Genomic DNA, 72,089 nt, shown 5'->3' on the forward strand with positions numbered 1-72,089 from the left:
GAGAACGAACTGGAGTGAGGATTGAATCGGGTAATGCAGTGAATAGCAGACCTTGGGGAGGGTCTGCTTCTCTTGTTCTAGCATCCAAGGTGGGCCATCTTCACAGTGTGGCCCCAGGAGCTCCTGGCTTCAGAATGACAGAGCCGGTGCGGCCTCACTGCTCACGAGATAGGCATCCCTCCTTGGCTCTTTTTTTTTTTTTTTTTTTGAAAATGGAGTCTTACTCTGTCGCCCAGGCTGGAGTACAGTGGCATGATCTTGGCTCACTGCAGCCTCCACCTCCCAGGGTCAAACAATTCTCCTGCCTCAGCCTCCCAAGTAGCTGGGATTGCGGGCACCTGCCACCATGCCTGGCTAATTTTTGTAGTTTTAGTGGAGATGGGGTTTCACCATGTTGGCCAGGCTGGCTTCCAACTCTTGACCTTAGGTGATCCACTCACCTGGGCCTCCAAAAGTGCTGGGATTACAGGCGTGAACCCCCATGCCCGGCCCCTCCTTGGCTCTTAAGGGTCAAAATACAGTGTTGTTGTTGCTGTTGTTTTTTCATCAATCTTCATTATTTTCATTTCGATGGAGGGAGGCTGTAATGTCCCAAATGCTTTATCTTGGGCAGTGGGATCAGCATAGCCCTTGGAATTACCTGCCACCTACAGTGTTGCTGGAAGAAGCAGCACCCTCCCTCATGCTCTTTTTTTTTGAGGTTTTGCCTCAGTGAATCCTTATGAGGCTCAGGCAGACAATTTGTCCTATCTTTTGACCAGGATTTTTGTTGATAGAAGAAAGGTAGTAATTGTGGAATGCAGCCTGCAGGGAGTAAACAAAATGCTTCCCTGCTTAATAAGCCTGTCGTTCATTTTCTCAGTCTCCTGCTGGGTTTGTCTTTGTCTTTTTCTTTTTTAAAATGGAAAAATCATTTTGTTGATTTTTTTTCCCTCACTGAAAGACTTTAATGGAAGAAATATTGTGGGATATTTAGTCTTCTGCCTCCTTTCTCCTCCCTGAAGCTCTGCTTCAATCATATCAAACTGGCTGCGGCCGGGGCTTCAGAACCCAGCTGGGAATAAAACCGGGATGGAGTGGAGCACCACCCTGCCATTTTGCTACCTGGGGCTGTACACGGTGGGGCAGGCTTTGTCCTAGCTCCCAAAACAGTGGTGCTGAGTGTTCTATGTGCAGAGCTTTATGCAAATGCCTACACACTTCTGCCTGCATCCCACCCTGGCCCATAAAACTGGACCACCAGTGCCTAAGCTAATCAGGAATGGGGAGCCCAGAAAACAAGCCTGCCCAGCCCCTGCCTGCAGGAGCTGTCAGTCTGATGTGCACAGGAGGTATAGACAGGAGGCCATGGGGACTGCATTGCTAACAGCTGTGGTGAGTGAGGCTTGGGGAAAGTAGGGGAGCTGTGGAGTGGTGTGATGGGGATCTGCTCTTCCCTGGATGCTCCAGGTCAAGGCAAATCACTTGAAAAAGGCATTGTTTGGAGCTCTGCATTCACAATGATATTTGCGACTGAACTAAGGGAAGAAAAACAGTGAAGGGTGGGGAAGGGAAGGAGTTAGAAGAACAAAGTAGGCAGCAGCCCTATTTGCAAGCCCTCTACCTCTCAGTGAGTGCTTTTATTATGGAAACCCAGGCTCTTCCTTTCCCTGAGGTTTCTGCACGCACTGACAGGAGTGATGCAGAGGCTGGAAGTGCAGGGCTGTAGGACAGACCGATCCTCAGCCTCCGGAAGAGGGGCCTTTGAAAGCTCAGCCCTTGGGTCCCTGCTGCGGTGTGCACCACAGCCCCAGCAGCCTGAGCACAGCCTTTCTACTCCCACTGGAGACTAACTTGGTGACATCCTGCCCACCTTTGGGCTTGCTTGCATTTGCTGCCAGGACTAACGCATAGCCATCGTCTTGGTCTTTCAGCTTTTGAAACATTTTCCTCTACTTCCTCTATCAGACACTATCTAAATGACACCAATAAGTGAAACTGAAGCAGTCAGATCTGTGGCCCTGTTTAGGGTTTGACAATGAATGATAGTGAAGGTGGCTTCCCTGGCCCATCCCGAATGTTTAATTCACTCTTGCGTCAGTGAGCTCACCCCTTATAACTGCCACATTAGCCACCTCACTCTAATAACTTTCCTGGCAGAGGCAGAAGTGACAGCCCAGCCTCAATCATTACATCACTCCCCAACCCTTTCTCAGCATAGACCGCCTCCCACGGTTTACCATCGCATCTGAAAACACCCGTGGTGCTGAGGCTGGCATTGCCACTTGCAATGATCTGGCCCATGCTGCCTTCTCAGCACTTGCTCCACCCCACCTTCACTTAGTCTGTGTTCTAGGAAAACTGTATCCACTCTTTCCTGAACATTCTCTGCACCTTCCCACTTCTCTGCTTTTCCTTAAGGAGTTCTGCCACAGGAATACCCTCCACATCTCTACCTGCTGAAATCTCATTGTCCTTCAGGGCACAATGCAAATGTAATTTTCTTCATGAAGCCCTCTGTGATTTCTGCAGCCAAACGTGATTCTGGGCTTCATTATGATTTTCTGAACTTGTGTCTCCTCGTTCATTCCTGACCATGGTTCACACCCTAAGCCCTCATCTTTGATGTGGGTCATCAACTTTCTGGACCAACTTTTTAAAAACAAATATGCATTGAAGGCTTACAGTGTTCCCACTACTTTGCAGGTATTGGCAATGGAAAGATGAATAAGAGACTGAATGTGTCTTTGAGGACATCAAAAATCCAGTGGACAGACAGGCAGGTAAACAGCTAATTACAATGAAATGTGCTAAGTGACAGGAACAGGATTCTGGGAGCACACAGAGATGGACAAGGGCCCAAACCTACTGAAGTTCCTGGTGTGTGCAAGGAATAGTTGCTAGTCTCTGGGTGGCTGGAGGAAGGACTCGTATAGGGATGCATTGGGAAGCGAAGCTGGAAAACCATGATCCCAGAATGGAAGGGAATTTGTGGGTCAAGCTATTTTTCAGGCAATAAGAAAGCATCAGAAATCATGGAGCATGGGTCCATGGAGTGATGGGTCAGAGCCGAATTTCACAAAGGCTCCTTTGACTTAAGCCGGTTCTACTCCTGGCCCAATTACAGCTGTTAGTTCCTGAGTACCCAGCAACCGCAGGGTGCTTGGCCGTTCCCTGGCAGCAGTGGGGTTCTGTCACAGCAGCCATCAGTAGGGAGTTCCTGTCTCATTGCTGACACATGTGTTCTGAAAGCCAAGTGCAGGATGTGAGCATGTGGATTCGGAGTGTGTCCAGGCAGAGATGCTGGCCCCAGTAGGGTCTATAATCATAATGGGGTCCACATATGTAGCCTGTTAAATCCTGCTATCCTCGATAGGCATTGAGAAATGAGTGGCCCTGCCATGGGGCGAGGTGGAAAGAACCAGGATATGGCTATGAACAGCAGATACTAGGACTGCCCTGCCTAGAGTGTTGGAGCAGCTAATCAGGCCCAGGTAGTAGCCTAGGTCCATGGAGCGGACCCACACTGGAAGGGCGAGGCATGCTCATATGAAATCTTGCAGGTCTTGCCTCGTTGACTAGCACCCGGATATGGTTGGCAGCAAAGAAAATGCCCATGGGCAGTTGGAGCTTGCAGGAGCCCAGAAATATATATGGGTCACTCGATCCTCATGGGGAAGGGGTGCAGCTGAATTCCACGCCATGTGGCCGAGGATGCTGACTTATTTCCTGTTGCTGTCAAATCAGGCTCAGGTGCTAGAGGCGGGCAGCCATGGCTGTGGCTGTGGGTGGCTGAAGAAGGCAGAGGCAGGGGAAATGAGGCAGGGCCGACAGTTGTCCTGGTATCGTGTAGACTTTCTTAAATTAGCTGTGTGGAGAGGAAGTAGGAAAGAAGAGCCAGAAAGTCAGCAGCCAGACTCTTCCATACCATCTGGGATGGGAAGCAGAAAGCTGCCAAGAAAAACCATGTGCTGGAGCTAATTGGTAGGACTTGGAAGCAGAAGTAACACAGCACCCTACTAAATCAAGAGGCTTTTTTCTTTTCTTTTTGTTTCTCCTTTCTTTTCTGCTTTTTCTTTTCTCTTTCCTTTTCTTTTCATTTTCTTCTTTTTTCTCCTCTCACCCTTCCTTTCCCTTCTCTTCCCTTCCTTTTCCTTCACTTCCCTCTTCCTTTCATTCTTTTCTTAAACATATAAATCTACGGAGCCTCAAAGAAATGGCACTACTAAGAAATTACAGATCTAAAGATTCCAGATAATAATGTAAACCAGCGAGCCAAGATTAAGCTGAGTCACTTTTGATAGTTTCATGTAAGAAGATACTAACTTTGAGTGTGGAAGTTTAATTTTTAAAAATCTTGCTACAAATTGGATTCCTAATTTGTAATGCCATTTGAAGGGATATTATCTTCAAGAGAAAGTCATTGCAATTGGATCATTGCATGCCTTAAATTCTTAATTAAAGAAAAAATTACTCACGATAAGGAATAGTCAACTGTGAGGTCTATGCTACTGTGTCAGGTACAACCAGCCACCTGGTGTAGTGAACACTCCATGTCTTGGAGGAATTAAGGAGTTTTTAGATAGATACATTCTTTTTAACCTTATTCAGATACCTCAAAGGTCTCATAGAGAATTGGTACTTCTCAGGGGTGAAGTTTTTCTTTTTTTCTAGTCTGTCCCCAAGCATTTGAGGGGACCAGGGCTTTAAGGGGTTGTAACTAAGCTGACAGCTAATGGTTTGAAAAGTCTGCATCTAATAAGGCGTTCTCCTTCCCCCTCCCTCCATTCTTCTTTCTTTGCATCCATTTACTCTTTGCTGATGGCTCTAGTTTTTTTTTATTTTTTTTCCTAAAAAATATCAATATAGGAAGGAACTGCTCTTTCCAAACTTGCCTGTTATGTTTCTGTTTCTCTAGAGATAGAGAACAGGCATCATTAATTGCAGAATAACACTTTAATAAACCTTTTGGTTATGAAACACGTATATCCCAGACCATCTTCTGGAATAGAGTGGTTTAAGACAACAAATTTTGTGTAATTAATATGTCTTCATTGAGGGCAGAATTGCACATCTCAGATGACTTTTCTCCTACAAACAACTTTTTTTTTTCTTCTATGGGAGCCTCAGAAAATATCTGCCTGGACTCAAAGTTGAAGAGACGTGGTTCTTTGGGAGCCGAGTTGACCTCTTCTCTGTGACCACAGAGAATGGTGTCTAGTGAAGACCTTGAGGATAACTTGACCCCTGGGCTCCAAGAGTAGCCAAACCTCCTGTTATCCTGATCAAAATGCATTTATGTCATCAAAGCTTAATTAATCATTACAATCTGTAATTAGAACTAACAAGTAGTGCAGGGTTCAAGCTTGTGCAGAGAGCCAGACGGCTGATGAGGTGACCCTGACAGTGAGGACGGCATTCCTGGGGCAGTCCCAGGAGTACAGGGTTTGGATTGCTGTTTTCAGGGCATTATTGAGCATGTGAGCCTTGAAGGGTGGAGGAGCCTGGGGCACCTGGGTGTCTGGCACAGCCATGGAGCCACTCTTCACACTTCCGTGTGCTCACAGTACCACCCTACAGTCACTGGCTCAGATTCTTGGTGAAAGGAGACAGGACGTCATTCCTGCCTCCTGCCATCAGAAAGGGGGCCAGCAGCAGGCCTGAAGTCAACTTCACGGAGGTGGGTGGACTGGAGCTATGATTTGAACAAAGCACATCCTTCCGATTGTCCACTTCCCTGGCCCCCTATTACTTACAGTTTGCTCTCCTACTAACACTCGATTTTACACTCTTCTGTTGATGCTCAGATTTCTCTCTCCCCATCCAGGTGGAACCTCCATGAAGGTATCCTTCCCCTACCAGGATTTCCATAAATACCTGCAGAAGAGCAGCTCAGTGCCCAAAGTCCTGCAGTTTTCCACAAGACCTATTTGAGGTACAGCAGAACCATAGCTTAGAGACTTGGGATCAGAAAGTCAGAAAATGTCCAGTTCCTTAGCCCAGAATAGGCCACTCCACACCACGTCTAACCCCTTGAGGATCCACCAATCCCTTATTTTCCTAAAAGGCGCTTGCAAGTCTGCACAAGTGAAGAAAGAAGATAATTCCCAAGAGTGCCAAAAAGCCCCTCCACCCCTGACCCCCGCGGCAGAAACTGCCCCTTTTAAAGAGTCACACAAATGGGAAAAAAACACTGGATTTCACAGCTCAGCAGTTTTGTAATCAGAAAAATCTGGATTTGAGTCCCCAGTGTATCATTCTCCGGCTGTATGACCTTGGGTAAGCTGTTTTACTTACATGATTTTCAGAACAAGTGGAGAAGGAGGTGTTTTCATTTCCACTTAAAAAATAAGGAAAATGCACTGGGTACAGGGGCTCACTCCTGTAATCCCAGCGTTTTGGTAGGTAGAGGTGGGAGAATCGCTTGAGCCCAGGAGTTTGAGACCAGCCTGGTCAACATGACAAAACCTCTACAAAAAACAAAAGGCAAAAAATTAGCTGAGTGTGGTAGTGCATGCCTGTAGTCCCAACTACAGGCTGAGGTGGGAGAATCGCTGAGGTGGGAGAATCGCCGGAGCCCAAGAGCTCATGGCTGCAGTGAGGCACGATTTTACCACTGCACTCCAGCCTGGTTGACAGAGTGAGACCCTGTCAAAAAAAAAAAGAAAGAAAATGAGACATGAGACTAACTGAGGCTATGGGAGTAAAATGTGGAGCGTGATGCACATCCACATGCAGTATACGGAATGTGTTCAATATACAGAAGGTACTTGCTATCATTAGAGTTTATTTCCTTGGAATAATGATGATGATGATATGAAGAAGTCTTACGTTTATATAGCTTTTCAACATTTACAGAGGACTTCTAATTATCCTCAAGAGAGTGGCATGCATTTAAGGAGTTGGTCCTGGAGAAACAGGCCTTGGCTTCCTTACAGGCAATTGATTTTTTTGTTTCAAGAAAGATAAGTCATTTCTTACTCCTTACTAACACTGGTGCTTCCGTTGTGTGCCACTAAACAGAGGCATGGTCTTGGTACAAAGCCCTGGGGAGAGCACAGCTATCTCCTCTTGGAACCAATGCACCCACCTGACCAAGACCAGAGATTCCAAGAGAGGCAATGGTATGGAGGCCCCCCTGGGACATACTGTCCCAGACAAGGAGGGGCTGATGCGTATCCCTAAAATGGAAGAGCTTTCCCATGAACCCTAGTTCCTTATTCCTGGACCTTAAACAGTTTTCCATTTCATTGCTGTCATTTGGTCTTCTGTAGTGGGTTGAAAGGTCTCCTCCTCCCCAGCAGAAAGCACACCCACTAGGAATCTGTGACTGTCATTTTATTTGGAAAAAGAGTCTTTTCAGATGTAATTAAGAATCTCAAGATGAGATCTTCCTGAATTATTCACGTTGACCCTAAATCCCATGACAAGTGTCGGTATAAGAAATAGAAGAAAAGAAGATAGGGGCACACAGAGGAGAGGGCCATGTGAAGATGAAGGCAGAGATGGGAGTGAGGCTGCCACAAGCCAAGGGATGCCTGAAGCCACCAGAACCAGACGAGCAACGACGAAATTTTTCCCTAGAACCTTCGGAGAGAGAACATGACCCTGCTGAAACTTTGATTTTTGGAGTTCTAGCTTCTAGAACTTCAAGAATAAATTTCTGTTGTTTTAGCCACATCGTTTGTAGCAATTTGTTACAGCAGCCCTACCAAACTAATATACCTTTTCTCTCTCCAACACACACACACACACACACACACACACTTCCACCTTTAAAAAAAGGAAGATGAAGAAAACAACGTTAAAGGGGAGAAATACTGAATTATTCATATGCCCAAAAAAGGTAACATCTCCCCTACTTGAGGGCGAGACCCCTGGAAGGAATTTCTCCCTCCCTACTCTCTTTCTCTGCTCCCTCTAAAAGGTTGGAGAAAGGCTGGCAGGTTTATTCAGCTGTTTTACATGCTTCCCCCATCTGTATTCCCTTCAAACTCATCCATTTATCTCAATCACAGAAGGGACTTGCCGAGCAAAGCCTGACATTTTCCAGTTCTTGGGTCTGTGCCTGGAATCAACAGCCCTCACCAGGAAGGCGGAATGAACTCCCGGGATGTCAGCGCAGAAGCCCTTGGGCTGCCTGGCTGTGGCTTCCCTTCCCTCCCCTGGAGCCACTGCAGGGTGATGCCAGGCTCCACGTGAGCAGATGAGTGCTCACTGAGCAGGATCATAAATCCTGCCTAAGCAGCCCTGGTGGCTTCAGGAGAGTCAACACCAGAATGGTCCCCTTCGCTCAGGATGGCCAACCTTTAAGAAAGGTTACATGGATTTAAGGTGCAGCTTTGTGTCTGTTTGCTGGCCAAAATTTTAGTTTACCCAAAGCCCACAAGACTTCTGAAAGCTCCCTTATCCATCCATGGGTCCAGGGTTTCCGTGATGGAGAATATGACCCCAGTGTAGCTGACATCACCGGTTCATCAAATGAGCTAGACTTGGTGCAGGGCAAGCAGAAAAAACAAACAAACAAACAAACAAAAAAACTGATGCTCCTCGTCATTACCTCAACTCACTGACATATATATCTATCCAATTAACAGCTTTCCTGACCAGGTTTAGGACTTAATAAGCAGTCTCATTTTTTTTTTTAGGTTTTTAAAAAAAGTCTAGTTTAATCTAATATGAAAGCTCTAAGGTCTCCCATTTAAAGCTTCTTGCCCTCGTCCAGCGTTGACCTGCATTAGTCTTGGAAACCCACACTGGGGGAGATAGCAGAGCCGTCTGCTTCTTCAGGATTTGTCTCCCACCCTATACTCATCTCCCACTAGGCTGACTTGGTCTCCATGGGGAGGTAGAGGAAGAGTGGGGAGACAAAGTGCAGGAAGGGGAGACAGTGCCCAAATGCTAGCTCTGATTATGGTAAGTTCTGTGAAAATGTCCCTCTGGGGAACCCCCTGGGAGTCCCCTGCCCACTGCATGGCTCACGGGTGCAGTGGTGCAGGTGATGCCCCCTGCATGGTTCATGGGTTCAATCGTGCAGGTGATGCCCCATGGACCTGCCATTTTGATTGCTCCTCCCAGTTTCTACTTTTGGAGATCCACCCTTTCACAGACTCTTCATTTGTGGTCACTTCCAGCTGCAGGTGGACCTGTTGGGAGAGACCCTTTCAAGACAGCTCAAGCCTCATGACCTTCTGCAGCATCCGCTCTGGTCCATGGTGAGCACGCATTCACCCCTCTGAACTCTGGGAAAGCAGGCTGCTCACACTTTGTTCTCCCACCCTACACCCAAGGGGGCCTCAGGTCAGACTTTTGTTTTCAGAATGCTACAGACAGGCTGAGATCAGGCACTCTCTCTCTCTCTGGGTCCTCCAGACTCCAGAGGCCACATCATGTTCTGCAAGTATTTCCCTAAAAGCCCCCTCACCTGACTTCAGGAACACCCATCATTTTCGTAACAGGGATGAGGGAACACCCGGCCCTCCAGACCATCAGGAATCCTGCCTTGCACCTGCTTCTTGATCACTCTCACCCCAAGTGCAGAGCCTGTCGGCAGCCCTGGGCTTGAGGTCACACACTTGGTTTAGGGGACCCAATAGGCAGTCCTTCGTAGACGGTGCAGCGCCTTTTGTAGAGTGCGGATGCATTTGCCGCCTCTGAATCTGTTCTTTGGGGCATCAGCAGAGGACTCACTGACTATACCTTCAGAATACTCTCATTCCCCCAGTCCTCCCTGTGGTCATTCTACAGCCTGTTTAACCCTCACTGCCTGGTGTCCATGTGTTCTCCGTTAGATCATAAGCTCCCCCATGGAATAACTGATGAACTCCAGTCCTAAGACAGTCTGGAGAAGCTACAAGTTCTGTCAGTCAATGTCACTAGTGTCTCTGTCCCTCTGGGCATGGTGACTCTCACCTGTAATATCAGCTACTCAGGAGGCTGGGGCAGGAGGATTGTTTGAGCCTGAGAGTTCAAAACCAGCCTGGGCAACATGGCGAGACTCCATATTGTCTCTGTCTGCCCTGGCTCCTGATGACTTCTCCGGAGAGAGGGCTGAGATGGGGTTAGAGAGAGGAACGAGAGCAAGATGCCTGTGGGCACCTCCATTTCAGGGAGGTTCCTCTCCACCTGCAATGCAGGGCCGTGTGTGCTTTTCAAGTGCATACAAGAAGACTTGGAGGCCACCCCGGAGAGTGCTTCCCTGGCTGAACCCCGTCTAGTCTGCATGAGGGAAGGCAGATTTCTCCTGATAACAATACTTTGACCCAAATCTCTGCCAAACAATGATCTGGGGCTATGATGCTACGTCTAGTCAGATTCCCCTTCAGTATGAACGGTACCATGTTCCAATCATTCCTTCTGCAGTCGCAACAGAGGAGCATTTTGTTCGTCATCCCGTTGGAGACAAGTGGGAAGTCACCTGGGGAGGAGGGAGAAGGTGAGAGGGCAGGAGTTCGAGGCAGAGGCAGGGGCAGGAACCCATTTTGGGAACCACAAGTGGTAACGCTTGGCTGAGTGTAGCGTGCATGGGAGCGTTCGGGAGAAGGGGCATTGGAGAAAGCCGAGGCTGGGGGAACAAGCAAGAAACCAATTATGTGGGGCCTTAGTGGTCATGCCAGGGATTCTCAGTTTTGTTCTAAAGGCAATGGGAATATATTAGCAATGGGAATATATTCAGATATATTAGGAATTTTAAACAGGGATGACATGAGCAGCTTTATGTTTTAGAACGAGTACTCTGCCCCATGAAGCGTTGGTGCCTCCCTGGAGGCAGGGAGGCCAGGTAGGAGGCTGTGGCAGAAGACCAGGGAGCAGTCATGAGGCAGTGAGATTAAGAAAGTGGGATGCCTTGGAGAGAGAGCCAGGAGGTGAGGTCGACAGGGTGCGATGTTGGGTAGTAGGAGGTAGGAGAGAGAGGAGCCTGGCTTAGGGAAATGGGTGGATGGTGGTGGCATTCCTTGGGGTGGGGAACACAGCATGGGCACATGGTATGTGCGGAGGTGCACGGTATGATCTGGTTTTCCTGTTGGGGTTCCCCGCCCTGCTAAGAATGGTCCTGGGCCCCCACTTCACTGGATAGCCCTCTGTCCCTCCCCCGTCCTAATTTCACTAGGGAATAGCACAGTTGTAGAATAATTCTCAGGAGTGGCTTGTTCCTCCTTCCTCAGCTAGAGTCCAGTGGATACACCCACCTCAAGACCGGATTGTCGTAGTGTTGCAAGGGGACTGTATCCTGGGATGCTCTTCGGGTAAGACAGCTCCTGCAAGGTGTGGTGTCTATACACGTTGGAATAAAAAGTAACTTTGAGGTCTATATATTGGATGTTCCACCCTGATTTAACTCCAGATGGTCTACCATTTGGGGAAATTGGGCCCAATCAAAGGTCTAATTTTATCAGACGTACAAAGCTCTTATTTAGCTTTTTCTTTGTTACCTTTGCTTATTTAGCACACTCAAAGTTTAAAAACTTAATAGACTGAAGAAAAATCACCTATGGCAGGGGCTGGCTAAATATCAATCCTGTTTTCTCTTCCAGGCACACCGGGAGATTGCATTTCCCAAATTCCATTGTACTTAGGCTGGGGCCGGATGACTGGGCTTTCGCCAGTGGAATGTGGCTGGAAGAGATGCAAGCTGCTTCTGGGCCTGGCATGAAAGCCTGAACATGCTCCCTCTTCCCCTTCTGTGACAACATAGAAATTCACGTGTTTAAGATGGTGGCAGCATACGATGGAAGGAGCTTAGATTCCTGAGTCACCTCCTGGAAGAGAGCCACCAAGCTGCTTTCCATGTGATTTGAGTAAGGAATAGGCCTGTATTGTATCAAGCCACTGAGATTGGGGGGTTGTTGTTGCAGTTATGTATCCTAACGTACTACTACAGCAGTATATCAAGGTGTTCTATGGCTGGAAGACCTCTCTTCTGCTGATTTTCTATATTAAAACTTGCTTGCTGGGTCATGGGGTGATGAGAAGACAGACAGGACATCATACAACTTCTTTAGCTAAGCTCAGCCTCTCATTGTACTACTTTGAAAACAGAATGCACATATTTTAATGCGTGTATGTACACAGACATATTTCTAAATCTTGAAGTATGCACTGGCTGACAAGCACAAGCTTTGAAGGAATTCATAGATACTAGAGCACAGTCGAGAAAAACAGAGTTCAAAACGTCCAGTGCTTCCAGACAGGATTTTTTTTTTTTTCAGAATTGGAAGTGTAATGACGACCCCTCATGGGCACACCCTCAGACCAACCCTCATCTCAGTACTTCTCTTTTGGAGGGAGCGACTTCTGTTGTACCTTAAATATTCACCCTGTCACCATCATCATGGGGACAGCTCGGTGTATCTTTCCCTCCCTGCTCAAAGGTCAGCATGTAGGCAGTGGGGACTCAAGGTTAGGATGACCAGAGACGAAAGCGAGGAATCAGAACCATTGTGTATGTAACCAGAAGACTGAAGTTACAATGCTTGACTATTTTTTCTCTTCTCTAAAGGAGGGAAGTTAATTTTGTCCCCACTGAAGGGTTTTTTCATGATGTATCCTCAGCAGAGTGAAGGATGGGGAACCCGTTTCTATGAAGGGCCACTGAAACCATAGGCAGAAAAAAAAAATCACCATATAAGATTTCTTTTCGAGGCAGAGTCTCACTCTGTTGCCCAGGCTGAAATGCAGTAGTGTGATCTGGGCTCACTGCAGCCTCCACCTCCCGGGTTCAAGCGATTCTTGTGCCTCAGCCTCCCAAGTAGCTGGGATTACAGGTGTGCACCATCATGCCCGGCTGATTTTTTTGTAGTTTTAGTGGAAATGGGATTTTGCCATGTTGACCAGACTGGTCTCGAACTTCTGATCTCAAGTGATCCACCTGCCTTAGCCTCCCAAAATGTTGGGATTACAGGCATGAGCAACTGCACCTGACCACAGTATAAGATTTTAAAAAAAAATTATTCACATCCCAAAATAAATTATAAAAGCTCATTATTTCTAGTTCATAGCCATGTAAGAGAAATAGATGTGGACCTGTTGGTATAGAGAAAGGGAGTGGTAGCTGGCCAGGCCGAGACAGACATGGTTAAGAATTGGGAAATGAAGGCAAGAAAAGAGCCCCTCTCTCTGTCTCCCTCCCTCTTTCTCCCTCGATTTCTTTGTTTCAATCTCTCTTCCGCTCTCTCTCTCTCTATGCACGTGCCCTAAAGCTATAACTCATATTTTAAAATGAGAAAATGTTATCTGAAACGTCTCTAAAATGCTTTACCTTCTCCCCAAGATCTGGAAACCACAGGTGCTTTGGAAAGTTTCTCTTTTTCTCATTTTCTGATAAAAAATTCAGGTTAAAAACACCCAGCTCCAGGTTTTTTTGTCGACTCGTGTATCTATAAATGAGCTGTGGTACTCCTCATTTCTAAGTATAAAGTCGTTCTCTCTTTTTCTGGTTTTAAAAAACTTTTGGAGCTAAAATCATAGATTTGAGATTTAAATTTTGTGTGTTGTTACTAGAAAAGCCACTGAAACATGTGGATTTATGCTCTGTATGCCAGATGGGAGGTAGTTGGAGCCAGAGCTGACTCATGGTTTGGAAGCTACATATTTCCAGTTTGGGGTTGTGTTGTTTTGCTTTTGTTTTTAAACCCAGCATCTTTCAATAGAGCTTGGGAGAGGAATTAGCAGAAGAGGATTCCAATCCGTTAACCATTTGGGTGATCTGGATCCCTGAATTTTACAGCTCTGGACTGAATCTCCAAGTGGTCACCTAGTTCTTGCATTCAAAGCTTCTTGGACACTGACTGACCCTCACTGGGGCAGAGCCGCCCTAATTTGTAGGGTATGTTTGCTGGCTTGCTGTTGCTCACTGTCCTTTTTAGGCAATGGCCCCTCTGTTGCTTGACAGCTTGTGATCACCTGCAGAGGATGGGAAGCGACAGCTGAGCCTTGCGTTGAAGACATAAGCTTCTGTAAAAGGTTTGGGGAAGCAAATTAAATGCTGCCTGAATTTAGATGACTTATGGATTCAAACCCTACTTTTATTAGATTATTTGTGGGTTGAAATTCTAAAGTTAATTCAATCAAACATCTAGTAAAAATATTACAAAATCAGCTACATGAGTCTGACATCACTGAAATGAGACCCCCTCGCATAATTTGATTTTCTTTTCTCCTTACGGTGTCACTGCAGAAATTTTTGCCCTACATAGTGGGGAAGCTGGGGCCATGTGCCGTCCAACATAACAACTGAGTTTAAACCAGAATCCCTCACCAGCTTCAGTTTGAATGTACTCAAATATTAGGCATTACATGGAAATAATACATACTTGGTATTTAGAGACAGAGTCTCACTCTGTAGCCCAGGCTGGAGAATAGTGGTGCAGTCATAGCTCACTGCAGCTTCGAACTCCAGGGCTGAAGTGATTCTCTCGCCTCAGCCTCCCAAAGTGCTGTGATTACAGATGTGAGCCACTATAGTCCACGGCACTTGGTATATTCATACCTGTAAAATATCAGAACAAATAAGTATCCTTGTAAATAAGAAGCTGACATCTTGAGTTGGTTTTATTCTGAAAGTGCATATTATACATTTCCTCCACCATTGTTTAAAAAAACTGAATGTTCATAATTGTCCTGTTTGTTGCCTATGACTAATATGACTTACAACAAGATGCAGGGTCAGGACAAAATGAGAAGCCAAAGAATCATACTCTAGAGCTGGTTCGTGTGTATTCTGGGGCATTTATACTCTGCAAAAAAATGATGTTCCTGTACTTGCAGTGTGTATCCATAGATCATAGTTGAAATTCTACACCGAATGAACTTATCAGCTGCCTTTTCTCATCGCGTTCATTGCCTCTGACAGATCTATCCCCAGCTGGTGTTGACTTCTCCCTACGGTGCGGGGAGATCATTAATCTTGTATGTTCTCTTACTCCAAGGCCTTTTTTCTTCTTTGCTGAGGTTTTAAAACAGATTGTGCCTGTTTCCACAGGCCTTTGAGAGACCTGTCATGTGTCCTCTTTTAAGCAGGTTGTGTAAAAACCAATTACTTGAGTATAGCTGGGGTCATGGGCAGTAATTCTGTTACCAGGGTGGGAGCCCTGATTTTGTCATCCTTCCCTATGTCAAAATCAGAGTGAGGGCACTACCAACAGAAGCATTTATTACTTAGCAACTGAGAGATGCTTTCAAGCCATTCTAATTGGTGATTCTTCTCCAGGGCTGGTGGAGTATCTCCATCTTGCCTCCTGGGCTGCATTGATAAGGAGCTGGATACCTCACCAAATCATGAGTGAGAACTGCCCACAGTGAGTGAGAATGCAATTCCTGAGGGTCTCAGTCACCAGTGCAGACCTCCTTGTAGTTGAACTTGGCAATGGGCAAGTCTCGTGGCTTTGGAGAGAGAAAGGATTGTGTCTGCACAAGCAGAATAGAGAAGTGCAATAGAATGATCTAGTGGAGGCAGGTGTTTAGAGAACTGTCAATACTTGTTGAGTGAAAAGACAGGTGTACAAAACTGGACACTACACCTTAGACTTAATAAGCACTTCCTTCCCAGTAGCTGGTTATTTGTTTGTTTCTTCACAAATTATTTAGGGAGTCATATCAACTGCCCATTTTATATCATTTCCATTTTCTGTAGCAAGGAACTTACTACTTTAGTATCATTATTTAAAAGTGACGAAGACACACCACTTATTGAATGTTTACACTGCTTTCCTCCCACATTAAAGCTCTTCGAGAGATTAAAAGCAAATGATGACAGAGCGCAGAGACCAAGGCTACATGCTCCCATCAGACTTAATCCTCCATCAAAACCTATCTCTTCCACGTTCCTTTTACCTGGAGCCTGAGAAGTGGGAAGTGACCCACTGGGGCCCACTCCATAATCTCCTTTAAGCTCTCATTCTGAGACTTTTGGTACAGGCACCAAACAGATTGCTTTACCACATTGACAAATCCATACTGAACCCTTTTCCGTGCTCAGTTGTGACATCTTGTTTGGACCCTCTCAGTCACCAACAGTGCTGTTCATTCTCTGATTGAATCCTTTCTTCTTTGGGAGTTGCAAAGCGCTGCAAACTCTTGGCTGTGACCTTGGAATAACAGTCTTGGCTCTCTCCTGGCTGTACCTTCAAGTCACCTGAGTGTACATAATTCTGGTTATATTTGGCCCCAAGACCCTTCTAAACTAATTCTGCCCCCGCTGGTGGGGGGTTTTACCAGGTTCAGTCCAACCCTTTGAAATGGAACAAGACAAAAGGCCCAGTCAATAGGGTGGTTAACAGGAGAATGTTCATGATTTGAAAAAGAGTTTGGTGATACATTGGAAAGAGTCCAATAACACATATGAAAACACTGGCTTACTGCTGATCTCCATACACTTTTTTTTTTTTTTTTTTTTTTTTGAGTCTGAGTCTCACTCTGTTGCCAAGGCTGGAGTGCAGTTGTATGATCTCGGCTCACTGCAACCTCTGCCTTTTGGGTTCGAATGATTCTCTTGCCTCAGCCTCCCAAGTAACTGGGATTACAGGCACCCACCACCATGCCTGGCTAATCTTTGTATTTTTAGTAGAGACAGGATTTCATCATGTTGACCGGGCTGGTCTCAAACTCCTGACCTCAAGTGATCTGCCTGCCTCAGCCTCACAAAGTGCTGGGATTACCGGCATAAGCCACCGGGCTTGACCTCCATATACTTTAAAAATACTACTGTTGTTACTGATAAAAGCCATAATAAAAATAAGTAGCTGCTGTGTTTAAAAGTGTTTGTGATTTGACCATTGTGGGGATTTCTGTCTGGGTTGGAGGCACCGAGGCTCCCAGGGAGAGATGGCGTTTTCCTCATGATCTCTGAGGAAGCAGTTGAGCCTGTGCAGGTGGTGAGCACTTCTTCTGGGTTTACTAAGCACCTGCTCAGTGCGGGGAAAAGTTTTTATTTTTTATTTTATTTTAAGTTCTGGAATACATGTGCAGAATATGCAGGTTTGTTGCATAGGTATAAGTGTGCCATGGTGGTTTGCTGCACTTATCAACCCGTCATCTAGATTTTAAGCCCCTCATGCGTTAGCTATTTGTCCTAATGCTTTCCCTTCCCTCCCTTTACCCCCAACCCTTGACAGGCCCCAGCGTGTGACGTTCCCCTCCCTGTGTCCATGTTCAACTCCCACTTATGAGTGAGAATATGAGGTGTTTGGTTTTCTGTTCCTGTGTTAGTTTGCTGAGGATGATGGCTTCCAGCTTCATCCATGTCCCTGCAAGGACGTGAGCTCATTCTTTTTTATGGCCGAGTAGTATTCCATGGTGTATATGTGTCACATTTTCTTTATCCAGTCTATCACTGATGGGCATTTGGGTTGGTTCCAAGTCTTTGCTATTGTGAATAGTACTGCAATAAACATACATGTGCATGTGTCTTTATAGTAGAATGATTTATAATCTTTGGGTAGATACCCAGTAATGGAATTGCTGGGTCAAATGGTATTTCTGGTTCTAGATCCTTGAGGAATCGCCACACTGTCTTCCACAATGATTGAACTAATTTACACTCCCACCAATAGTGTAAAAGTGTTCCTATTTCTCCACATCCTCTCCAGCATCTGTTGTTTCCAGACTTTAATAAGTGCCATTCTAACTGACATGAGATGGTATCTCATTATGGTATTGATTTGCATTTCTCTAATGACCAGTGATGATGAGCTTTTTTTTGTATGTTTGTTGGAGTGTGGGGAAAGTTGTAAGGACTAGGGCTGTAGAGGAGAACCAGACACATAAGGAGCTCACACAGCTTATATCTTAGTAGGTGAAGAAAAGAAGAAGGAAAAAGTACATAAATAAGACATGTTTGGGTAGTCCACTGCCAGGAACCTCCCTGGGGAGAGAGTGCTGATGGGACCCCCTTCATCTCCTGCCTCTCCCCCTTCTAGAAGCCCTCCACCCAGTGTAGCCTCTACTTTTCTACTTTTGTTTGTTTGTTTGTTTGTTTGTTTTGAGACAGAGCCTTGCTCTGTTGCCCAGGCTGGAGTGCAGTGGCACAGTCTCAGCTCACTGCAACCTCTGCCTCCTGGGTTCAAACTATTCTCCTGCCTCAGCCTCCCGAGTAACTGAGATTACAGGCAGGCACCACCACGCCTGGTAGCCTCTACTCTTAAGCATTCCTCACCACTATGCCTAAAAGAAATAGTCAGGCCCCTATCCACAGACTTCTACCAAGGATGTGATCACTTCTGCTCTCGGGGCCTCATCTTCCTCATCTGTAACGTGGATGGGTGAGACTTGATCTTAGGATCTTTCCTACCTCTATGATTTTGAGAATATGAAAAACTGAAGTGGGTGGCAGGGGTCAAAGGTAGCTCTCCCCCATTCTGTGCCTAGAAAGATGTGTTTCAAGTGTTGGGGAGGCAGCATTTTTAAGTCAAAGGTCATAGTTCCCCCACCATTTTTTGAACAGTGACTGATATGGGGCTGAGAGCCCAGGTACTAAGAAGTACCTGCTTATTATTGGTCTTGCCATCATCTGGACCATCCCTGTTGTCACGGCTACCACACATCAGCGCTCCTGTGTGCTGGACACTGTGCACACAGGACACATCATCTCACCTAATCTGTACCATAACCCTGCAAAGGGGGCCAAGTTCCCACTTCAAGTTAAGAAAATGGAGACTGAAGAAGTGAAGGAACTACCAGTAAGTGGCAGAACTGAAATCAAATCCAGGTACAGACGTCCAAGGCACTCTTTCATGTGAGTGTTTTGGATTTTGCTTTTGTGCAAAGCCTTAGCCAAAAGGTGTTTATGAATCAGACACCAAAGCAAAATCTCCCCTGGTTGACAGCCATGGGCCTATCTCAAATCTCCCCTTCCCATCTCGTCTTTCCTATTTCTGTCTTCTTTCTCTTCGCACCACTGTTCACTCTCTAGGAGCAGCGTGTTGTATATCTGTTTGCCGTCTGTCTCTCTGGCTAGAGCATAAAGTACCTAAGGGTGGGGGCTTTGCTTTGTTCCCTGCTGTAATTCCAGCCCCTGGAGCAGCATCCGCTACATCACAGCTGCTCAATAAATACGAGTGAACGACTGAGTGTGAGGAGACAAGGTTGGAGAAAGCAGGAAAAAACTGCAAGGCCCCGAAAAGGAAAGGATGGGATGTAAAGGAAGCCAGAAGGAAGGATACAGGAGGCCAGAGGCCAGGAGTCCCTGCATGAGGACGGGTGGTGGGCCAGGAGGCAGCTGGTGCCCAAAGGGCGTATAGGCGATGGAGAAGCCCATTGGCACTTTGGTGTGGTCGGCAACACAAGCCTTTTTACCAAATCTCTCAAACATCTTTCCATATACCATGTAACAGGGTATTTTTCTGTTTTTTTTTTTTTTTCAGGGAGTTCTATGTCCTCCCCTACTACTGATTGCTGAAGACAGACCCCCCGGCAAGAGCATTTGACCAAATCTTGGTGACCCAGAGAAACACGTGTATCCATCAGGCATTGAGTCACATCAATGAAATGACAGTAAGCCGGGCTCAATTCCCCAACCTAGTTTTCTTTACAGTTCACTTTCTCCCTGGGGAAGCACTGAGGACCACAAGAGGCTGGTAACGGAGATGACGTTAATTATAAACGGTGCAGTGTCCCGGTGAACATAAACCACTGGCTCATTCACAGTTATTTCTGAGAAAATAATTATTTTGCTTTTGCTCTAGTCGTTCTTTCACTGAAATCTAATGAGATGATAATGGGTGTGACAGTGTTTGTTAAAGTGCAGAGTTCCATTAAAACGTGGGGAAATGATATTATTGCTGTGAGAGGAAATGGCTGCTTTCTTTTGGCAAGGCTTTGAACATCAAAGTGTTTGTTGGCTGTGAAAGTGAAAAGGGCTTTGTGTGCACCCTGGGGAACAGATTCTGCCCCAGTTACTAAAGAATCCTTTTAAGGATGGAAGCCAGGACAGTCAGGCAGCGCTTCTCTTGGTCTCCAGATGGGGGTGCCACTGAGCCAGACACAGATTCCTCCAAGCTTCTCCCTGGACAGTTCCCTGGCGCCAAGGAAGTTTCTGTCTACTGCAACTCACCCCAAATAGCTTTCTCAAGTGTTGCAGGACACTGGGAAGATGAGATGGGGTAACACTGATGCTATATATGTCTTAGATATACGTGCTTCCTAGCTCATGAGGTGCTCACATGGTCTAGTGGCCTTTGATGCTATTTTCCTGTACAGTGTGAGAAATACAAAGTCTTAGGAAGGAATATAGGTCATCAAGAAAGAAAGAAAAAATGAGACAAAATGCCCTGCCATTAAGTGGATTACCAGTTTCTTTTGTGAAGTATGGTTTTAGTAATGAGTCCATTATTTAGATAAAAGTAAGCATTTAGAAAAAGCCCAAAACCATAAAAACAAAAACTCTCTTCAAATTACAATGCCCTTCATTTGCCACAGAAGCTATGTATTTCAAAACATGCCTGCTATGAAAATTCTGCCTAATAAGAATTAGGAAGTGATTAAAGTCTACGGCTTACAACTTTTTACGTACAGCCTGAATTCTCCGCTCTGCTGCCTCTCCAACCACTTGCTGAAACTTTCTGAACCTGTATCATATTAAGATGGGTCTGAACGTCCACATGGTTAACTGGGAGGCCGGGAGGGAGGGGAACTAGATAGTACAATGTGTGAATAATGTAACATAGTACATAGAGAGTGCTCGGTACATGGCTCTGAATTATCATTATGCTTTTATGTGGGATGTGCACGTGGTTTTTTTGTTTTTGTTTTTGTTTGACAGAGTCTTGCTCTGTCACCCAGGCTGGAGTGCAATGGCACAATCTCTGCTCACTGCAACCTCTGCCTCCCGAGTTCAAGCAGTTCTCCTGCTTCAGCCTCCCAAATAGCTGGATTACAGGCACCCGCTACCACACCCAGCTAATTTTTTGTATTTTTAGTAGATACAGGGTTTCACCATGTTGGCCAGGCTGGTCTCGAACTCTTGACCTCCAGTGATCCACCAGCCTTGGCCTCCCAAAGTTCTGGGATTACAAGCGTGAGCCACCCTGCCCGGCTGGAGGTGCGGGTTTTCTATCCAGCACCTGCGGTGAGGTAAAGCCAGTAGGTAACAATAATGACTCTGGGAGAGGGCTGTGGATGGCAAACTGCTGAGCTGTTAATTCTGTCTGCCTCAGGAAAAGGGCAAGCCTGTTAAGAGAATGCCTATAGGATGCCCACCCTACATTTCTGGCAGCAAAAAATAGGTTTTGAGCTTTCCCTGTGTGTATTAGACATTATGGGGGCCGTATGGGGGCATGAGATACTTGTGTAAATAGTGATTTTCTGGTTCTTGAGTTTTACTGAAGCCTCATTTATGCTGGTTGAACCAGATAGGGCTAGATATCTACTCTGAATTTTAGAGTTTTTTTCAAACAAGAGGGTCACTGTTGCAGGTTGGGAGTGTTACAAAAATATTATTATTATTATTATTATTATTATTAGAGACACGGTTTCACTCCTGTTGCCCAGGCTGGAGTGCAATGGCACGATCTCGGCTCACCACAACCTCCACCTCTCAGGTTCAAGCGATTCTTCTGCCTCAGCCTCCCGAGTAGCTGGGATTGAAGGCATGTGCCACCACTCCTGGCTAATTTTGTAATTTTAGTAGAGACAGGGTTTCTCCATGTTGGTCAGGCTGGTCTCAAACTCTCGATCTCAGGTGATCCGCCCACTTCGGCCTCCCAAAGTGCTGGGATTACAGGTGTGAGCCACTGTGCCTGGCCAAAAAATATTATTTTTATTATTTTATTATCTATTATTTCCTCCCTGCCCCTGAGCAACAAACCATTTTTTATTAGGCCCCATTTTCTCAACAACTACTGTGTCTGGACATACATTATGTTAAAGCAATGGACTGCTTCATGAACCAAATCTCTGGTTAATTTAGTGTGAGAGGATCGTCATGCAAACATTCCAAATAAATGCTCTTTATGCTGTGAGAAGTCACAGAATTCTTATTTCTGTATGGCTAGCTCATTGATTCAGCCTCACTGATAAGTCCTGGGGGAAAAAAATACATGTTTTTGCCCCAACTGAACTCTGCCTATCACGCAAGAGTACTGTTTCTACACAAACAAGGAAAGAAAATCCTCAACAGAATAAGTATTCTATGACCTGGTGATAATTAATAATAATTAAAAAAATACTATTAAGAAGTTTATACTGGCTGGGAGTTACTGGGTAATTTACTCACTTGGCAATTGTTGGGGATGATTCCACGTTGCCCTGTCAGGTGTTTACTTAGGAGCTCCGCCGGGTGGAGCTGTGTCTTGCTCTCAGTCTCCCTCTGTTGGCTGGAACATGGATCGTTCTCTTTGCGAGGACTGAAGAATAATGACCTGCCTGCACAAATATTCAGCAGGCACATTATGCTCTTCTGGACCCCCCCACCAATGAAAGGCTTATTTGGATTTCAAATTAACAAATTTTTAATGAATGCACTCTTCACTCTTCACCTGCCTAATTTCTCTTTCTAGCACCCATCTGACATATATCCACCTATGCTCCTAGACTTATGAACCCATCATAAGTTGAAAACATCATAAGTCAAAAATGTTTTTAATAAACCTAGCCTACCAAATATTATAGCTTAGCCTAGCCCACCTTCACATGCTTGGAACACCTACACAAGCCTGTAGTTGGGCAAAATTATCTCATACAAAGCCTATTTCATAATAAGGTATTGAATATCAAATGTAATTAATTGAATATTGTACTGAAAGTGAAAAATAATGGTTGTATGTGTACTCAAAGTAAAGTTTCTACTGAATGGGTATGGCTTTTGCAACACTTTAGAGTAAAAAAAAAAAAATTGTAAATGGAACCATCATGATTTGGGGACCATCTGTATTTATTTATTTGCCTTTTGTCTGTCACCCCGATGAGATGGTGAGCTTCATGAGATCAGGAACTTTTGTTTGGTTCACTGCTGTATTTTCGGGGCCTAGAAGAATGCCTGGCACACAGTAGGTGGTTTATGAATGTTGGCTGAATAAATGAATGGGCACCAAGCATATCTAAGAATTGGGTACTATGATAAAAGTTTAATAAGACATTGTTCTGGCCTTTTAGAAGTTCGTAATCTAGAACTGGACCAAAAAGCACTATGATTGAAGGAAGAACTGTTGACACTAGCCCTTTATAATCTAGAGGACACTGGCCCTAGGAAATCATTCACACTTATCTTCAATATTTGAAGAGTTGTCTGTGGAAGAAAGATTAGACCAGTTCAGTTTATTTCCAAAGAACTTTCCAATTGGTAGAAGCTACAAGGCAAAAATTTCAGCTTGACAAAAATCTCAGAATTGTCCGAAGTAGTTTTGGATTGCTTTGCACATCATGGAAGTCATTTAATCATAAAAACTCATTTTCCTTAGCCCTTTCCCAGACATACTAAACCAGAGTCTCCAGGAGGAGGTCCCAGTAATCTCTATTTGATAATAAGCTCAGAGGTGATTCGGAGGCAGTTGTCTGCAGACTGTTGTTAGAGAATCAGGGATTGGACTGGGAGACTCAGGTATCAGAGGAGTAGTGGAATTAAATAATCTCAAACTATAGTGTTTTATGGTTCCAGCCGAGCACAGTAGCTCATGCCTGTAATCTCAGCACTTTGGGAGGCTGAGGCAGATGGATCGCATAAGGTCAGCAGTTCGACACTAGCTTGACCAAAATGGTGAAACCCCATCTCTACTAAAAATACAAAAAATTAGCTGGGCGTGGTGGCGCATGCCTGTAGCCCCAGTTATTCGGGAGGCTGAGGTAAGAGAATCCCTTGAACCTTGGAGGCGCACGTTGCAGTGAGCACAGGTTGTGCCATTGCACTCCAGCCTGGGAAACAAGAGCAAAACTCTGTCTCAAAAAAAAAAAAAAAAAAAAGATTTTATGGTTCCAGAAAATCGTGGAACTCTTTTCTTAATAATGGTAATGTTAGTCATTGTGGTCTTTGCTGGGACTGCTACCAAACTAGAAAACCAAATCAAGAAGGTCAGCATGGGAGTCTGGTAGCTGCTTTAAGCAACATGGGGTAAAACTCCATGCATTCTATACCCTGCAGAGGGTAGAAGTGATTGACCTTCAAATATCCACGCCCAAATAACCCACCTTACAAATTGCTGTATTGTAGTCAAAGTCAAATTTGTAGTGATGATTTCTACCTATTTCATTTCTAATTTAGAGCACTTGGAGAGGAAACTGAAATAATGGGTCAACTTCTTTTAAGGAGAATTATCAAATAATGAAGTGTTTGTTGAACTGATATGGTTTGGCTGTGTCCCCACCTAAATCTCATCTTGAATTATAAGCCCTGTAATCCCCACATGTTTTGGGAGGTAATTAAATAATGGGGGCTGTATCTCGTATGCTGCTCTCGTGATAGTGAGTGAGTTCTCACGAGATCTGATGGTTTTATGCACTGTTTTTGTTTGCGGGAGGTTTGACAGTTTATACCAGGAGTAGGGAAAGGAGTTGAAGATTAATTGCTCACCCTTCTAAGCTTTTAAAGCTAAAAACATTTATTTAGGAACTCAGACGAGGAGGAATGGGGAGCTCTTATTATAGAAGTCCTAGCCTGCACTGACTCATCCATCTTAAGTACTCATTAAATATTAGACGTGATGATTGTTTATTGAGCGCAGAATTGGAGAGTGGCACAAAGATGAATAGTCTATGGTCTCTGCTTTCAAAGATCTCGGAGTCTAGCCTTGATGACGTAATCACAGTGAATGTGACAAGTGTTATATAAGAAGTTCTTAGGGCATGTGGCAGGGGGAATGTATAAAGGACCAACCCAGTCTGACCAGAGATGGTATGAATGGGGCTAGTTACCTTCCCTGACCAGGTCATTAATTTACAGGGATTGGGGCATCATTGCTTGTATTGGTTTGTTTCAGATTGGAAGAAGGAGAAAAGGCTGATGCATGGTTCCCAGGATGCTGAAGGGAAAGACAGGAGTGTGGAGGGGAAGGCATGGCTCCCTTGGCTGCCTGGTCTGAGAGGTTGGACCTACAGTGAGAGGAAATACAACCAGAGGTGAAGGAGGGTCAATAAGACTTGGAATACACGTAGTGGGGTGTTTCAAGGCCCTTGCAACCTAATAAGGCACAGAGCGGAAGGACAGCCATTTTCCCATGGTCTGCCATATGCCAGAGCAGCCCAGGGAAGCAATTCGGACCAGGAAGTGTTGAATTTTCGCAAGGCCATCTGCCATCAGGCAGAGAAGGGTGCCTCCTCGAGGAGACGTAGATTATCAGAGACTGAAGTTCACCCATGGAGGTGTTGCTGAGCTCCTTTATGAGAGCCCTTGGGGACACACAAAAATAACCAGGGGATAATTTGAGGGTGGACTTAGTTCTAGAGTCAGCGTTTAAGAAGTTGATAAAATTCAGGTAATCGTGATCCAGTCATGCATCACTTGGCAATGGGGATACGTTCTGAGAAATGCATCGTTGGGCGATTTTGTCATTACACGAACATCATAGAGTGTACCTACACAAACCTAGATGGTATGGCCTACTACACACCTAGGCTACATGGTATAGGCTATTGTTTCCAGGATACAAACCTGTACAGCACGCTACTCTACTGAATACTGTAGGCAATTGGAACACAATAGTACTTATTTGTGCATCTAAATACAGAAAAGATACAATAAAAATATGCTGTTATAAGCTTATGGGGCCACCTTGGTATATGTGATCTGTTGTTGACTGAGACATCATGGCTGTTTCTGTTCTAGGAATACAGAGAAAGTAAAAATCCGTGAGAACGTCCTGGTAGATGGGGCTACAGAAATGTGTAAAAAGGACATTATGAACGGGGCTTCAAACGTTAAGTAGGAGTTTGTTAGGTTGACATGGGTTGGTGAGTATCTCAGATAGAGTCAGTATCCTTTCTAGAGTATCTCCCTTGCACCTTTGCACCTTTCCCCCAACACCCAGTATTAACTCATTGCTTTCTTGTGCCATCTAGTTATGCTGGGGGGAGCAGCGTGGTCCTTGGGGTCTCTCTCCTGCTCAGTCTTCTCATAGTCATGCCCATGACGTCCATTGTAGACTGCTGGCCCTGTGCTTTTCCACTTTACCATGGGTGGGGCATAGAGTTGGCCCCAAATGCTAGAACAGGGAGGAGACATCTCTGTCCATCTATGTCCATATTAGAGATTCATATATGCACATCTAAGGGAGAGTGATTCTTATCACTTGTATTGGATAGCAATACAAGTTCCACTTGAAGGCCCCTGTTATCTCTTTTCTTTACCGCCAGTGTCATGGTTAGACTGCTGGGCTGGGTGGACAGGCATGGAGAATGGGTGGCGGAGAATGCTGGATTACCAGATAGCGCAGGGCGGGGCAGGTGAATGAGGGGAGCTGAGATGGACCAACCAGCAGCTTGTGGGGCAGTACACAAACACTTTCAGGATGTCGAAGGCGGGCTTCAGCTGCTTCTCCTGGGGAGCCTCCAAATCCAGAGGCATGATGGCCGCACATCACATTGATCTGTCTGGTGCTATCAGGAGGGGCGTGATCATTTTTGTCCAAACCTGTCAAGAAGCACATGAATCTAATAGGCTGCCCAAAGTGAAGCAGCAGACTTGGGAACTTGAGTCCCACCTTTGATTCGCCATTGCTCATGCAGATGGGACTCAATCTGTTCCCTAGAAGGGCTCTCAGGGGAGCCCGGCTTTCCTTTTCTACCATAAACCCTAGCTTTCTTCACACTTAGACCTGGGGATTTGGTGAATATCTGCAAAGATAAGAAGATGCCCTCTTTTCTGTCAATCCTCTGATATCCTAGGTTTTGCAGGGAAGCAGAGCTAAGAAAGCGTGTGTAGATTGTGGTCACCTGGGTGATGTCTTGCACAGGACTCTACACACACACAAACACATGGTAGGAAGTGAAGGGGCTCCATTTTGCTAAAGCAAACAACAACTATCTCTGTGCAGTTGCTCTGTTGGTCAGGCAGCAAATGGCTCTGCCACACAATTAGAATGATATAACCATTTTCTTTCAGTTTGCATGCCTCCTGCTGTTGCAGCACCTGTTCAGGAGACCCTGGGGGTTTTCCATCCTTGTACTCATAATCCTGCAGATTTGAGCTATGGACTATGCTCATTTCCCCCACTTTGGCTTCATGTAGTTTTTTTTGATGTGTGGAGGAATTAGAGAGTGCCATGTAGCTGTGCAGGGTGAACATCAGCTCATTAAACTTGCCAAGAATTGGACAGTCCATGAAGATTAATTATTGGCTCTGCCTTTTATGTGCTCTGTCATTAGGCAGACATCTCTGTTGCTCTGAGAAGTTAATACAAATACTTAAAGCCAACTTTTCCTCTCTTTGGAGGCTATTCCAATAGCTTCCTGCTTCTCAAAACATAGAAGACGCTTCACTGAGTGAGCTCAGGAAGGTCCCAGCAAAGCACTGTGGAAGAAATCGAGGGTGGGGTCAGGGAGCTGGGACTCTGCCTGGGGAAAGGGTGATCCTGTCCATCTCAGCTGGGGCTCTTATAACTCCCCTGCAGTGTTCCTGCCCAAAAAGTCAGAAGAGCCTAGAACCTGTGCTTGTTAACAGGCATGTTGATTTCAACGGAAGAAATAATCCCCAGGAAACCTATTGCATTGAATTCAAATGGATTTGTTTCTGCTGTGCTATTATTTAGTTAACTAAACACAGACTTCTGCACATCAGAAAGTGAAAATGTACATTTTTGAAAGACTCAGATTTGAACCACTCAAAGCCAACCAATATCTGTATTTGGGCCTGGTTGATTGGGTGGGGTACCACGTTTTTTTGCTTTTGCTTTTTAGTAGAAGAGGCAGTGTCTTTCACATGAGTTATTTGTAAAATGCCCAAAAAAAAGCTGTTTAAAATGGTATTTAGGTTCCTAGGCTAGCCCATAATGCTTGTGTAACCCATGCATGCTGAGCCACACAGCTGCTGCTTCGTTGGTCTACTGGAAACACATCCTACATCCTTTGTTTTGTAGCAGTGGCAGCCTGTGAACTCTGGAAAGGGTTATCCCTGGCCCACTTACCCCTACTGGTCTGGCACACATTCTAGGTCCAAATGAATGGACTGGATCAAGTAGAGTCCACATGTCTTTCGCTCACTCTTTGAGCATACAGCCTGTTCCAGCCACTGCGCTAGGAGGTTAGGATACTGAGATGAATAAACTGGACTGCTGCCTTGAAGGAGCCCATGGGTTCGTGAAAAAGGTAGATGAGTCAATCAGCTGTTTCATTGCAGTGTGAGGCTCAAGCTGCTTTGGGAGCACAGAAGGGATTATGTCCACAAAGATGCTCCTGGTTAGAAAGAAGAAATCAAAGTAGGGAATGAGGCAGCAATACCCAAACAGCAGTTATTTCATGAGTGTAACTCATCAAATAGTAATTTAAAGAACTGAGTTTGCAGAACACTTTACATGCATTCAAATGAATTTGATCCTCGCACCAGCCATGAAAGGTAGCATTTGTATTTTACCCGATTTGTTTAGCATTCCCTAATTCAGTGCCCACTGTGTGCTGGCACTGTGCTAGGCTCTGGGAGAGCAGTGAACAGAGCCAGGTCCCTGCCCATGTGCACCTTGCCCTCTAGTAGGAGGCCAAGCTATCCTCCATTGGTGTGACTTCTCTGTGATCATACAGCTAGTTAGGGAGGCAACAGTTGGTACTGGGCCTTCTGTGCAATCGCCTTTTCCACCCTATAACTCACCCACTACATTGAGAACACATTTTTCTAACACTTTTTCCAGCATCCCCCAGATAACTCTGCTTGTTCTGTTGGCAACAATGACCAACACCAACAAGCAGAGGTTGTCACTAGGCATACAATAATGTGAGATTTCAGCAGTGCTTAAACTAGAAAACATTTCGGATTCCAGAACAATGGTGTACAGGAATGAAGAGGTGGGGGAAATATACCCTTTGAAGGAAGGGGAACATTTCCCCTTATACCCAGCTAATATTGAAAGCTTGGAAATGACTGAGTTAAGCCAGCCCACCATGTGCCTTATTATAGCTTGTTCCACCTATGGCTGCTGTCTGGCATTTTTTAACAATCATAGACATTTTCAGGATATATTAAGTCATTTTTATTTTACTGTTTGATATATAGCTGAAGTTGGCAGGATTGGCTTACTTTGCCTTTACTGGAGCACCACACAAAGTGTGCACTGATAAATGTTTGTTCAACAACTAGCATTCTAGGAAAGATACGTATGCAGATATATAAGCACATACATTTGTCATAAATTTTGCTGATACAAAGTGTGTAGCACACAATCACAAATAAGTATAAAGTAGGCAACACTCTTGATTATAAATTTCAACAGCCAATTGATTCTTACAAAAAAAAGGCTTTTGTTGATTTCTGCTGAACCGTTGTATCCATAGTCAACCTGTGGTTGTAATTCAACCATGATTTGACAAACATCAAACTATGAACTAACGTTTGATTACTACCCCATTCAGCAAAGTCACTCAAGGCATTAACAAATGAGTGTAGTTCTAACATGAATGCTGGTCGATGTTTTTGTTTACTCTGAATGAACAGAAGGAAAACCATCAAGATGTGGAAACTTCATTCATTAGTCAGTATGAGTGACGGTACTGAATTAGATCATCAGTATTTTTGAATCGGCTCTCCCAATAGTTTTGCATCATGAAAGAATATTTCCTCAATTTTTGGTGCTACTCACAATCTAGCAGCTGCAGATCCACTTTTAAGTCTTATGACACACTTTTACATTGATCTGCATCGTTAATATTTCCTGTCACCTTTTAAAGTATAGACAAGCAAGAAAAAAGAAGCCCTGACTTTTAGTGTTTGCCATTTTTTGTGGTGTAAATACTCCTCATATGACTGATTTCCAACGTGACATGACTGAGCACATTGACGGGAAGAGATGTGCGTACATATCATTATGTAGTACTTTGACAATACAGGTCCAATGGAAGAAAATAACTCCCAGAGCATAGGTAATAACAAAATATAGTAAATTTATTAGAAAGAGATGCTTTGAGTATTTATCATCTTTGTTTTTAACATAATTTATTGCAATTTTATGTAATTTAGATTTTTGGTTTTTGTTTTTTTTTTTTGAGACGGAGTCCTGCTCTGTCACGCCGTGAGCCACCGCGCCCAGCAATTTAGTTTTTAATAATAGCTGTATTTAACGATCAGCTTACAAAATCCTGAAAATTTAACAATCAGTTCCCATGGGCTAGTACAAACTGGCTCTAGCACCCCACTACTGTCTGCATATCACTCCCATTTAAGTGGAAAAAATTAGTTTCTTCTCATAAAGTGCTGTGACACTTACCTTCTAAAATGAAACTTATGGCTGGGCGCAGTGGCTGATGCCTGTGATCCCAACATTTTGGGAGGCTGAGGCGGGTGGATCACGAGGTCAGAAGTTCGAGACCAGCCTGGCCAATATGGTGAAATCCTGTCTCTACTAAAAATACAAAAATTAGCCTGGTGTGGTGTTGCACACCTGTAATCCCAGCTACTCGGGAGGTTGAGGCAGGAGAATTGCTTGAACCCAGGAGGCAGAGGTTGCAGTGAGCTGAGATCATGACACTGCACTCCAGCTGGGTGACACAGCAAGACTCTATCTTGAAAAAATAATAAAATAAAACAAAATAAAATGAAACATATAAACAGGTGCCCTATATATGTATGTCGAATGAATGAATTTAGAAGAATATTTAATCAAAGCATGTCTTGATTTTTACAAAATCATACAACTGAATATAGAATAACTACATCTGAACTAGCAAATACTGTACTTACTGTAATTAGTCTCTGTTCTCTGCTACAGTGTGATTTTCCACCCTTCTTCTAAAGGTACAGCTTGAATTTTGAAACTAGATCCCTACAATTTGATCCTATCTTGTTTGACTTGGAAGAATAACTCATAACGAAGCTGATTTTTAAAATACTGGTACGTTCCTTAAGACCCTGAGTGTGATGTCTGCTCAGGTGAACGTCTGCTAATTAGCTAGCTGGGATCTGGTCCTTGGGGGACTTGTTTTACCAGCTGCTTCAGGTTGTTTACACTATGAGACACTCACCTTTATCCCTGCAATTAATTAGGGGTGGAGCCTTCACAGTCTTGCTTTTGATTCACAAATGACAAACAACTTCCCCCATCAGCACACTCCTCTCCACAGTGTTATTCTTCTGTGAGTGATCTGTTTGTGGGTTACAGAAGGCAAGTCTAGAGCTGTACTGAAGTCATTGCTTTGCAGGCACAGAATAAGGTAGCCATCCATCAGATGAGCAGGGACCTGTGGCACAACTCTTCGTCTTTCACTTATTCCAATTAATTCTCACTCATTCAAATAATTAATAAGTAAGTACCAAGTGCCCACCTGGAATCTGAGCAGTGTGATTATTATTATTATTATTTTGGAAACAGAGTCTGGCTTTGTCACCCAGGCTGGAGTGCAGTGGCATGATCGCAGCTCCTTGAAGCCTCAAACTTCTAGGCTCAAGCAATCCTCCTGCCTCAGCCTCCCGAGCAGCTGGGACTACAGGCGTGCACCACCACACTTGGCTATTTTTTTTGTATTTTTTCATAGAGACAAGGTTTCGCCTAGGCTGGTCTTGAATTCCTGGTTCAAGCGATCTGCCCACCTCAGCCTCCCAAAATACTGGGATTACAGGCATGAGTCACTGTGCCCGGCCATGAATTCTTAATACTTAAAAAACTTCATTGACTTTTTCTTACAGAGGCAAAGCATAGTCGTTGACTGTAGAAGACAGTAATGAAATATATATAAGCAAAGACAAAAGAAAAAACATCCATAATTCACTATCTCAAAGATGTTCGCTAAGTCTTCCAGACTGTCAGGCCTCTGAGCCCAAGCTAAGCCATCATATCCCCAGCGACCTGCACGTATACACCCAGATGGCCTGAAGCAACTGAAGATCCACAGAAGTGAAAACAGCTTAACTGATGACATTCCACCACTGTGATTTGTTTCTGCCCCACCCTAACAGATCAATGTACTTTGTAATTTCCGCTACCCTTAAGAAGTTTCTTTGTAATTCTCCCTGCCCTTGAGAATGTACTTGGTGAGCTTCACTCCCTGCCCCCAAAACATTGCTCTTAACTTCACTGCCTATCCCAAAACCTATAAGAACCAATGATAATCCCACCACCCTTTGCTGACTCCTTTTTCAGACTCAGCCTGCCTGCACCCAGGTGAAATAAACAACCATGTTGCTCACACAAAGCCTGTTTGGTGATCTCTTCACACGGACACGTGAAACACAGACTTTTTAGTACCTGTATAACATAAGGTTGCAAAATTAGGCCCTTACTTAGGTTGGGGATTTTTTTAACTTAAAAATATATAATGTAAAAAAGTTACTTAAAAACTTTTTAAAAATGTATTTTAGTGATAAAGTTTTGCTCTGTCTCCCAGGCTGCAGTGCAGTGGTGCTATCGCTCACTGTAACCTCTTACTCCTGGGTTCAAGCTATCCTGCCTCAGCCTCCCGAGTACCTGGGACTGCAGGTGTGAGCCACCGAGACCTACTAAGATTTACTTTTAGTGAGGCTTTAACGCTAGTTAGTCCAAGGAGGAGACAAAATGTTCCTTTAGACTCATTGTCTTAAAGGGAAATGAAGTGACCCTTTTTGTAGTCCTGTCCACTCTGGAAGGGCAGCACTGGTGCGGAAGAAACCGAGTGGCCACCACAAGCCCTTCTGCATAGAATATGCTGTTCATGGAATAAGGCAATTGGAGGCCTTGGAATCTTGTCATTGTTTTCTTGTGGTGTCAATTGGATTAGAATCTGTAATTTTGGAAATTAGACTGTTGTTAATTAATGCATATTTCTGTAGTTGCTTCCTTTAGCTTAGTGGTAAAATTTTTGGCCAGGCGCAATGGCTCACGCCTGTAATCCCAGCACTTTGGGAGGCTGAGGTGGGTAGATCACAAGGTCAGGAGTTTGAGACCAGCCTGGCCAATATGGTAAAATCCTGCCTCTACTAAAAATACAAAAATTAGCCAGTAAAAATACAAAAATTAGCCGGGCATGGTGGTGGGCACCTGTAATCCCAGCTACCTGGGAGGCTGAGGCAGAAGAATCCCTTGAATCCCAGCTACCTGGGAGGCAGAGGCTGCAGTGAGCTAAGATCGCACCACTGCACTCCAGCCTGGTTGACAGAGTGAGACTCCGTCTCAAAACAAACAAACAAAAACAAAAAAAAATGCATGGTTGTGGTATTACCCTGTGCTCAGAAGAAACAGAAAAGAGCTTTAGCAGCATCATTGCCTTTAAAATAGAGGGAGCAATGATCTCCTGGGACCCAGCCAGGGGAAGAGGCGGCCAAGGTCAGAGTTCTCCTCTGAACAACTCTCCATCTAATGGATGCCTGTAGGCATCGCAGTCTCCTTTTGTCTCAGAGCAAATTGAGAGATGCTAAGATTAGGCTCTGAGCTCAACTGTTGATAAAAAATAAATAGAGGGAGGCAGGCAGCCTGGGGTGGGGTGGGGGTGGGCTCCTTCACAGAAGCTGGTGAGCAGCAGGGAGGAGGCACGCTCTCCCCACCTCTGTCCTTCCCTCCACTGCCCTTCCCCCAGGGGTCATAGTCCACACCACTAGCACCTGTAGCCTAGGCCTCTGTTTCCTCTGAGCTGCTGACATTTGTAGCCAGCTTCTTACGCAGCAGTTCTACCTGATATCCCGCCACCCTCTTCACACTGAACGATGAAAAGGGAGCTCATTGCTACCCCACATCATCAACTCCCCTCCTGCTGTAGGTCCCCTCTTTTTCTTTTTACTGTCTCTACAATCTATCTCCACTGTCTGCCCCACTGCTACCAGCTTGGCTCAGGCCCTCATGATTTCTCACCTGTATTAGCACAATCCCCTCCTTTGAAGACACTGTCCCTGCCTGCAGCCCGGCCCCTCACAACGATCCATGTTCTGGTGAGCTGGCTACAGCCTTGCTACTGCATGTGGGGTCCCCAGACTGGCTGCTTCAGCATCACCCGGAAATGTGTCAGAAATGAAGAATCACCGCCCCCATGTTCTCGATTAGTGAGGGTCCTGTCTGAAGACGGAAAGCCCATTAATTTGAATAAGGAAAATTTGATATAACAAATGGGCAAATGGATAAACAAATTGTATCCATTCATGCAATGGAAACTTATTCAGGAAGCAATATGAATGAATCCCAAGGGCGTTATGCCAAATGAAACCCTCAAGTCTCAAAAGGTTATAGGTAGCATGATTCTATTTATAGGGCATTCTAGAAAAAGCAAAACTTTAGGACCAAGTTCAGTGATTTCCAGTGACTAGGAGGAGGGGGAGGATTTTATTACAAAGGGACAACATGAAGGAATTCTGGTGGGTGTGGAAGTGCTGTGTACCCTCATTTTTAGGTTGGGTACACTTGTCTACACTTGTATTAAAACTCATGGAACCGTACACCAAAGAAAGCCAAGTGGACTTCAGGTAAATTAACAATAATAAATATTGTAGTGCATTATAAACCATTGAATAAAATCAGAAACCATAGTGCATATTAATAGAACTAAGTAAATATAAAATATCTTCCCCCAAACACTACAAAACGGGGAAATATTAACTTTATAGTGGAGAAGCCTGGTCAACCCACTTTAATAGAGTGATTAAAGGTAACATCATCAGTAATATACTAAGGAGAATCACTTGCCATCTGATGAGATGCAACGTGAAGATCACAGTCAGGGCCAGTTTCATGGACTTCTGCAGTAGCACAGGGCCCAGTGCTCAGAAGGGGCATATGTTTGGTTTAATGCTTTGCTGTCACTTTCTTGAAAGTCTTAGTAATTTTTTAATGAGGGGTCCATCTACAGTATTTTCATTTTGCAGTGATCCCTGCATGTAATGTAGTTGGTTCTGAACACAGCATCCTTTCTGTGATTTTCCTGCCAGAGATGTGTAACCTGAATTTGATCATGGTGAAACATCAGGCAAAGCAAAATGAATGGGCATTTTACAAAATCAGTTGCTTGGTCCCTTCACAAGTGTCAAAGTCACGAAAGTCAATGCAAAATGGAGGACCTGTTTCATGTTGGAGGATGCTAAGGTAACATGACAAGTAACTGCAATGCAGGTTTCTGTATTGGGTCCTTTGGCAACAAAAGTGTTGTTGGGACAGCTCATGAAACTTGACTGAGGTCTGAAGATGAGATAGCAGGAATGTACCAGAGTCAGCTTTCCTCTCCTGATGGTTGAATTGTGATTGTGTAGGAGAATGTCCTTGTTTGTCAAACTCCCAAACTTCAATATTTAAGGGTGATGGGGCACCATGTGGGTGTCTTACACCCAAATAGTTCAGGACAGAAATTCATTGTGTTCTTTTGGCAACTTCTCATGAAGTTTGAGGTCGTTTCAAACGAGAAAGAGTGATGGGGAGGAGACAGAGTGATGGGGGAGAGGGAAGGTTTCTCTAATGAAGTGACATTTGACCAAGACCTGAATGAAGTGAAAGAGCAAGTCACTGAGTATCTGGAGGAAGAACATTCTAGGCAGAGGGAACAGAATGCACCAGGGGAGTGAGGAGGGCACACGCCCGAAGTGTTCTGAGAAATAGCCAGGAGGCCAGGAGGCTCATGCAGAGACAGGGAATGAGAAAGTGGTAGGAGGTGAGGTCAGAGAGGTGATGGGGACCGAATCAAGTCCCAGCAAGGATGCTTGGTTTTGTTTTCTGTGCTGGGAGATATTGGAGGGTTGGCCAGAGAAGCGACATGACACGACTTGTATTTTACAAGGATGGCTCTGGCTGCTGTGTGGAAAATAGATGACAGAGAGGCAGGGGTGGAAGCCAGGACACCAGTTGGGAGACTGTGGGAACAATTCACTCTCTGGTGGATAACTGTGCTGCAGGAACCTCCAGGAAGACTGTGAAGACACTGCCAGCCCACAGCACAGAGCACTGGGCTGGCTCTGCCTCAGCAGCAGTGATGCCATCTGACCACTCCTCCATCTCATGCCTGTCCTCCCTTGGAGGCCTGCCAAGAGGTGTCCGGCACAGAAGCTGCTCGTCAAAGGGCATTTCTGATCATGACTCGCTAGAAAGGTTGAAAAGCCAGCTGGTTGCATTTTTAATTGAATATTTCATTATTTGGCACAAGTGCTAAAGTGTCTTTTAAAATTAATTATTATAGAACCAAAGACAAGCTCAGGGAGAAATAGTGTAACTGTCAGATTTTGTCTTACTGCCTGGAGCTGCCTGATGACTCCAGGCCCTTTTGTCCTGTGCAGAGTTTGCATCCTCAATGGCCTTGAATGAAAGGGTCTTGAGGTTTTATCTGGTCCTACTCAACAACAACAAAACAACAACAACAAAAATTTGAGCATTGACCTCTGATTTTTGGACCCAAAAGGACTTTGGTGGAAAACGATTCCAGTCCCCTCTTTTTCTGGATCCATCAGATGAGTGATACTTTAGAATTCAGTTGTTTTTGTTTTGCTCCCAAACTTATCCTCATAAAGTTCCAGTGATAAAAAGATATGGACTTAGGTGCTAGGAGTTGTGTTCGGCTTTCTTCTTGGAACACCCAGTGGTCTTAATGACATATCTAAAAGGCAATTTCATATCATTTTTTGTTTGGACAAGAATGATGCTTTAATCTATTACATCATTCTTTTCAAACATAAATATCCACATATGGTATTATGTGTAAAACACACATTTTTAAAATCCAAGAGCAGGGTTACACTTGAAGAGCAACATTTTAAAACTGTTTCTTCCTTACTTTTAATAAATGCATATCTATTATAAAGTGCATTTCCAATGTGATCCTAAGCCTCTGTGATAGTTAATCCCCAGTTTACAAAGCAGAGATCCAGTTTGGTTAGAGGATGCTTTGCTCTAGGTCAGAGACAAAGCCAGTGACCTTGGCAATGAAGTAGCTAGTTAGAGTTGAGTAATTTCCAGGTCAGCACAAGAGATGATGCACTGCCAAACAGAGCTGAGGTCACTGATTTTGTTGGTTTGATAGTGACTGAAATGGTTTTTATTCATCCCATAGTGCCTGTTCTTATATTCACTGAGAAGGATGGTTTATGTTCGAATTTTGTTTGAAGAGATTTATAGCATTCAGAGGGTAGAGATGAAAATATGATCTTCTCCTTAACTTTTAGGATTATAATTCTGGGGAAGATGAATGATCATTTAATTCTAAAACACAACAAAAAATATTTAAGCTTTAATGTAATAGCATTGCCATGAATTTAATCTTTCAAACAATTTACACAAAATGTTAGGCATTGCTATGGTCTATATGTGACCCTCAAAATTCATATGTTAAAACTCAATCACCAATGGGATAATATTAAGAGATGGGGCCTTTAGGAAGTGATTAAGTCATGAATGGATTAATGCTCTGATAAAAAGAGGTTGAAGGGAGCATTCTAGTAGTGCATTTTTGCCCATTTCACCCCTTCCACCATGTGAGGATACAGCAAGAGGTCCCACACCAGACACCAGTTGCAAGTGTCTTGATCTTGGATCTCCCAGTCTTCAGAACTATAAGAAATAAATTTCTCTTTTTATAAATTACCCAGTTTCAGATATTTTGTTATGTCAGCACAAATAGATCAAGACAGGCATGCTTACAGCATGTTGTGATATGTCAAATTTGGAGTAGCTATGTCAAAAATCACGGGTATTTCCTGTGGCTATAACTTATGTTTGTGTCTTATTTCCTGAAACCATTCATAGATCTACTTACTTGGATCACATACTTCCAATACATTTTGTCACCTTAATAGACTGAATTAAAAAATCAAAATTTCTGGGTATTGATTATACTAGCCATGTGACTTTAAGTGTCTATGCATGTGAATATTCTCATTGGTGGGTCTAATTTTCGTCTATAGATTACTGCCATTTATGGTCTGAATAGTGTCCCCCCAAATTCATATGTTAAAGTCCTAACCCCAAAACCTCAGAATGTAACTGTATTTGGAGATAAGGTCTTTAAATAGGTAATTAAGTTACAAGAAGATCTTTAGGGTGGTTCCTAATCCAATATGACCAGTGTCCTTATAAGAAGAGGGAGTTGTGACACAGATATGTACATGCATAGAGGAAAGACCAAGTGAAGATACTGGAAGAAGATGGCCATCTACAAGCCAAGGAGAGAATCCTTGGAATGAAACCAGCTGAACTTGATGCTGGACCTCAAACCACCAAAACTGTTAGGAAATAAGTTTCTGTTGTTTAAGCCAACGAGTGTGTGTTACTTTGTTATGGAAGCCCTAGTAGATGAATATAGATTTTGGTACTGGGAGTGGGGTGCTGATATAACAAATACCAAAAAATTCAAAGTGGCTTTGGAACTGGGTAAGGCTAGAAGAGTTTTGAGGCCATATTAGAAAAACCTAGTTCCCCAAAGAGCCTGTTGATAGAAATATGAACATTAAATATGCTTCTGGTGAAGTCTCACATGGAAATGAGGAACATGTTTTGGGCACTGGAGGAAAGATGATCCTTGTTACAAAGTGGCAAAGAACTTGGCTGAATTGTGTTCTAGTGTTTTATGGAAGGTAAAACTTGTAAGTGACAAACTTGGGTATTTAGCTGAGGAAATCCCTAAGCAAAATGTTGAAGGTGTGGCCTAGTTTCTGTTTACCACTTACAGCAAAATGTGAGAGCACAGAGTTTAGCTGAAGAAGAAATTGTTAAGCAAAAAGGAACCAGAATTTGAAGACTTGGAAAATTCTCACCTATGTATATTGCAATACATGAAGAGTTAGGTTAAAAGAATATATTTAGGATGGTCTCTAATTCAATATGACCAGTGTTATACAGTATTGAATAACAATACTGCCTTTTATGTTACAGGATAGCTATGATGATCAAATGCAATAGGTTGTACATTACAATATAATAGGTTGTACTCTAAGAGTTTGGTAAACTATAAATTGTTCTACAAAGATAAGGTGCAACAAAGATAAGATGAGGCTTGATCTTTAAAGCCTCAATCCAGTTCTCTTTCTAATATAATGTTATCTCATGCCAAAGACTTCTAGACTTCCAGCAAATCAGATCAACAAGCATTTAATTAAATAATCTGAACAGCACATGAATAGATACAGTAAGATGGCCAGCACAGTAGCTAATGCCTGTAATCTCAGCACTTCCGGAGGCCAAGGCAAGAGGACTGCTTGAGGCCAGGAGTTCGAGACCAGCCTGGGCAGTATAGAGAGACCTCATCTCTACAAAACATAACAAAATAAAAAAATTAGCTAGGTGTGGTGGTGTGCACCTGTAGTCCCAGCTACTTGGGAGCTTGAAGTGGGAAGATCACTTAAACCTCAGAGTTTGAGGCTACAGTGAGCTATGATCATCACTGCACTCCAGCCTGGGCAATGGAGTCTCAAAATAAACAATAGAAAATTAGAAGAAGGCACAGTCTTTCCTCCATAGTATCTGGAAAGCAAAAAATAAACATATATCTCAGCTAATAAACTACACAGCAATCTTGGAATAATATATTTTCAGCTTTCCACATTAATTAATTGGTTAACCTCTAAAGCAAGTTGGTATTCTTCCTAGTATCTTTTGGGAAAATTACAAAAGCAAATTCAATTTAGAATCTTATAAACTTTTATTATTTTTTGTTGGTTTGGCACAGACACATTTTTTTTTTTCTTTATAACTTCTATTATTCTCTTAGAAGGGCCAGGTTTTCAAATCAGAGGCTGACATCACAGTTTGCAGCTCCTGCCAAACATAAAAGTTTCCAATGGAGAATATTTGCAAATTTGGTCACTGATTTAATTAAAAACGTTCCCAGGAAGTGTAAAAGAACAAGTTTTCAGATCTTTGTTTGCAATTGTGAAGCAGTCTGGAAGCTTGAGCAGTGATGTCTACCTTTGGTACAACTTCTTAGGAAGCTCAAAGCATGGAGCCTCCTGAGAGTGGAAAGCTTTCATCCTTTCGTTCCTCATTCAACCTCACCATTGCTTTTCGAAAGCCACATCTGCTGGAATATAAGGGCTAAAATTCTGTCTTCCCCTAGTCACAGGGGTAAAAACTTTCACAAAATAAATAATAATAATAATAATAATAAATAATTGGGGGCTGGGCATGGTGTCTCACGCCTGTAATCCCAGAACTTTGGGAGGCTGAGACAAGAGGATCACTGATGTCAGGAGTTTGAGACCAGCCTGGCCAACATGGTGAAACCCTGTCTCTACTGAAAATACAAAATTAGCCGAGTGTGGTGGCACATGCCTGTAATCTCAGCTACTGGGGAGGCTGAGGCAGGAGAATTGCTTGAACCCAGGAAGTGGAAGTTGCAGTGAGCCGAGATCATGCCACTGCACTCCAGCCTGAGTGACAGAGGAAGACTCAGTCTCAAAAATAAATAAATAAATAAATAAATAATGGGAAGAGAATAGAGAAGATAATTGAAGGACACCCAGAAACCTTTCCCATCATGTCAGAAATTTACCAGCTACATGAACATTTTCTTCTGAGACAGTATCTGCATGGATCATATCAACTGACTCATCTTCATGAGAGTAATTCTTTTTTTGTAAACCTTTTTGCTTTCTAAGGAATCTACTTTAAAGAAAAGATCCTTGGATACAATGGCCCCTTACTACAGTTCTGTGAGGTGTCATGGAAACGTAATCATACTCTCCATCAGTGATTTAAGGGAGTCCAATGGTGAATTATTTTGTAAAGTGTAGAATTTTCTTCCCATTTGAAGAGTCTCCCACTCACTTTTGAGTTTTAAGTTTGGATTTTCATGTATTTGTCTCAAAGTCAGAGACATAAATCAACACATGACCCCAAAGGAATACTGGAGGACTACACAGGGGTCGCTGGCAGAGCAAATCTGTTCTGATTCCACAGCACCCATCTCCACTCATGACAGAGCCGCAGTGTGGGACAGTGCCTCCGTTCCTATAAAGAAAGGCCACTCTCGCCGGGAGCGGTGGCTCACGCCTGTAATCCTAGCACTTTGGGAGGCCGAGGTGGGCGGATCACGAGGTCAAGAGATCGAGACCATCCTGGCTAACATGGTGAAACCCCGTCTCTACTAAAAATACAAAAAATTAGCCGGGCGTGGTGATGCGTGCCTGTAGTCCCAGCTACTCGGAGGCTGAGGCAGGAGAATGGCATGAACCCAGGAGGCGGAGCTTGCAGTGAGCCGAGATGGTGCCACTGCACTCCAGCCTGGGCGACAAAGCGAGACTCCGTCTCAAAAAAAACCAAAAACCAAAAAACAGAAGAAAGGCCACTCTCAGTATGTTTGGCTGTGCTGTCATGCACTACTACACACATCCTAAGAACCTCAGATACTGAAAAAAGAGAAGTTACTTTCCCAAAACAGGGTTTGTTCCTATGATCAGCTCATGATCCTCTCTCTCCCTTTATCTTTCTTAACCCTAAAAAACCAGTTTTACTATTCATCCATCCTAACAAGGTAAATTAGCCAAAACCTTACCACACCACCTTTACATTTTCATCTTCCCCCTTTTAGCTGCCTTTAGCAGCCTTATGGATGGGGTTTCACATCTCCCTATATTCTGTACAGGCTGTGTGTGTGCATGCATGTGCGTGTGTGTGATGTGTCTGTGTGTGTGTATCTGTGCCTGTATGTGTGTGTATCTGTGTCTGTCTCTGTGTCCCTGTGCATGTGTATCTCTGTGTCCCTCTGTGTGTGCGTGTAATCTGTGTGTTTCTGAGTCACTGTGTGTGTATCTGTGTTTGTCTCTCTGTGTGTGTATCTCTCTGTCTCTGTGTCCCTGTGTGTGTGTGTGTGTGTGTATCTGTATCCGTCTCTGTGTTCCTCTGTGTGCATATCTGTGTATTTCTGTGTCCCTGTGTGTATGTATCTATGTCTCTGTGTGTGTGTGTGTATCTCTGTCTCTGTGTCCCTGTGTGTGTGTATCTGTGTCTGTCTGTGTGTGTGTGTATCTGTGTGGAGGGGGGTGGTGGGTATGTGCGGTGTGTTTCTCTATACTCCTTTTCATTTCTCCCTAAGTGACTGTGCCCAGATAGCTTCTCTACTCCTTCAGATAAAAAGCAAAGGGCTTTGGGGAGGCTGAGGCAGGAGGTTCACTTGAGCTCAGGATTTAGAGACTAGCCTGGGCAACACAGTGAGACCTCATCTCTACAAAAAAACTTTAAGCAAAAATTTGAAAAAGCAAAGAGCGTTGGGTAATACTGACAGTAGTCACAGCTAGCGTCCACATGCAGCTTCCTGTGTATGTGTCAAGCAGCTCATCACCTGTGTATCTGTGGACCACTTTAATCCTCATCACAACCATACAAAGGTGGAACTATTAACCTCATTTTACAGATGAGGAAACGGATACGTAAACTCTTGTAAAGAAATCCAGATGAGACCGGGTGCAGTGGCTCACGCCAGTAATGCCAGCACTTTGGGAGGCCGAGGCGGGTGGATCACTTGAGGTCAGGAGTTCAAGACCAGCCTGGTCAAAATGGTGAAACCCCGTCTCTACTAAAAATACAAAAGTTAGCCAGGCATGGTGGTGCGTGCCTGTAATCCCAGCTACTCGGGAGGCTGAGGCAGGAGAATCGCTTGAACCCAGGAGGTGGAGGTTGCAGGGAGCCGAGACTGCACCACTGCACTCCAGTCTGGGTGACAGAGTGAGACTCAGCCTCAAAAAAGAAAAAACCAAACAAAAAGAAATCCAAAGGAACGAACAATGAAGAATACACTGCCCCTCAAATGTGCTCTCCTCTCAGGCTCACGTTCTTCAGTATATACACATATGCTTACTATAAGCGACTACTCTAGTACTATACATTACTACCATATCTTAGCTCATTCACCTTAGAGACAAATAGATAGTAAAATTGTTTTTTTAGAGTTAGGAAAGGAAAAAAGAAGAGGAGAGGGGTCATGAGTTGATTACATAAACAAAGCTTGTTTTGAAGAAGTAGCTTTTGTTTTCCGTGTGTGTGTGTGTGTGTGTGTGTGTGTGTGTGTGTGTAGACAGAGAGAGAGAGAGAGACAGAGTATGTATAGAGCACAGGTTTGGAAAAATCCCTCTACCATAAAATATTTCATTGCATCCTTCATGTAATGTATTCATGAGCCTGTAGCTTTCCTTCCTTCCTCCAAGGTAGTCACCGGGGACAACAGTCGTGAGTTGACCTGCTCACAGAGTGTCTAGGTGGCACTGGCACCCAGTAATCACATTAAAATTTTCCTTAAGGTTCTCTTCCGCCTCAAGACTTGAAACTTGGCAGCCTGCTACCTGGTAAAGCACACATCTTCGTGGTACATTACTGCCACCTAGAGCTGATATATTCAAACAGATTCTAGATAAAGCAAAACAGAACAAAGCAAAAGAAAAAGTCACGCCCAGCCCTGTCCTAAAGCAAGCCGTTTTAGTCCAAGCAGTTTAGATTAAAAATATAATGGACTTTCAGATGAAATTCCTTTCTTCAAGATGTCCAACTTCCCATCTCTGAAAGTGGGTTGCCATCCAATAATCCTAAAATTAAAAGGCTCAAATTTAGTAGCTCTCAAAATAAGGAAGAAGGAATTTAGAGAGAGAGACAGAGAGAGAACATGTTTTGAAAAATAAACCTTTGCAGTTGTAGCCATGATTTGAAAGATGAAGAGACTGAAGTTCAAAGCTATAGTGGATTTCTTTTTTTTCTATTTTTTCTTTTTTTTTGAGACAGAATCTTGCTCTGTCTCCCAGGCTGGAGTGCAGTGGCGCGATCTCGGCTCACTGCAACCTCCACTTCCCAGGTTCAAGTGATTCTCCTGCCTCAGTCTCCCAAGTCGTTGGGATGACAGGTGCCCGCCACCATGCCAGGCTAATTTTTTGTATTTTTAGTAGAGACAGGGTTTCGCCTGTTGGCCAGGCTGGTCTTGAACTCCTGACTTCAGGTGATCTCCCTGCCTTGGCTTCCCGAAGTTCTGGGATTGCAGGCATGAGCCACCACACCCTGCCTGTACCAGATTTCTTGAGTTCAAATCACTAGCAAGCAGTTCTGGCAAGATGGAATACAGGGTTCTGGTTTTTTATTCCAAAATGAAATCATAGCATAGAATCAGTGTAAGCCTTAACATAACTCCACAATTAATGGTGGCCTTCCAACTGCTCCACCCACAGTCCTGGGGGGCTGAGTCCATGTACTGTTCTGTGTGAAGGTCACCCTTGGTAAGATCTGGTGGCTTTGGAATTATTTCCTGGGAGCAGTGTTGGGTATACACCCATCTGTGCACATCCTCTCCCCCAACCAGCAGATGCTTGTCAGATAGTGGCTGAGGTTAGAAGGCAAAGTCTGTGATAGCGGAAGTGAGTGGAGACCCTGATCTACAAGGCCAAAGACCATAAAACAAGCTTTATTATACCGTGTTGTCACCCACCATTCCTCAATCTGGGAGGTGTAAGGAAGCTGTTCTTGTTAAGAGAAGATGTGGCCCTGATGGAGGAAAGGAAGGAGAGTCTGTTTTGTGATCTTTCGTGTGCTTGGACCTCACTGGAGAAGTCTATGGACCTATTCTTAAAATAATGGTTTCAAATGCATAAAAGGAAATACATAGGATTGTAAAGGAAACCAATTATGTGCAAGTGAAGTAACCACATTCTTAAAAAATATGTGATATTGTATTATATGTGTGTCTTAGTCATCTTGCTACGATAACAAACAAGCTGCCCATAGACTGGGCGGCTTAAGCAACAGACAATGATTTCTTATAGATCTAGAGGCTAGAAGTCCAAGATTAACATGCTGGTGAGAGACAGGACTAGCTGGATTTCCTAGGCTGACTAAGAATCCCTAAGCCTAGCTGGGAAGGTGACCGCATCCACCTTTAAACAGGGGGCTTGCAACTTAACTCACACCTAACCAATCAGGTAGTAAAGAGAGCTCACAAAAATGCAAATTAGGCAAAAACAGGAGGTAAAGAAGTAGCCAGCCATCTATCGCCTGAGAGCACAGCGGGAGGGACAATGATCAAGATATAAACCCAGGCATTGGAGCTGGCAATGGCAACCCTCTTTGGGTCCCCTCCCTTTAAGGGAGCTCTGTTTTCACTCTATTAAATCTTGCAGCTACACACTCTTCTGGTCCGTGTTTGTTACCGCTCCAGTTGAGCTTTCACTCACTGTCCACCACTGCTGTTTGTGGCCATCGCAGGCCTGCCACTGACTTCCACCCTTCCCGATCTGGCAGGGTGTCCACTGTGCTCCTAATCCGGCAAGGCGCCCATTGCCGCTCTGAATCGTGCTAAAGGCTTGCCATTGTTCTGCACAGCTAAGTGCCCGTGTTCGTCCTAATCGAGCTGAACACTAGTCGCTGGATTCCACGGTTCTCTTCCGTGACCCATGGCTTCTAATAGAGCTGTAACACTCACCGCATGGCCCAAGATTCCCTTCTTTGGAATCAGTGAGGCCAAGAACCCCAGATCAGGGAATAAGAGACTTGCCGCCATCTTGGGAGCTCTAAGAACAAGGACACCCGGTAACACTGGCAGATTTGGGTTGTGGTGAGGGCCTTCTATCTGGCTTGCACACCTTCTCCCTGGATCTCCACATGGCAAGGAAAGAGAGAGAGAGAGAAGAGGAGGAGATACCAGAGCACTCTCTCTCCCTGATCCTCTCTCTCCCCCCCTCTCTCTCTCCCTCTCTCTCTCTCTCTCCTTGCCTTCCTTAGGGAAACGGTTCATTTCTAGTGTTCAAGGCCAAATGAATCCTTTCGTAAGTAGAGTAAAAGTTAAAATTCAAAAGGGGAGAGGTAGAAATAGTTGGAAGGGTGTCAAATCTCAGTAGAAACATCTTTCTAAACTAGAAGCAATTTTTCTTGAACATTTTCAGTATCTAAACTAGTAAATGATGGCTCAAAATATCTTTTCAACCTTGCTAAGGAAAACAATTGACCAATTCTAGAGGGACTATTTTAAAGCCATTTCTTCGAGTCCATCCTGAAATTAAAACACTCAGGGAGATGTTCTAATTAAACTTTCTAATAAAAAGAAAAATGCCCTATATCACTTCATTTAGATGCTTCTCCTCCAAGTTAATAGTGTCATTGGTACCTTTTCAACATATGAGAGCTTAGGCTCATGGAAGGCCTCTAGTGCATGTACGCCTGATGTTCACTGTGGTCAGATGTCCACACTGGGGCTTTTCTGCAACAGGCATTCTTATGTGCCAGGGGGTGGGGAGGGAGGATGACGACTATGCTGGGAAGGAAGGTGGGCTCCTGGCTGCAGGCACATTCAGAAACCTGTTCCCCTCCATCACCTTGCCAAAAGCCAGGCCTGCTTTAATGAGGTGGGAGCAGGAGGGAAGTGAAGACTTATCACAAGGGAAGCAGATGGTGGACAGAAGAAGGCAGAGAAGGGCAGTTATGGAATGCATTTGGAGTTATAAAAAAGTTAGTTGTCACTGGGTGTGGTGGCTCGTGCTTGTAATCCAGCACTTTGGGAGGCCAAGGTGGGCAGGTCGCTTGAGCTCAGGAGTTCAAAGCTAGCCTGGGCAACATGGTAAAACCCCATCTCTACAAAAAAAAATACAAAAATTTAGCCAGGCCTGGTGTTCCAAGCCTATAGTCCCAGCTACTAGGGAGGCTGAGGTGGGAGGATCACCTGAGCCTGGGGGGTTGACTGCAGGTGATCCTCACTGTGATGTCACTCACTACACTCCAGCCTGGGAGACAGAGCAAGACTGCCTAAAAAAAAAAAAAAAACAAGTTGTGGCCTGGCGCAGTGGCTCAAGCCTGTAATCTCAGCACTTTGGGAGGCCGAGGCGGGCAGATCGCCTGAGGTCAGCAGTGCAAGACTAGCCTGGCCAACATGGTGAAACCTCATCTCTAATAAAAATACAAAACTTATTCAGGCATGGTGGCCCATGCCTGTAATCCCAGCTACTTGGGAGGCTGAGGCAGGAGAATCACTTGAACCAGGGAGGCAGAGGTTATAGTGAGCTGAAATTGCGCCGTTGCACTCCAGCCTGGGTGACAAAGTAAGACTCTGTCTCAAAAAAAAAGGTGGCCCCAGTGCTTTTTTATGAAAAGGGAAATTCTCTGTATGATGCAGACACACCCACTGATTCCCCTAATTTCAGCTGTTAGCAAGAAAAGCCAAGGGGATTTTTAAAAGCACAGGAGCCACATTCGGTGAATACACTGGGCATGTGCTCCACTCACCCCAGCATCTGACTCATGTTAACACACAAACCAACAAATTCTCCACCCAAAGCAAGAGTGCAGCCTGACCACAATGCCTCTTGGTTTTTAAGGGACTTTATCTTTTGAGAGGATAGACTCTAAAATAATTTGTACTGGCCGGGCATGGTGGCTTACGCCTATAATCCCAGCACTTTGGGATGCCAAGGCATGTGGATCACCTGAGGTCAGGAGTTCAAGACCAGCCTGGCCAACATGGTGAAACCCTGTCTCTACTAAAAATACAAAAACTAGCCGGGCTTGGTGGTGTGTACCTGTAATCCCAGCTACTTGGGAGGCTGAGGCAGGAGAATCATTTGAACCAAGGAGGCAGAGGTTGCAGTGAGCCAAGATCATGCCACTGCACTCCAGCCTGCGTAACAGAGCAAGACTCCATCTATAAATAAATAAATAAAATAAAATAAAATAAAATAAAATAAAATAAAATAATTTGTACTGAATAAATGAAGTCTAGCTCAGAGGATGTAAAAGCATAAACATTTCATTTTGGTAAACTCTTCTAGTTTTTGTTTATACATCAATATTTTAATGCAAATATAAACAGAATATACCTTTTTATATAATTTATATTGTTTCAGTATAATATGTACATTTTCTCATGATGGCCTATAGGCTTTGTAGTTATCAAGTAGCTGTATACAGAGAGATAATATACCATAATTTATTAATTATGCTGCCATTCTTGCATATGCATTTCTTTTCCAATTTTTTGCTATTTTGATGTTTTTCCTCCATAGAGCTTTTTCCTTCACTTGAATTAAGGAGGCATTTTTGAGATAAATTCTCAAGAATTGCATAACTGGAGCATGGGATATGAGTATCTTGTTTAAATGAATATATGTTATCAGTTTGCTTTGCCAAAGAGTTGTATAAACTGACAATATCAACAGCAATGAAGGGTGTCCTAATTTTATCATAAACTCACCAGCATAAGGTCCTGTCTTTAAAAACCTTTTGCTAATTTAGAAGATAAACGATGATTCTTTTAAAAATTTACATCAGCTTACTGATGAGGTTGGACATTTCCCCATATATCTGTTTCCTATTTGTATTTTTACCCACTACTTTAAAAGGACTTCTTAGTATATAGATACTAACCCTCTGCTATTCCTATTTGAGGTAAATAATTTTATTTTTTATTATAAAGAAGTATATTTTGCATGTTTGAATGTGTTAATTTTTAAATTAAATTGTTACTTTGTTACCAGAAAGGGGCCCCAATCCAGACCCCAAGAAAGGGTGTATTAGTCAGTTCTCACACTGCTGTAAAGAACTATCTGAGACTGGGTAATTTATAAAGAAAAGCAGTTTAATTCACTCACAGTTCCACAGGCGGTACTGGAAGGATGGTTTGGAGGCCTCAGGAAACTGGAAATCATGGCAGAAAGCAAAGGGGAAGCAAGTATGTCTTACCATGGTGGAGCAGGAGAGAGAGCTAAGGGGGATGTTCAGGAGAGAGAGCTAAGGGGGATGTTCAGGAGAGAGAGCTAAGGGGGATGTGCCACACACTTTTTTTTTTTCTTTGGAAACAGAGTCTTGCTCAGTTGCTTAGGCTGGAGAGCAGTGGCATGATCTCAGCTCACTGCAACCTCTGTCTCCAAGGTTCAAGTGATTCTTGTGCCTCAGCCTCCTGAGTAGCTAGGACTACAGGCACGTGCTACCATGGCCTGCTAATTTTTGTATTTGTAGTAGAGACGGGGTTTCGTCATGTTGCCCAGGCTACTCTTAAGCTCCCAAGTTCAGGTGATCCACCCATCTTGGCCTCCCAAAGTGCTTGGCTTACAGGTGTGAGCCACTGCACCCAGCCACTACGTACTTCTAAACCATCAGGTCTCATGAGAACTCACTCGCTATCATGAAAATAGCAAGGGGGAAATCCACCTCCATGAACCAATCACTTCCCACCAGCTCTCTCCCGCAACACTGGGGATTACAATTCAACATGAGATTTGTGTGGAAACAGAGGCAAACCATATCAGAGGGTTCTTGTACCTCTCACAATCTGTCTTTCCTGGGATTCTAATGTGCAGGTGAGTTTGATAACCACTAGGCTAGAGGAAATGTACTAGAACACACACACACACACACACACAAATTTAATGACTCAAAATGTGTCTTCTCAAAAGTATCATCCAATAATTTCATGTCTTTTTGTATAAAAGGTCACAGGGATAATATTTACTTCTAAGGAAAATGTCTTTTGATCATGGGAATGATCCAGTTAGAGGGAATCGCTCAACTAAAAGTCAAGGTCTAATTTATAAATGAGGTTTATACTCCCCTTTTCCCCATGGCTCCTTCTTGCAATTTAAATCACATAATGGATTGTCATAAATGGGATCATAGTTTCCTGCAGGGACCCTGATCTAATTATTGGTTGACTCTTGATTAAGAACCAAGCATGACATAAATTAATCAGAGATACAAGTAGCAGTCTGTCAGAATAACAGCTATTCTGTGGTTAAAATCTCTTTATTTCACATAATAAAACCACAGTTCAAGTCCAGAACCAGGGCCTCATGTGTTGTGTATTCAGGTTATACAAGAGATACCTAAACCTACATTAAACGAAGAGGCAGCACACCAGAACATAGCCCCACTGTGTCATAAACTTCATCAAAAACTAAACTATGCCAGCTGTGATAGTTACCTCAAAAGATTGTTCTGAGAATTATGATGGGAATATGTGTGTGAAAGAACTTATTGAAAATCACAATTATAACCACCGCATTTTTAGTTCCATTATCTGCCAGACCCTGTACCTGGCACTGAACAGACCTCACTTAACTTCGTTCTCATGGTAACACTTTGAGTGAGGAATTAACTCACCCCTGGTTCAAGGCTCCACTGCCAGGGAGCCGGGATACCAGGGCTGAACCCGGCCCTTCCTCCCACACATGTCCTTTCTATAAACCCTGCTCTGTCTTTTCCAAGTGCCATGCATCTAATCACAAGTATTGTGATTAGTGTTCTCTTAGAATACAGAAAGTTACTCACAGGATTATTTGGGAGGCCCAGATAGCTTTAACAAGCTGCCGAAAGAAGTTCAAGCTGATGGTTTCATTTTCACTCAGGAGGAACTTCTGACGCTGATTGGGGCATTCCGTCTTTCTGTTACCCTTGCAGTTGTTGTGATAGGAAAATGTTTTTGTATTTGATGATGAAAGTTGTTATTGAAAGAACTCAGATGTCAACTCTCTCTAGATCTCCAGGATATGAGTGAAAAAAGCAAGGTTTCAGAAACAATAAAATGCCAAGCTATATATAAGAAAGAGGGAAAACCCACAGAGTCCTATCTGCTTAATTTTTTATATGGTAGGATAAAGCAGAAACTAATAAAAGCAGTTACTTATCAGGGAGAAGGGACAGGTTGGAGAGGTGAGAATGGAAGCCGGACTCTCTGAGTTCACATTTTGTTGATTTGACTTTGGACTTATGTAAATGTTTTATATAATTACAAAATAAAAGTGAATAAAAATAGAAAACTATCCTTCAAAATCGAAAGTAAAGTGGAAAAAAAATTAACCTTGTTAATTTCTTAACCTCAACTCAATTTTGTTGAGCAGAAAGGTCAACCACATATAAAGGAACTATTTCATGTGACTTTAAAGTACTGTAATATAAATACATCCCCAGTGGATTATATCTTAATGGACCAAACAACTATAAGTAAATTTTAAATTGTGTTCAAAAATAATACTTATTAATTACATCTTTATTTGGTAATTATATTGATATTGTTCATTTGAAACATATGTCTGTGTATATATATATGTGCAAATATATACTCATAATAATTATGTTAAAGTTTTTAGGAACCAAGGTTTTCATTTTAAAAGAGTTGCAAGAATAAAATTAAACAGTTTACATACAAACCCTGTAACTCTAAATTTAAGTTGATAATATTGGTATGAACTCATGATATATCTTCTCTTATAAAGGTATTTCTCCTACAAGCTCATGCTTGTAATCCTAGTACTTTGGGAAGCTGAGGCAGGAGGATTGCTTGAGGCCAGTTCAAGACCAACCTGGCCAACATAGCAAGATTCCATCTCTAAAATAAAATAAAATTTTAAAAAAGTATTTCTAACCGCTGTTCACTAAAAAGTCTATAAATAATCTAGCAATGAGCATTCTTAGCACTCAGATATTTAACTCTAAATGCCAATTTCCAATAAAAGAAACCAACATTCTTTGGATGAATAGCTGATTCTAGGTTTGGGACAGGAAGTGAACAAGATGAACCTAGAGCACGTTGATTTACTAGAAAGCAAGGAGACTATCAAAGCCTCTGGAGTTGCATCATAAGAATTCTGGATTGGGAGGCTGAGGCAGGTGGATCATCTGAGGTCAGGAGTTCAAGACCAGCCTCGCCAACATGGTGAAACCACGTCTCTACTAAAAATACAAAAATTAGCTGGGTGTGGTGGTGTGTGTCTGTCATCCCAGCTACTTGGGAGGCTGAGGCAGGAGGATTGCTTGAACCCGGGTGGCAGAGGTTGCAATGAGCCAAAATTGCACCACTGCACTGCAGCATGGGTGATAGAGTGAGACTCCGACTCAAAAAAAAAAAGACAGCATTCTGGAATCAACTTGAAGGGACTCTCACTGGGCAAAATGGAACATTTTGAGCTTCAAAAAGAAGAATAACCACAGCAAATAGAATAACTGCAAGAAATCGTGTATGTTAAAATCCTCAAGTTAATTATAATACTCAAAAACTGTCCTCATTGTTCCCTTTGAGAAGATGCTCAGAAACAAGTCATTATTTTGAAAGCCAATAAAGAAAATGAGTGAATGATTTATCCTGTCTTGCCTGTGTGAATTGTACTTCAGGGTAAGCAAGTAGTTGTTACAAGAAAGTTCTTTATGAAAGAATTTCAGATAATAAATGCCAAAGAACTAAGAATTTTAAATTACATTTTTCAATCTCTAATGAAATAATGGAATCATAATAATGGATCAGCAATGGCTATTGATGTCATTATATGAAAAGCTGATGAAAAGCTTTATGTGGTTGTGTCAGAGGCATTGGAACCAGAGTGACTCCATCTTGAATAGGAACTGGGTAAAAAGAGGCTCAGGCCTCCTGGGCTGCATTTCCAGGTTAGGCATTCTTAGTCACAAGATGAGATAGGAGGTTACAAGATAGAGGTCATAAAGACCCTGCTGATAAAAACAGGATGTGGTAAAGAAGCTGGTCCAAACCTGCCAAAACTAAAATGGCAATGAAAGTGACCTCTGGTCATCCTCACTGCTTATTATACACTAATTATAAAGCATTAGCATGCTAAAAGACACTCCAACCAGTGCCATGACAGTTCGCAAATTGCCATGGCATGGTCTGGAAGCTTCCCTATATGGTCTAAAAGGGGGAGCAACCCTCAGCTCCAGGAACTCCCCACCCCTTTCCCAAAAAACTCATGAATAATCCACCCCTTGTTTAGCATATAATTGAGAAAAAAACCGTAAGTATACTTAGTCAAGCTGCCCATGCTGCTGCCCTATGGAGTAGCCATTCTTTTGTTTCTTTACTTTCTTAATAAACTTGCTTTCACCTTACTCTATGGACTCATCCCGAATTCTTTCTTGTGCAAGATTTAGGAATCCTGTCTTGGGGTCTCGATCGGGACCCTTTTCCAGTAACAGTTGGATGAGGGCGACAGTTCTTGAGCCTGTGACCAGTCAAAACATCACAAAAAGGGAGACACTCCATCCCATACTGGCTATGTTTGGTGTTCCTTGGCTTACAGATGCATCACCTCTAGCTATATCATAATCTCCACATGGCATTCTCATTAAAGTCCTTCTGGTGTATTCTTGCTGAAATGGCCAAACCTGAATCTGGTCATAGGATTAGGTCTACCACCCAGTTTACGGGAAACACAGGAGGACAGAGAAGCATGTTACAAATGGGATCATATGGAAGAAATCAGCAAAATCCAGAAGAAACTGGCCAATGTCCTGGATTCTTCAACAACTAAATTGCAAGGAAAAAAAAAGAGAAAGAGGGAAACTATTATGGGTCTAACTGAGTCTTCCCAAAATCTGTATGTTGAAGTACTAATCTCCTCTACTTCAGAATGTGACTTTATTTGCAGATAGGGTCTTTGCAGAGGTAATAAAATTAAAACGAGGTCATTAGAGTGGGCCCAAACCCAATGTGACTGGGGTCCCTATAAGAAAAGTTTGGAGTCAGATACAGATGGGGAGAATGCCATGTGGAGATCATGGTATAATTAGGGGTGATGCATCTGTAAGCCAAGGAACACCAAAGGTAGCCAGCATGGAACAGAGTGTCTCTCCCAGCCCTGAGAAGGAGCCAGCTCCACCGGCCTCTTGTCACAGACTTCTGGCCTCCAGAACTGTGAGATAATCCATTGCTGCCATTTAAACCTCCTGGCTTGTGATACTTTTTGTTTGTTTATTTGTTTGTTTTGTTCTTGAGACAGGGTCTCACTCTGTCACCCAGGCTGGAGTGCAGGGGGGTGGTCTTGGCTCACTGCAACCTCCACCTCCTGAGTTCAAGTGATTCTCATGCCTCAGCCTCCCGAGTAGCTGGGATTACAGGGGCACGCCACCACACCGGGCTCATTTTTTTTGTATTTTTAATGGAGACAGGGTTTCCTATGTTGGCCAGGTTGGTCTCGAACTCCTGGCCTCAGGTGATCTGCCCGCCTTGGCCTCCCAAAGTGCTGGGATTACAGGTGTGAGCTGCTGCGCCCAGCCAGGTTTGAAACCGCCTTTGCAAAATTATGACTGAGACAGTGGAAGAGCTTTAACTTAACCAACTCCATCTTGCTTCTAACCTCCAAGCTGTCCTTGTTTATTCCTGGGTGTAGGCTGAACTAACTTTGACAGAAACTTAGTTTATAGTTTAAACAAAGAGACTTTAACAGCCCTTTGCCAAAGCAGACCTCCTTCTTGCCCGGGGACTAGATTGCCTTTGTAGGACTAACATTAGCCACAAGATTAGAAATTATGGTTTAGGAGTCATGCAGCCAGAGGCTACAAGATCCTGACCCTCCCTAAACTGCTCCTAAAATCAGTGCTTGAGATATTTTGCAGACCCTGCACTTGACAGGTCAGCTGGCACCACCTAGTTCAACAAACTGGCTCATCTGATCTCATGGCCCCCACCCAGGAACTGATTCAGTGCAAGAGGACAGCTTTGACTCCCTGTGGTTTTATCCCTCACCAATCAGCACTCTTGGCTCACTGGCTCCCCTGCCATCCACCAAGTTATCCTTAAAAACTCTGCTCCCGGAATGCTGGGAGAGACTGATTTGAGTAATAATAAAACTCTAGTCTCCCGCCGAGCCGGTTCTGCCTGAATTACTCTTTGTCTATGGCAATTCCCCCGCCTTGATGAATTGGCTCTGTCTAGGCAGCAGGCAACTCCCTTGGGCAGTTACAACCCCAGTGAACTAAAATAGAAACCTATTGAATTAAAAGAGACTCAAGACATATTAACAAAAAGCGCTGTGTGACCCTAGTTTGGATCCTGAGCTGAGCAAATAATTGTATAAATATATTCTGTTGGGTATTTGATGATACTAAGAAACTGCAGTTATTTAGGCATGGTAATGTCATTTTAGATATGTTAGAAAAGGAGTCCTCATGATTTAGAGATATGCATTGAAGTATGTATGGATAAAATGATAAGATGTCTAGGATTTGCAGCAAAATAAGCCATCAGGGACAAGAGCAATAAATGCACATTAGCCAGTTGATAATGATTCTTGAAGCTGGGTGACCGGAACAGGTAGTGGTGGACTGGAGAGTGGCGAGTTCACATTTGAACTGTTTGCCAACTTCTGTGGGTTCCCACCATGGCTAATTTCAAGCTAGCCATGACTTAACAGGCATCTTGCAACATTCCTGAACATTTAACACTTACGTCTCAGGAACTGGTAGTAAGAGCTGGTTCTAACACAATGCTATTCTGGTCTTTCTATTTTGTGTATTTGAAATAGTCCATTTAATTAGGAAAAGAAAACAGAATCTAGCTGACATTTCTACTTTTATTTCATTTTTTTTGAGATGGAGTTTTGTTCTTGTTGCCTAGGCTGGACTGCAATGGCGCCATTGCGGCTCACTGCAACCTCCACCTCCAGGGTTCAAGTGATTCTCCTGCCTCGGCCTCCGGAGTAGCTGAGATTACAGGTAGGCACACGTCACCATGTCTGGCTAATTTTGTTTTTTTTTTTTTTGTTTTTTTTTTTTTTGAGACGGAGTCTCTATCGCCCAGGCTGGAGCGCAGTGGCCAGATCTCAGCTCACTGCAAGCTCCGCCTCCCGGGTTTACGCCATTCTCCTGCCTCAGCCCCCCGAGTAGCTGGGACTACAGGCGCCTGCCACCTCGCCCGGCTAGTTTTGTTTTTTTTTTTTAAGACAGAGTCTTGCTCTTCTCCAGACTGGAGTGCAGTGGCGCAATCTTGGCTCACTGCAACCTCTGCCTCCAGGGTTCAAACAATTCTCCTGCCTCAGCCTCCCGAGTAGCTGGGACTACAGGCGCGTGCCACCACGCCCAGCTAATTTTTGTATTTTTAGTAGAGATGGGGTTTCACCATGTTGGCCAGGATGGTCTCGATCTCTTGACCTCATGATCCACCCGCCTCGGTCTCCCAAAGTGCCAGGATTACAGACTTGAGCCTCTGTGCCTGGCCTAATTTTGTATTTTTAATAGAGACAGGGTTTCACCATGTTGGTCAGGCTGGTCTCGAACTCCTGACCTCAGGTGATCCGCCTGCCTCGGCCTCCCAAAGTGCTGGGATTATAGACGTGAGCCACCAGGCCTGGCTTCATTTCTACTTTTTACCCTGGAGGTTGATGTTGGAAAAGGGAACATCCAGCCTTGGAAGAGTAAGGGCCAAGGGAAAGCTTCTCCTCTGCCCTCTAAAGGTTTGCTGCGAACGAACTTACAATAGGCAGGTTCATAAGAGAAAAAAGCATTCAGAATGCAGTATCGTGCACATGGACATGGGAGCCATACCAAGGCATGAGACTTGAAGAGGGGCCAGATGGATGAGGCTTGAATACTCTGTATAAAGCCGGGAGGCAGACATTATTTTGCAAATGATGATTTTTGGAAGCTGGATAGGAGTGACAAATTTCAGAAGGTGAGAGGCAAAACTGCACAGGAACAAAGGTTGTCTTATTATGCAGACAATGTCCTCCAGATAATCCAGGCACTTCCCTCGGAAGAATAGATGAAAGGATGTCTGGGTGTGGTGCTGACCAGCAGTCCTTTCTCTTCCTGGTGATGAATCATTCCTTATTAATCTACCTGGTGATTAATCATTCCTTATTAATCTTCCTGATGATTAATCATCCATTATTTGATGAGATTCCTAGGGAGGGGGTTCTTAAGACAATCACATTTCTTTTGGAAAGTTTTTTTAGTCAGATGAGAAAATTCTAGGCTGGGTGGTGTGACTCATGCCTGTAATGTCAGCACTTTCGGAGTCCAAGGCAGGAGGATCGGTTGAGTCCAGGAGTTCAAGACCAGCCTGGGCAATGTAAGGAGACCTCGTTTCTACAACAACAACAAAAAATTTAGCCTGGCATGTTGGTGCTTACTTGTAGTCCCAGCTACTCGGGAGGCTGAGGTAGGAGGATCATTTGAGCCCAGGACATTGAGGCTGCAGTGAGCCATGATTGCACTACTGCACTCCAACCTGGGCAACAGAGTGAGATCCTGCCTCAAAATAAAATATGAATAGATAAATAAAATAAAATTCTAGACAGAGTGCTTCAGGAAAGAGGATCAGAGAGGCAGGAAGTTGGGGGTATGTCAGAGAGAGACCCTGAGGCTGATTCTTTAGTTCAGTATGTCAAAGTGCCACATTATAGGGTATTGTTTTCTGAGCCCCAACAGAGGACACAGTCTCAGCTGAGTCCCAATTCTGCAACTTACTTACTTACTCTGTGACTTTAGGTAAGTCACTTAACTTCTCTGAGCCTTGTTTCTCAGTGGTAAAATGAGAAAAATACTACTTCATAAGGTTGTTGTGAGGATTAATTAAATTAACATCATGGCTTTTAAAAATATCAAATATTGTTAACATGGTAGTTATAGTTGTTGATTATCAGACCGAAGACTAAAAGGAAATGAAATTAAGAACTGACAGTAGACAGCCATTAGAATATTCTATAATCCTGTGAAGGCCAAAAAAATCATTACTAAGTCATTAGCAAGAACTTTGAAAAGGGATCTTCCAATCACCTTGGGAAATCACTGAGAGAGGCATTGGCAGTGCGGCAAGGACATTCAAGGGACTGTGAGTCCTTTGACAGTGGCGGCAGGAATGCTGTCCACTAAGGAGCCTTGAATAAATGGAGTGTGAAAGAGAAAAACATGGGAGAAACCTGAGCTGAAAAGTGTCTTCCCACATCACGAGGCTGGGGTGGGAAAGAGGTGGGAAAGAGGGGGGTTTGGCGAATCCTTTTTGCAATGCAACTGACAATAATTCCTGTGCACATGCATGTACTTGGGTTAGAGTAAGCAGCAGGCAGCCCCGGTGAGTAGAGATGTCCAACAGAAGTTGCAGGTGAATGAACATGGGCCCTGAGGCATCCATTCTGCCGTGGACATTGACTGACACCTCTGGGAAAAGTTTGGAGTTGACATTTCTCCTATCTGGGCCCCCAATCCTAAGAAATGCTTTTTTTTTTTTTTCTGTAAGTAAAAGACACAATTACCAAGTCTTCAAAGTGGATACTGGATGGAGACTTCCCTGGGAGGAGGTGAACAAGAACCTGAGACTTTGCTTCTCCCTCATGTTCACCTTTCCTGCATTGCTGCAGTCCTTAAGGGAGCTGTCTGGAGGGCCCTAGCTGCTACATGCATGCTTACCTCAAGGGGAGCCATTTGCCTTACAATACTCTAGGCCAAGGTGGTGTTGATGGGATGAATGAATCAGTCCTCAACTTTCAGCAGCATGGTAAACCCTCCCCTCATTTTAACACGTGGTTCCTAAAGAAGAAAAAGCCTCTAGGACAAACTAGAACAAAACCAAATATCCCCAGACATAATGGCAGAGTGGCAGATGATGCACCATGAAGTTTTAGGGTCAAGATCTTGTCGCTACCGTCTTAAATTACAACTGTGTGTAACACTGACTAAAGGCCGCCCAGAGGGTGTGGATGTCTTAGCAAATGAGGTTCCATTGATTCGTTCATTCGATAAAAGGATACTTATCATTTCCTCTGACACAGACACTAGTGATGCTGAGATAAATAGAACATGGCTTCAAGCTCTGAAGACGACAGCAGAGTGTTTAAGTGTGTAGGTTCTAGGACCAGGATGCTGTGTGACCTTGGCCATATTACTTGATGTCTCTGTGCATGGGTTTTTGTATTGATGCCATGAAGCATTTAATAGACTCTCCTTTCCAGGGAGATGTGGTGAGGAAAAATGAGCAAATACATGAAAATCACTTAGATTGGTGTCAGATACCTGACATACATGCTTATGCTATTATTATTTATATTATTACTTATGTGCCAGTGCAATTCTTCCAGATTTCTGGATATCAGAGTAAATACATGAATAAATAAAACCTCCATCCCAGGAAAGTAGTTAAAAAAAAAAAAATCCACACACTGTCCCATTGCAGTGCCTGGGACGTGTCCCCTGAAATGATTTCAGAATCTACTGCCTCTGTAGCTAGAAGATGATTTGATTCCAGATTGGGTATTTTCCATTCATATAGCTCACTTTCCCCACCAGCACTCTCCCCCAGCCCACTCTGCTTCCACCGACACACAGAAGCAGTGCTGCTGGATCCATTTCTCTCTCAGTTCAGCCAGCACGGCACATCTTGGCTTAGCCTTCAGCTCAGTGCAGAACATGTGTGTGTCCTGACTCATCCAGAGCCCATGCTCTGGTCCTGGTTTCCTGACAAGACCGAGCAACTCATCTCTTCTTATCTTCTGCACACAATACCCAAGCTTCCTGTGCATCCCTGTTCCTAAAGTCCTTGAAGCTCCTGCCTGGGAGGATTTCCACTGAGGAGAAATCATGCACTATCATCGTGTAGTGGTCCAAGCTCTCTCTCTCTCTCTCTCTCTCTCTTTTTTTTTTTTTGTGACGGAGTTTCGCTTTTGTTGCCCAGGCTGGAGTGCAATGGCGCGAACTCGGCTCACCACAACTTCCGCCTCCCAGGTTCAAGCGATTCTTCTGCCTCAGCCTCCCGAGTAGCTGGGATCACAGGCATGCGCCACCACACGCGGCTAATTTTGTATTTTTAGTAGAGACAGGGTTTCTACATGTTGGTCAGGATGGTTTCGAACTCCTGATCTCAGGTGATTTGCCCGCCTCAGCCTCCCAAAATGTGGGGATTACAGGTATGAGCCACTGCATCCGCCTGCAGTCCAAGCTTTCTAACAGTGGCATGCTTGGGGTTTGAACAAAGAGAACCTCATGAACTGGGTTTGCTGAGGAAGTGGCTCTGAGTTGGGAGCCTTTGGATTTCACCAGATGAATGAGACAAGGGAAGTGGGAAGGGGTCGTCCTGTCCAAATGGAAATTGTTAATACTCTCCCCGGCAGCACCTGCTCCTCCCTTTGTGTTCTTTGATATGGTAGAGAATTGTATTTGTTTTAACCACCTCTTCTTTGCCCCATTGCTGAAGGAGGGGTTCCCACCCTAGGATTACAGGGGTGGCCAAACATGCACACTGGGCAGATGAGACCCGCAGCAGTGTGTTAGTCCCATATGCTCACAGCATGGATGAGGAGGACACTGTGTGCCACACAGGGCCACAGGGAGGTTGCGCTCCAAGCAGAGTGAACAACCAAGGGCTATGGACAAAGGCAGGCTTTGTAGCAGCAAGAAGGTGGAGTGCACCTGGTTCCCCCAGGAGGCTGTGACTGGCTTATTTGAATAACTCCATGGACTGGCAGGCAACTGAAACCCACTACTCACAGATAAGCAGAAATGCATCTGGTCCCCTTGAAAAGGAAGGTTGTTTGGTTTGGGGATCTTACTTATCCTCAGGAGAACAATGAGGAGGGGATTTTGCCATCAGGCCATTTAAGGCCCTCTCAATTTGACCAGATGTCAAGGCATCACATACGTGAATTTTAGGCCCTATACCACATCATTATCCACTCGGTCGCACAAACCAGAGCGTGGGTCTAACACTTGACCCCTTCCTCTTTCTCATCACCCACAGCCAATCAACCACTACATTCTATTGTTGGTATCTTTTTAGTATATGCAATCCATCCACTTCTCACTGTCTCCATAGTTCTAGTCACTTTCATTTCTCATGTGATTTTTGCAAACTAACCTTCAGCTCTTTCTGAGGTTCTATAGCTGCTGGCCCCTACAGACTTCTTCCTCCCCAGAGCACCCAGCTTGTCAAGCACAGAAACTGTTGTTTCCACTTTACTCGCCGTCTGGGTCAGGCGCTATTGTGCAGTGCACGCCTTGCACACCTGTGCGGCAGCCTTTGGTTTTATCTCCAATCCTGTTTCCCCTCTATAGCTAGAGAGCTTTGAGAGAAAGAAATATGACTGTACCATTGCCCATTTGCTTCAGGACAAATCTAAACTCACTGCCTTTGGTGTGAAAGGCCTCGTCCTTCCTGCTTCACCTCTCTCCCTCTATCCTCTTGCACATTTTGCCTGCACTGGCCACAGTGAGCTGGTTCCAGTTTCTAAATAGTCACTGTCTACCTCTGAGCCTTTTCATGTTCTGGTCCCTTTGCTGGGCTACTTTTCTTCCCCATGCACACTCACTCTCCGAGTCTCAGGGGAGCCCTCACTTCTCCCATAAGCTTCCTTGGCCCTGGCTGAGTTTGGATTGGGCACCGCCAATTCACCCTTGAGCTTAATCTTGTCATCCATTTCCTGTGTGTTAGTATTTGCTGCTCTCCCTACTGAGCCCATAAGACCCTGAAAGTCAGGAACTGTATCTTTTCATCACCACACTGCCAGCATCAGGCATGGTGCATGGTACAAGGGAAACACACAGTAAATCTGTCAACCAAAGGAGGGTCATTCAGCTCAGAGGAAAACCGTTGACTGTTATCAGTGATTGAAGGCTTACTATGGGCCAGCTTTAGTTCCAAGGAGAGAGAGAGAGAGAAAGAGAGAGAGAAAATGAAACTATATATATATATATATAATTTCGCTCTTGTTGCCAAGGCCCATATATATATATATATATATATATATATATGAAAATAATGTCCCAAGTGGGTTTGAATGGGAGATAGGAGTTTTCACTTTTCTCACCTGATTTCAGATCACCAGCCTCTCAGTGTAAGCACATTGCTTCTTTGAGGGCAATTTTAGTGTTTGGAGATATGCATTTTTCATATGAAATGCCAGCCAACTGCTCTCAGCCAAAAAGAGAGTGATCTGTCCCAAGGCTGGCTGGAAGAATGGGCCTGGTGGCAAGTTTGGAGAGATCACAGATTGGTCTCCAATAGGGTGCCTGCCTACATGATTTTTCAAGGGTAACTTTAAGTCACTACTTCCATTAAATGTGTGGACTTTAGACCTATCCACTGCCTCAGACATGATCCCATAGCCGTGGGCTCTGCCTTTGCCATTTTGAGTTTGGCTATTTTCAAGACAATTTATCAGGTAAATTCCGATTCTAAGTCCTTTTGGTTTCAGACACTTTTCCTTGCCTGAAGTGTATGACTCATTCTTTCTTTGCTGATGACTATTTTATTAGTGATGGCAAGGAATAAAGGAACCAGAAATACTGAGTTATAAAACTTAGAGCTAAAAGTAACTTAAGGATGAAGAGATCCAAATCCCCCATTTTTCAGTGATAGAACTGAAGCCCATGGAAATTGTACAAATGTGTGAAAACCACAGGATCGATAAAAAGAAATCCAGGTCTATTCCTTTATTCAGTGATTTTTGAAAGGAGTTTCAGATCAGGAAAAGCCCAGTGGATGCAGATATCTTTGTGTTTGCTCTTCAGTTGGTCATGAATAATGCTGCTCACTTATTGTCTGCATTAAATACCAGCCTTGGAATTAAGGCTTTGATAGAATGGTTAAATTTGTACCTTAATGAGTTTCGAATTAAAGTTTGTGAATAACTGAATGAACCATCTTGCGTCTGGAGTAACGATGAGATGGAAATCCTCCGTAAGGTAGATTTGGTGTCACAGGAGTACAGATTCCAGAAGTTTCTAGTGGAGATCTTGGGATTCACATCTCAATGGATTTCAGAACTTTTTTTTTGAGACAGTTTCCCTCTTGTTGCCCAGGCTGGAGTGCAGTGGCACGATCTTGGCTCACCATGACCTCCGCCGCCTGGGTTCAAGCGATTCTCCTGCTTCAGCCTCCTGAGTAGCTGGGATTATGGGCATACGGCACCACTCCTGACTAATTTTGTATTTTTAGTAGAGATGGAGTTTCTCTATGTCGGTTAGGCTGGTCTCAAACTCCTGACCTCAAGTGATCCACCCTCCTCAGCCTCCCAAAGTGCTGGGATTACAGGCGTGAGCCACCATGCCCGGTGGGCTTCAGAACTTTAATTGTGAGGTTTTGTAGCACAGTCCCAAAAAAGAAACTGTTACTTGAAGCCTGTGTTTTAGGAAACTCAAATGTAATATTGATGCTCACAGCCACTTAAGAAGTAATTCCGCACAGGTCTCCCAGGCGATTTATTGGACAGGCCTAGAGGTTTGCAAAATGGATTTTATTCCATTGATATTTTGGTTCTTAATCCTCTTTTATGCCAAATACTTCACATTTCAATTTGCTATTTCAGAATCTATTTAAATAAATCACTAGAGCTTAATGAAAAATCAAAATCAAATTAAATAAATGGGCTAACTATTCAGATGCTAAGTTTTACTTCAGCCATTGCAAGGTTAGGAAAACCCACAGAGCAATTTATAACTAACCCGACAGCTCAGGGAGAGACCTCTACATCAGCTGTCCCCTCCTGAGCATACTTAACCCATCTCAAATGACACATGGAGAAAACATCTGTTCTATGACAAATACCTACACAAGAACAATTTAAATTGCAAACCCAAATCAATATCAAACACATTTCCTCTGCATTTTAAGTAGAACGAGGGGAGATAGCAATGTAGAATTCATTGCAAATCATAAAAGTTTATTTACCAAGTTTAATGCTCGGAAGGGAGTTAAACTCCTTAAAATAGAGAGAGTGCTACACAATGCTGAGAATTAAAGGAGGAGTAGCGAATCTGAGTGAAGAAACCATGTTTTCCTGAACCCATCTTAACCTTCAAGGTCTCTAAGGTTCACAAGCATCTCTAGAACTCTCTGTTTCTTCTCCCACTTTCTTCTTTATTAGCAATGCTGCTATTCCATCTTTAGGACCACTGCTGAACCAAAACTTCCTGAAAAGGTACTTTCCCTTCATCTCTTAAAGTTTTCTTGTCCTTTTTTTCCCTATCCATCTTCCATTTCTTCTCTTTCTTTACTTCAATATGCTGAAGGCACTTTTAGCTGGTGGTATGTTAGGCAAATTTGTTGCAGTAACAACCCCAAATTTTAATGACTTATGAAAATGAATAATTTCTCAGTCCTGGGACTCTAGGTCAGCTGTGCCTCAGCTGTGTCTCACCTAAACTTTTTGGCTTCCTCTAGACTTGATGGGGTTTGGTTGTAGCTTCAGGTCAGGTGCAAGTCTGCTTTGTGTGTTTTTCATTCTAAGACCCAGGCTGAAGGAGCAGTGGCCACCTGCGGCATCTTTTTCTTATGGAGAGTAATAGGAGTGCCAGACAGGAAGTGAAAAGACACAATGCTTCTGAGTCTCTCTTTGTGCTGGCATGCCACCATTGTGCCACATTCCATTCTTTGGTCAACGCACATCCTATGGCCCAGCCCAAAGTCAAGGGATGGGGAGATGTGATCCATTCAGGAGTATGGACCAGGAGCAAGAAGACTGACTGAAGAATAATGTAATCTACAATAGACCGGAGAAGGTGGAATACAGCAATCCCCCAATCACTCATATAAAGAAACATAAAATAGTTCTCCAACATTTATTATGCTAGGGATGCTCTGCCCTTATTTCAGCACTCAAGGTTGTCTCAACTTCTCAGGAAAGAGAAGGCGGACAGGAATATAACTGGTCAATAGTCATCATAATAATGCTTGGAATTTGTTATGCAACTGCCATGTGCACAGGCACTTTATAGATATTCATGTAATGCGTACCTATATTGGACTGCAACAAATGTAACTTTCTATGACTAAACTTAATTTCTATTTCAGTTTCTGTTTAGTGCTGTCATTTCAACGCGTTTCAGAAATCTAATCTTTTTCCCTGCAAGGGTGGAGGTGGTGGGGCGGGGTGTGGCGTGGTTATCACCTGTCGGTGCCGGCGTGGTCCTATGCGTCCTCGCTCTTTCCTGGCCTCCAGTCATCCATGTGTGTAGTACTGCCGCTGCCCCCACCGCATCCTGATGAGGCCCTGCGGACCTGGCTGTCTTTGTCACTCCTTTGCCCTTCTGGGGAGCAGGGACAATATCTGGCTGTGTTGGCACAGTCCCTTTCTGCCTTGCTACGCCACCCAGCGATTTCTGCTCTATTGCTTCCCACCATGCTGGGCTCAAGGGACTTTGAGGTCTTATGGTCTTCGAAGGTTTCACACATGTTCTTGGGTCTTTAAAGCTGTTGGGGTTCCTATCAGTCATCCTTCTCTCAGTTGGCTTGGCCCAAGATGGGGTGGAGAGGGGCAGGAGGCAGAGCTTATTCTGGAACCATATTGCAATGATTAACCTTCTTGATTCTTATCAGTCTCTTCTCTCAACCTGTGGAACTGTTTCTGGGTTCAATTGGGGTGATATGGCTTTATGGAATGTCCCCAAATGTGTGGTTTGTGAGATAATTTTATGTCCTGATACCTTCATCTGTATCGCAAGTGAAAAAGTTCATTTTGAGGCAGATGAAGTCACTCACCAACCTTGACTTAGTGAAGAAGTGGAAAAAGGAGGATTTGTAGGATTCAAAAGCTGAAACTTTCTCCTCTAGGCTAAACTGGTTCTACAAAAAAAGCAAGTTTTAAGCAGAAAAGGGCAAAATGGGGATAGTTTTAGTCTGTTTGAGCTGGTATAACAGAAATACTAGAGATTGGGTGACTTATAGATGATATCTGTTGCTCACAGTTCTGGAGTCTGGGAAGTCCAAGATCAAGGTGCTGGCGAATTCAGTACCCGGTGAGGACCTTCTTCCAGGTTCATAGATGGCATCCTCTCGCTATGTCCTCACATGGTAGAAGCAGCAAGAGTGTGCTCTCTGGCCTCTTTTATAAGGGTACTGATGTCATACATGAGGGCTCCCCCTTCATGACCTAATCGCTTCCCAAAGGCCCCACCTCCTAATACATATTGATATATGAATTTGGTGGCAAGAGGAGAGACACAAATTTGCAGTCCCTAACAGTGATCTTCTGGCATCTCAACTCTAGTAGGAAGATTGCAATAACTTGTGTGGGACCAAATCAAAGAGAATTTCTAACAGGATCTTCTGTTGGGTGTTGGGGTGCAAAGTGGAGATTGAGCATTTTCAGCTCTTGTTTTTAAGTCTACAAAACACATTCCGGATGGAGAGAGTTTGAGGCAACATCCAACCTCTGCTCCCAAAACTGGATCCACAGAGGTCCAAGACAGTGATGAGAGGCTATACGGAACTCACTGATTGTACAGTCTTGGAGTTTGGGAAACAGACTTAGGTTTCTGTGTGCCTAGAAAGCATGTATAAACAGTACGATTCCTCTCAGTTTCTGAAAAGATCTGCTAAACGTCAAACAGCCATTCCATCATCTCTGGTCCTGTCTTAAGTAGCGCTTCTTCAATTTCAAGAGGTGTTACTCCATAGCTGAGCATTGGGGAATAAACTTTTGTGACTTGTAATAACAGGCATGTTCACACAAACACACACACACACATGCACACACACACACGTTGTCTACACACATGATTGACTTGGGCAAGACATCTCATTCTCTTTATTCTCTGTTGGAACCACATAATTTTCTTTTCTCTCACTCTTGATTTCTCTCTCATTTTTCATGCATTGTGGTGTTATAACCAAGTAGTATTCCTGCTAGTATCACCAAGGAATAGGGAATAGAAAATCAGGCTTTTTTTTTTTTGGTATAATTGTTCACCTTTTTTCAGCCTCAATGCATTTTGAAAGAAGTTGGAAGTTAGAACACTTCCTGAAGTACGACTATTTGCTTGTTACTTAGCTTGTCTGATCCTTGTAAAATAGGAATAATGGGAATATTGACTGGGGAGAAAAAGGGAAGATGCAAATCTGCACATGTGACATCACCCTGTTTGCATTAAAATATGTACATAGACACTTACTGGAAGAAAATATGCCAAGACGTTGATCGTGGTTATCTCTGGGCTGTGAGATGATGGACAAATCTGAATTTCTTCCTTATATCACTCAGCTTGATTGCTCTTTTCAATAAATTTGTTTCCAAATGACTTTTTCTGTTTCCAAAATCACATTCATTCCCAAAGGACAAAGAGTTGCTGCCTTTAACAATATTTTTTTAAATGTATAGTAGGCTTTGAAGGAAATCATAAAAATATTTTCAGCACAGTTTTGACTACTGGCAATTCTTGGGAATAAACGAATAAGGTGATTGATTTGAAGGAACAAGATTCATTTTGATGTATAATTTCTGGCATATTGCAAAATCAGTTGTGGTACTTTGATAGCCATGCCCATACTTAGGGGGAAAGCAGGCTTATTTCATTGTTCTTTGGTATTTTTTTGAACTCCAGATCAATGTACCATGTGAATGTAGTAATCTGGCCAGTCATCTGGAAAGTTCCTGTATATGAAAAGTAGATTTGTATTTTAAAAAAAAACACCCTTTCATTGAATGCTTTAATATAAAACAAACCTTCCTGCTTTGTTTTATAAAAAGAGGAACTATACTACATTTGAAACTAAACTGTGGAAAAAAAAAATGTGGTTCTGAAGAATATTCTCTGGTCTTAAATATAGAATATGAAAATAAAATATGATCAGCTGTCATACACAAAAGTGTATTTTATTAATAAAAATGAAACATAGAGCACTGTCAAATGGGAAGTAAACATTTGCTTTACATAAGGTTTTACTTCATAGGCCTTTTAAACTTAATCTTCACCAAAAAGCCAAGAAGTGATTCACAGGCCTTTTAAATAGGTGGCTTCACTATCTCTCACTTATTTCTATTGATATATTTTGGCTGGGAAAGAGAAATGCTTATATTCAATATCTTGTGGAATTGATAATTTCAATATTCTCTTTATCAAAAAAGATAAGGTATATGACATTGAGTATTAATAGATCAGAAATATTTATCTGATTGACAACTCAGTTACTTTTGCTTTTCCAACGGACACTCCATAAATATTTGAATGCCTCTTAAGTCTACTGTGTGCATAGCTTATGCTAATTCCATGAATACAATGGTAATGTGTTTCCAGCTAACATCTGGAAGCCTTATTCTGCCAAAGATGAGAGATCATAGTACAGAATGTTCCTAATAATAGTATTTTATTATCCATCCTGTACTTGCATGGTCCCCGTTCTCAATGACTTTATAGTCTTGTCGATAAGGTTTCAAACATGCAAGTATCAAGTAATATATCAGGCTGAGTTCTAGAAAACATTATATTGACTATGAACAGGGGCCCAAATATAGGACATAAAAAGAAGGATTTGGGGTGGTTAAGTTGTAGAGAGGCTAAAGGAACCAAGGAAGATGTCACAAAAGAGGTGATTTGAGGAGTGGGTAGTAATTGATCTCTAGTCCAAATCAAACCTTATTTTGGCAATTTTATTAGTCATCAACTACCGCAATAATGTATAACAATGCCCCAAGTCTCACTGGCTGACACCACAAGCATTCATTTTTTTATTCACAGGTCTATGGATTGGCAGGGACTCAGCTGATCTTGGCTGGACTCCGCTGGGCATGGCTCCAGGCTCCAGGTCTACTTTGGGCCTACTTTATATATTTTGTTCTGGAACTGGCACCACCTGGGGCATAGTCTTCTTATGGTGATGGCAGAAATACAACAGGCCAAGTGAAATCATGCAAGCATATTTAAAGCCTCTTTTACATCACTTCCACTAGCATCTGTTATTCAAGGCAAAGCCTATGGCTGAGCCAAGCTTCCACGGGGTGAGGAAAAACACTGCTCTCATTCTAGTGAGAGCCACTGCAAAGTCACGTGGGAAAGGTCACAGGTGTAGAATTCTGTAACAGGGAGAGAGTGAAGAATGGGAAACAAAAATTCAATGTACCCCAGTCACATTTTTGAAAAAAATAGTGAAAAGTTGCAAACAGTATCGATTTACAAAACAAAAACAAAAAAGAAAAACCTGCACAGTACAGGAACCAAGTGAAGAATGCAGGTGGAGATAACTGTGTTCAACTGGCCTGAAATGAAAAGACTAATAGTCACTTCCACCACTACCTTTGAGTTTGGAAGTTTGTGAGGGGTCTATTACTGACTAGTGGACCTTCCTGGCTGAAAACAAACAAACAAACAAACAAAAAACAGTATACCGGAGTTAAATGAGAACTCGAGTTGGGAGAAAAATCTTCCCTCTTTGGGAGACAAAGCCCTGGCAGCAATAACTGAAGGAGGTAGAGTACTATTTCTGCATCTTCAGGGACTGCTGCAAGGAGAGGGAGCTGTGTCTTGCCTCACTGAGGTGCCTGGACAAGATGAACATTTCAAGTCTTTTTCAGTTCTGGGTTTCTATGACGTCAGTGCTACTTCCCTTTCCAAAACCCCACAGTGGCCAGGCATCACAGTGCCACAAGTGAAAAGACCCGTGACGGCCTTTGTAAGTTCTTCTTTTGGTTTTTCCAGCAGGAGGCAGATGGAGGAGAGAAAGGCCAGAGGTCTGTTTTGGGGTTGTTGTCTCTGGTTGTCTAATTGATGCCAAGACAGCACCCCTTGGAGCCTGGTTCCTGACACCCGGCAGCATGGCATACTTGAAGGGCATGATGTAGGTATAACAACAGAGCCCTGGCTGAGCCCGGTGGCTCACGCCTGTAATCCCAGCACTTTGGGAGGCCGAGGCAGGCAGATCACCTGAGGTCAGGAGTTCGAGAACAGCCTGGTCCATGTGACGAAACCCTGTCTCTACTGAAAATACAAAAAAGTTTGCCAGGCATGGTGGCACATGCCTGTAATCCCAGATACTTGGGAGGTTGAGCAGGAGAATCACTTGAACCTGGGAGGTGGAGATTGCAGTGAGCCGAGAATGCACCACTGCACTCCAGCCTGAGTAACAGAGCAAGACGTCATCTGAAACAAACAAACAAACAAACAAACACAACAACGAAAAAACGGACCTCTGATTTGTGTCAACTGCACTCCAAACAAAGGCCAGCTTCTACTTGCAATGTTCTCCTACAGATCACAGGACCCTCAGAAGTAATCAAGGTGGAGCTAAAGCGTTATAGAACCTCACTGTGTCCCAGTATCCTCAAGGTACAATGAGGATAATACCAGCTACCTCAAAGGGTTGTTGTGAGGATTAAATGAGAAAATACATATAAGTTCCAGTACAGTATCCAGCACAAAGTATGTAATAAATGGTAACTTTACACACACACACACCCCCCCCCCCCCCCACACCCACACCCACACCCATAAGCATCCCAGTATTTGGAAGCAATCAGTTGATTATTTTTTTCTTTTTAGAATTCAGTTTGGTGTTATAGGGACGCTGCTAGCCTCAGGCAGTGCCGCAAGAGCAGATCAAGGCCCTGATTTAAAAATTCCTCAGTTGCTCCCAGCTGGAGACGTCTGCTTACAAAGTCCTTACAAAGAAATGTTTTTCAATAGGCAACATTCTCTGGTCGGGCCCCACTAAGAAAGAACAGCAGGGAATCTCACAGGCATCGCGATCCCCATTGGCCTCCTGCTCCCAGACACACACGTGGCCCCAACTGGCCTCTGACTTGCTCCACAGGGAGCAAAATGGACTTGCTCCATTTTGCCCATTGCTGTGGGCTCCACGGTGTTACGCATAATGGCTTGGAATCTCTATATACCCAGTAAATGAATGCTTGTTGAATAACCAAATGAACACACCCCATGTCCGCCCATCTCCTCAAAGCACATCCACCATCCACCTCAGCTCAGGGACCGCACTGATGTTCAAAACATGGGCTAAAAACTACCATAGGGCATCTAATTATAGCTTCTGGTGTAGAAGGTGTTCTCTCATAGGAGGCCTTAGCCAAGTTTGAGAACAAGGGCTTTGTATGGAATGAGCTGCGTAACGGACAGCTCTGGCTGGACCACCCACTGGGGGTGTCTCTGGCTGAAATTTAACTAAGTTTCCATAGACCTTTTACCAGATTTACTGAGAACGTTGATTTCCTCTGTTAAAGATTAAACGTCAATTCGGGGGAACTTCCCCATAAATGTTGTGAGACTAAACGTGGCTTCTTGTGGGTTCCACATGGGAGCTCACCAGGATGTCACCCAGCCTTTGTAAAGGTCTGCCTGGTTTCCTGTACCTAGTGGTCAATGTCAGCAGCTGTACCTGTGCCTAGCACTGGGAGGCTTGGCCTAAGCTCTCACCCAGCCCCAGGTGGTCAGCATCACTAGTTCCCCTGCTTGGCACCCAGTGGCTGCCTTCTTGGCCTCTAAACTTGCTTCCCTGTGTTGATTCCTGAAGCTCACCATTGGTCCACCTGCCAATCACTCGCTTTAATCTTATCTGAGTAGATACCCCAGGTTTTATATTTCACCCAACAGAACTTGAGTCCTAATTCTCATTTCCTTCCTTTCATCCATGAGCTTTCCGCGCCAATTTGCATTTACAGTTACGCCTGTGAATTCAGAGGCCCCCTGGGGCCAGGCGGTCCTGTGCCGAGAGAGAGGCGGGTGAGCAGCTTGGAAGCTGGGGCAGGAACAGCACGGGCCTCTGGGTGAATCCTTTGCTTCCCTGCTTTGGAAGACACCTGGCTGCAGAGCAAGAGTTCTCTTGTATGCGGCCTCTGGCAGTGTGGGATCCTAAATGGCCACTGGAACACACCCCCAGGTTTCTAACTGCACTGGGTAGGAGCGGGTGAAGGAGAATTGAGGGCATGTCAGCCTCTCCTGCCTGGACAAAGAGGCATGTGGGTCACAGTTCTCCACAGGTGTTCTCAAGGCTTGCTTGTTTGTTGTCAAGAGAAGGCAGAATTCTGCATTGAAAAAAGCCTCTGTGATGGCCAATTAAAACAGCCTGTGGATTGTCTCCAGGCCTGAGCACTGCTGGGGGAGGACGCTGGCTTACAGAGGCCTCTCCAAAGCGTCAGTCCTTCAACTCCCGGGACCACTATTATTAGCCTCCCTTCACATGCAGAAGCCCACGCATCCACGCAAGTGGGTGGATCTCAGGGTCTGGACCCACATCTTCTGACTCCCAGTCCATGTATCTTGCTGCCATGTGGCTGATTTCCCTATTGCTGAGTTTCCTCAGTGCACATCTTGATGGCTGATACCTGTAATAACAGAAGCTTCATCCAACTCTCATAAACCCTGAGTCTGGAGGTCTGGGACGTATTAGGCCACGGGAGGGGTCCTAGCTTTATTTCTCTCTCTTTTTCTTCCACCTGGGACATAAGCTGTCCCCTGGGTGAAGGCCGTCTGCCACACTGACTGTGTAATCTGAACTTGGAGCCAGAGGTTCTGAGTCTTAGCGCCGCCCTTGCTATTATCCTCAGCATGATTTTGGGCTTGTGCTTTCACTCTACTGAGACTCAGATTCCACACCAATAACGGGAGAGGTTTGAACTAACGTATCCATTGAGATGGTTTGAGTGCATGTTACAGAAAACCTAACTCAAGCAGGCATAGGCAAGAACTTGAAATGATTAGTTTATGCAACACATTAAAACGGGCAGGGGCTTGAAC

The 72,089-nt window shown here is 43.8% G+C and overlaps 2 long non-coding RNA genes across 2 annotated transcripts; one reads left to right on the top strand and one right to left on the bottom strand.

Annotated features, from left to right (window-relative positions):
• The first annotated feature begins 409 nt into the window (after window positions 1-409).
• LOC110743038 lies at window positions 410-31,907 on the top strand. Its single transcript, XR_002521432.2, has 6 exons — window positions 410-5,914; window positions 9,114-9,194; window positions 11,145-11,225; window positions 11,514-11,777; window positions 19,338-19,467; window positions 31,724-31,907. It is a non-coding gene; the product is annotated as an uncharacterized LOC110743038 (long non-coding RNA).
• LOC103883482 lies at window positions 24,481-50,404 on the bottom strand. Its single transcript, XR_001901554.3, has 2 exons — window positions 50,190-50,404; window positions 24,481-28,290 (listed from the first exon to the last, which is right to left on the bottom strand). It is a non-coding gene; the product is annotated as an uncharacterized LOC103883482 (long non-coding RNA).
• Window positions 50,405-72,089: the final 21,685 nt, after the last annotated feature.

Source organism: Papio anubis, chromosome 6, assembly GCF_008728515.1.
Source record: "Papio anubis isolate 15944 chromosome 6, Panubis1.0, whole genome shotgun sequence".
In the NCBI taxonomy this organism is placed as follows: Eukaryota; Metazoa; Chordata; class Mammalia; order Primates; family Cercopithecidae; genus Papio; species Papio anubis.